Source organism: Hemiscyllium ocellatum, chromosome 9, assembly GCF_020745735.1.
Source record: "Hemiscyllium ocellatum isolate sHemOce1 chromosome 9, sHemOce1.pat.X.cur, whole genome shotgun sequence".
Lineage (NCBI taxonomy): Eukaryota > Metazoa > Chordata > Chondrichthyes > Orectolobiformes > Hemiscylliidae > Hemiscyllium > Hemiscyllium ocellatum.
In genome coordinates, this window is record NC_083409.1 from 78,401,592 (window position 1) to 78,462,539 (window position 60,948).

General features: G+C 40.3%; 2 protein-coding genes across 7 annotated transcripts; one reads left to right on the forward strand and one right to left on the reverse strand.

The window, feature by feature from the left end:
• Positions 1 to 14,250: 14,250 nt before the first annotated feature.
• On the reverse strand, positions 14,251 to 45,090 carry mutyh (mutY DNA glycosylase). 4 transcript variants are annotated; one of them, XM_060830490.1, is made up of 16 exons: positions 45,017 to 45,090; positions 41,633 to 41,773; positions 41,185 to 41,318; positions 41,041 to 41,080; positions 35,632 to 35,705; positions 35,496 to 35,537; positions 30,330 to 30,401; positions 29,710 to 29,823; positions 27,887 to 27,984; positions 26,698 to 26,842; positions 25,380 to 25,467; positions 24,649 to 24,831; positions 24,037 to 24,182; positions 23,632 to 23,799; positions 18,188 to 18,238; positions 14,251 to 17,108 (listed from the first exon to the last, which is right to left on the reverse strand). In XM_060830490.1, exons 2-16 carry the CDS (start codon positions 41,742 to 41,744, stop codon positions 16,971 to 16,973), a joined length of 1,605 nt encoding a protein of 534 aa, XP_060686473.1. In that variant the 5' UTR covers positions 41,745 to 41,773; positions 45,017 to 45,090; the 3' UTR covers positions 14,251 to 16,970. The 4 variants fall into 4 exon arrangements, with proteins under 4 accessions (XP_060686473.1, XP_060686472.1, XP_060686474.1 ...); XM_060830489.1 differs by having other exon boundaries at positions 26,671 to 26,842; XM_060830491.1 differs by lacking the exon at positions 18,188 to 18,238 and having other exon boundaries at positions 26,671 to 26,842.
• A 28-nt stretch (positions 45,091 to 45,118) lies between these two features.
• Positions 45,119 to 60,564, forward strand: toe1 (target of EGR1, exonuclease). Of its 3 annotated transcripts, none has more exons than XM_060830496.1 (8): positions 45,119 to 45,244; positions 46,371 to 46,493; positions 46,582 to 46,622; positions 53,147 to 53,243; positions 56,585 to 56,743; positions 57,316 to 57,575; positions 58,363 to 58,525; positions 58,792 to 60,564. In XM_060830496.1, the coding sequence occupies exons 2-8, from the start codon at positions 46,377 to 46,379 to the stop codon at positions 59,476 to 59,478; spliced, it is 1,524 nt and encodes a 507-aa protein (XP_060686479.1). In that variant the 5' UTR covers positions 45,119 to 45,244; positions 46,371 to 46,376; the 3' UTR covers positions 59,479 to 60,564. The 3 variants fall into 3 exon arrangements, with proteins under 3 accessions (XP_060686479.1, XP_060686476.1, XP_060686477.1); XM_060830493.1 differs by lacking the exon at positions 45,119 to 45,244 and adding an exon at positions 45,255 to 45,507; XM_060830494.1 differs by lacking the exon at positions 45,119 to 45,244 and adding an exon at positions 45,256 to 45,719.
• Positions 60,565 to 60,948: the final 384 nt, after the last annotated feature.

The window sequence follows — 60,948 nt, forward strand, 5'->3', positions numbered from 1 at the left end:
AAGGCAATAATAGCATGTGTACAAGTTTGACTGAGTAACAGGAAACTGCATAATGGTTGATGGCTATTTTTCAGACTTGTGGAAGGTATTCACTATTCTCATGCCCATTGAGCCCACTCCATTCAGCATGATCAAGCCTGATCCTCTATCGCAATGCTATGCTCCCATGCTCTCTCCACAGTGGGCGGCACGGTGGCACAGTGGTTAGCATTGCTGCCTCACAGCGCCAGAGATCTGGGTTCAATTCCCGCCTCAGACAACTGACTGTGTGGAGTTTGCACGTTCTCCCCGTGTCTGCGTGGGTTTCCTTCGGGTGCTCCGGTTTCCTCCCACATTCCAAAGATGTGCAGGTCAGGTGAATTGGCCATGCTAAATTGCCCATACTGTTAGGTAAGGGGTAAATGTAGGGGTATGGGTGTGTTGCGCTTCGGCGGGTCGGTGTGGACTTGTTGGGCCGAAGGGCCTGTTTCCACACTGTAAGTAAAATAATCTAATCTGTGTGTCCCTGACACTTTTAGCCTCTTGAAACCTCTTTTTTCTTAGAGATATTCAGTGCAGGCTTGGATAAAGAGACAGAGACTGAAGAGGGATAAAAATGAAGCTCCAAAGAAAGGGACACAGACAGATGTAAATAGAAATAATTTCTCAAGCATTCTTTATGTTTGTGACTGATAAAAATGAAGCAGATTGAGTTGGTGATTGCCAAACTTTGCAAAGCATGTAAAATGGATTGGAGATTGGATGCAGAATCTTTCAAAGGAGATTCATCATTCATGATTTGTCATGGAATATGAAGCTGTCCATGCACAAAAAGATTAGACACCCTTCTTTAATCCAGGAACTCCAATTATCACTGGATAATACAGAAGAAAATGCCAAAAGCACAAAGCATTTCTAGAATCCCCCTAATATACACAGAATTAGCTTAAGCATGGTAAACCAAGAACCAGAATTAATAGCAGCCAGATCTTTTAAAATTTATTATATTATGATATATGGCCATCACTGATTGGAGGAGAAAGTGAGGTCTGCAGATGCTGGAGATCAGAGCTGAAAATGTGTTGCTGGAAAAGCGCAGCAGGTCAGGCAGCATCCAAGAAACAGGAAATTCGGGCATAAGCCCTTCATCACACTTTCCTCATTCCTGATGAAGGGCTTATGCCCGAAATGTCGAATTTCCTGTTCCTTGATGCTGCCTGACCTGCTGCACTTTTCCATCACTGATTGGGTCAACATTTATTACTCATTCCTAGTCACCTTTGAGCATATGGAGGTGCTATTAGGAAAGGAGTCTCAGACTTATGTTCCGGACTTAGGAATGGTGATATATTCCAAATCAAGGCAGTTTGTGGCTTGAACGAGAACTAGAAGACTGTGGAGTTCCCCTGGTTCAGGTGCCTTTGTCTTCCTAGTTGATTGAGGTGGTGGATTGGGAAAGTGCTGTCAAAGGAGCCTCGTTGAGTTACTACTGTGAATCTTTCAGATGGCACACATTGCTGCTGCTGTGCATTAGTGGTGGAAGGAGTGAACGTTGAAGGTAGTGGTTGAGGTAAGAATCAAGTGGAGTGCTTTGTTCTGAATGGTGCTGAGATTCTTGAGTGTTGTTAGAGCTAGTCAGAGAAGGTGGTAGAGGCTGGTACAATTACAACATTTAAAAGGCATCTGGATGGCAATATGAATAGGAAGGTTTCAGAGGAATATGGTAAAAATGCTGGCAAATGGGACTAGATTTATTTAGAATATATGGTCGACATGAATGACTTGGACCAAAGAGTTTGTTTCTCTGCTGTGAATGTCTATGACTCTAGTCTTAAGCAGACAAGTGGGAAGTATTCTAACTGGCCCCTATCTGATTCATGCTTGGTAAATGGTGGACCATCACTGGGAGTCAGGAAGTAAAGTCATCAAAGGATTCCTAACCTCTGAGCTATCCTGGTAGGCAGTATTTATGGTTGGTCCTGTTCATTTTCTGGTCAATTTTAACCACTCAGGATATTTGCAGTGCTGTCTTTAGCAATGGTAATTCCATTGACAGTTACGAGGAGATGGTTACATTCCCACTTGTTGGAGATGGTCATTGCTCAACACTTTGGTAGCATGCATTTCACTTGTCACCTGTCAGCCCAAGCTTGAATTTCATCCAGATATTGCTGCATCTGGGCGTGGACTGCCTAAGTATCTGAGGGCTCTCGAATGGTGTTGAACATTGAGCAATCAGCAGCAAACGTCCACACTTCTGCCCACATAATGGAGGGAAGACCATCAATGAAGCTGCTGAAAATAGTCATGCTTAGGACACTAGCCAGAGGAAGTAGGGCTCGTGAGACAATGGTAATGTCCCTGCCTTTGCACTAGAGGGTACAGGTTAAAGACCCACCTGCCTTGGGTGTGCCTCATAACACTGATGGATAGGTTGATTAGAAATATCTAGCCTGAAAATCTCCTGCAGCAATGTGCTGGTACTGTGTTAACTGACCTCCATTAGCCACAACCATTTTCCTAGTGTGAGGTATGACTCTGATTCTTCCAGCAACTAGTTGAGAGTTTTGTATGCAATGATTAATAATGATAAAAGCAGGTATAAATTCAGAACATTATCTGCACCAACTAACCTTGAACAGAAAAGAGGTTGTAAATTTAATTTATGCTCTTGCATTATTGGTACATAACCAGCGGTGTGTAGAAATGCGAGCTTCAACTCTGGTTTTGTGATAAACAACCAGTATGTACTGTCATTTTTTTAAATTCATTCTGGAGATATGTGCTTTGTTGGCTCTAATGATACTATTTGTAGATATCAGTTTAGAGTAAATGCAATATCAACTGAGTGCTGACAGCTATCTTGAGAAGTTGGGAAAAAGTAATGATTTGGAATGATGCTTCCTTCCTTGACAAGCAAGTGGGCTGCTGAATTGCCAGTCTTTAATTTAACGTCCCTGTGGATTGTCACTGTATGACAGGAGACTTTTAACGTAAGAAATAGTTGTGCCAAATTAAATGTAAACAAAGATTTGTCACTTATACAAATATTACAATCAGTGCCACTTCGCAGAAAGGGAGTAAAATAGCTTCTCTTTTTTTAAAAAAAAGCTTGGTGCATATAAAAATAAATTTAAAAGAAACAGGATGATGAAATTGCCACTTCAGCTGCTATTCAAAGAAAGAAATGTAAGCATTAATAGTGGTGAGTATCAAAAGACAAACTTAAAAGCACTTATACCTTGAAGCTGTTAAATAGCATCACAACCACTATGGTGCATTATCACCATCTACTCATCATTGTATTCATCTTCTCACAGCTGATACATTGATCAACCTTGACAATGCTGCTCTTAAAGCTGGTCGTCGTGTTCTGGATCCCGCACACATTCTTCGGGCTGCAGGGTGATGTCTTCTGCAAAGTCCAGGTCTGTCAACCAATGATGTTGCCACAAGATGCCAAAACTTGCAGCCATAATCATCTTCAAGAATGAGTCATCATCTGAGCTGGAGCAGAAGGGTTTGCAATGGACGGGAATTGGTAGCAGAGTCTTGTTGCCCATTGTCCTGCGCAGAACTTGAGGAATTAAGCGTAAGTCAAGGAGCTCATTAGTACTTGTGAGAGCTTGCCCTTTGCGAATTAGCAGCCATTTTGTCCTATGTTACATTTTCCATAAACTACACTTCAAAAGATTTTCATGAATTAAAGTTTTATGTTGTCCTGAAGCTATCAAAGCCATCTTATATGTGCATGTCTTTTCCTTGTTCAACATATGAACCACTCAATTATTTCAACAAACATAATAAAGTAACAAAATAAAACAAAGTGCTGGAGACATTCGGCAGGTCTGGCAGCATCTGTGGACAGAGAAATTTTTCAGGTCTGATATGGATCTTCTTCAGAACTGGAAAAAAGGCTTTTTCTGCAGTTGACGAGGAAAAGGAGGAGTAAGTGGAACAGGTTGTGAGGGTGCCCAGAGCCAAAGACAAAGGCAATGCTATTGGTAGCAACGGAGAAATGGAGAAGTCAAATGATGTGAATGAATGTCTGAAATGGAGAAAATGGATCTGCTCAACAGGAGCAAAGTCAGCAAGACACAAATGAGACACAGTGCCATCACATGGGCAGAGTAGAAGAGTTCCACTCCAGCAGTCACTCAGTCTGCAAAGGTAAAGGAAACTGCACTCTGAGCAGTGAATGCAGTAAACTAGAATGCAAGAAGTACAAGGAAAACGCCGCTTCATCTGGAGGGTATGTTTTGGGCCTTGGACAGTGCAGAAGGAGGAGGGGAATGGGCCAGTGCTACACCTTCTGCAATTGCATGGAAAGGTGCAACAGAGGAGGGAGGAAGTGATGGAGAATAGGGCCAGAGTGTCAGCTCCTTTCAGTTCCAAAGAAGAATCTTACTGGATTCAAGATGTTGTCATCTCGGTTTCTCTCTCCACGGAAGCTGCCAGACATTCTGAGTTCTTCCAGCACTTTCAGATTTTCAGCAGTGCCTGTATTTTGCTTTTTTAATAAAGTAAGTTGTTCCAGCTAAATTTAATAATAGGGCCGAATGATCAGATATACAATGACTGCAACACAATGTTGAAAAATCACAAATTGAGAAACAACATACAAGAATAAACTCAAGTCCTTAAACATATATAAGTGAATCAGAACTAAGCAAATGACTGAAGTATTCTGTACATCACTGCAGTAAAAAAGTACAACTGGATGATAGATAAGTTTTGTTCAAGGCATTTTAAACAGCTTCAGGGAGACCTGTTGTCAAATTGCAAGATGGAGTAACAATGCAATTGACAGTCAGGTTTACTAACAGTGAACACTTTTCTTCTGAGAAAAGACACTAATGGTAAAAAAAATTATCAAGTTAAGAAGGCTAGCGATAACACAGAGAACTTCATTCCTAATACCAAATCCTATCATCCATTCTTTACATCCCAAAACAATTAGTGACAGAACAAAACCCATGTAAAAGTGAATACTTCACCTATCTGACTCACACTTGATAAACTTTAAAGCCAAGTAATAGCATAATAAAAATTGCTTTGTAATGTTCTCTCAGAAACGAGAAGATAGGTCAGGGGATTTAATTACATTTGCATCAGAGGGCATTAAATCTTTAACAGAAAACTACAGTTACAGAAACATTTTAAAGTACGAGTTAGAATGAGGCATAATTGAAATTCAAGTTGAACATTTCCTCATAAATATATGTTTATTTTAGACTTAACTAGGACAAAATGGCTAAACAAAATGCAGTTGACCACGATTTCACAATAATCATTAAGAGAATGCCTCCCACAGCACAGTCCTTAATTTGACCAAGTTGTGCAGCTCTGCACTCAGAAGTGAATTTGTATTCAATGCCTATATCATCTTTTGTCAAGTGGTGCACTTCATTAGTCTCCAGTCTAACTAACCACACACACATTTCATACTTTGGAAACCGCATAAACACTACAGAAAGAATGTTATATAACAGTGCCATCTAGTGCAAAAGTAGATTCTGTCTCAGGTGAACATAAAATGTCGATTTACACTGTCCTAAGATATACTGGTATCAAAAAACATCATCAAATCAAATGAATTGATTGTGTGTCACTTGGCTCTTTGGGGGAGGTTGCTGTGTCTAAATTGATTGCTACATTCATTTACTAAACAGAAATTATCCATTGATTGTAGAGTAGTTTGGAACATGCTTGGATGTTATGTTGAGGTTGTACAGGGCGTTGGTGAGGCCTCTTCTGGAGTACCGTGTTCAGTTCTGTTCCCCTTATTATGAAAGGATATTATTAAGCTGAAGAGGGTGCAGAAGATGTTGCTGAGAATGGAGGATTTGAGTTATAAGGAAAGGCTGGATAGGCTGGGACATTTTTCGCCAGAGTGTAGAATAACTTTACAGAGATTTATAAAATCATGAGGGGAATAGATAAGGTGAGTGGCAAGTGTATTTTCGATAGGGTGAGGAATTTCCAGACTAGGGGGCATATATTTAAGGTGAGAGGAGAAAGATTTAAGTACAGGCGAAGAACAAGTTTTTTTATACAGAGTGGCTTGTGTTTGGAATGAATTTCCAGAGGAAGTGGTGGTTGAGGTCCAGTTGCAATATTTAAAATACATTTGGTTAAGTAAATGAATATGAAATGTTTGGAGGGCTATGAGCCAAATGCAGGCAGGTGACACTGGTTTAGTTTGGGATTAGGGTTGGTATAGACTGGTTAGACTGAAGGTAAAAACAATGACTGCAGATGCTGGAAACCAGATTCTGGATTAGTGGTGCTGGAAGAGCACAGCAATTCAGGCAGCATCCAAAGTGAAACAAAATCGATGTTTCGGGCAAAAGCCCTTCATCAGGAATAAAAGCAGTGAGCCTGAAGCGTGGAGAGATAAGCTAGAGGAGGGTGGGGGGTGGGGAGAAAGTAGCATAGAGTACAATGGGTGAGTGGGGGAGGGGATGAAGGTGATAGGTCAGGGAGGAGAGGGTGGAGTGGATAGGTGGAAAAGGAGCTAGGCAGGTAGGACAAGTCCGGACAAGTCATGGGGACAGTGCTGAGCTGTAAGTTTGGAACTAGGGTGAGGTGGGGGAAGGGGACCACCTACAAACCTTCGCATATTCCTGATGAAGCGCTTTTGCCCGAAATGTTGATTTTGCTGCACTTTGGATGCTACCTGATCTGCTGTGCTCTTCCAGCACCACTAATCCAGAATCTGGTTAGACTGAAGGACCCGTTTCCATGCTGTATGACTTTATAACATTGTAAATACTAAAAAAAAGTAAACATTCCACAAGTAGAATGAACAAAAATGTAAAAAAGAAACTGCATTGTCAATAAACTAATAGTAGGACACTGTACTTGAACTTAGTCGCTTACTGTGAATGCCTGCCATACATTGTTCTCTGTAGAAAAAAACACTTCCAGTCTCAACATTATATCACACACACCTCTATACAATGTAAATCCATCAAATACTTCCCCCATCTTGTGAGTGCATCTGCACAACTTTCACTAAGTGACGTTCCCACTGACCTACAATCTGTGCATAAAGTTTAGCAGCCTATTAAGAACAGCTGTAATCATGAGACTAAATTTAATAGCTTGACAAATATAAAGTAGCCAGTAACACTAATCTAGCACATAACAATCCTGCCTATTTCTGCAATAAGAAAACATTCTTACTTTTGGAAGAATTGTGGATATCTATGTTACCGGCATAAGGCATTCAACATTTTACTAGGAAGTTCCATGACACCAGGAAGAAAAACAGCTCACAAGCTTACTTGTATTAAGATCTAAAATCAACAAAGTTGTGTATGTTTCCTTACAAAATGGAAATCTGACTAACTCCAATATTTGTTTTAAAGTAGAAGTACAAAATAAAGAATGGCAGATCTGTTCAACATAAAATATAAAAAAAGAAATCTCACCATTAGAATCCCATTACAAAAAAAAGACAAGCAATAACAACTTATACTTATACTTTAATGTAGAAAAATGTCCAAAAGTATACTTGAAAAGATGGATGTCAAGCCAAATTAAATATTAGGATTGGAAGTGAAGCACTTGGGCAATGAGATGGATTTAAGGGGTTTTAAAAAGAAAATTGAGAGATGCAAATGCAGAAGGATTCAACAAGGGAATTCCAATGTTAGATTTACTCTCATCTCTGAGTCAAAGATATGGGTTGAAGCCCCACAATAAAATTTAATCACCAAATAACTTAAGATGGCAGTTCATTGTGGTGCCAGGAGTCCTGTTGTCAGGAGTCCTGTAAGTTTATTTAAGGGAGAAATGTAGCAATGTTAGGTAAGTCACTGAAAGTACTGTGCTGTGATATCTAAACCAATACAAGAGCCAACTAGTACCTTGTTTTCTCCATATAGCAGTCCTTCAGTCTTGCAGGGGGAAGCAATTTAGAATTTAGCAAAGGAGCACCAGGAAACTAATTAAAACACGGAAAACAGAATATGAATGGAAACCAGCACCTAAGATCAAGGTGGACTGTAAAAGCTTCTTTATGTGTTTGAAAAGGAAAAGATTAGCTAGGACAACTATGAGCTCATTACAGTTGGGGATCAGAGAACTTATCAAGAATAGTGAAGTGGAGCAGAGAAATGGAAAACAAAAAGTTACTTTGCATCTGTTATCACAGAAGAAGATACAGGAAATAGCATAAAGAACATAACTGGATATTCAGAAAATTATGATTAAAATTGGTTTGAGTCAACATAGACGTATAATAGGAAAATCATGTTTGACAAGTGGGTAAAAATATCCTGGTATGGTTTGAGAATTGATCAGCAGACAGAAAGCAGAGCAGGAATAAATGTATCATTTTCAAGAATGACAGGCAGTACGAGTGGGGTTCAACAAAAATCAGTGCTGAGTCAATAACAGCTCAAAATCACTGACAAGGATTTGGACAAGGGGACCAATTGTAATATTTCCAATTTTCCATGCACTTCTCCGTTCCCTCTCATCTGTGTCCTCTTGTAGTTTACTTTTCCATCCTGGGAAAATGCTTCTGACTATCCGTTCTATCTATGCCTCTCATAATTTTGCAAACCTCTAACAGGTCACCCCTCAACCTCCACCTTTCCAGTGAAAACAATCCAAGTTTATCCAACCTCTCCTCATAATTAAAAACCTCCAAATCAAGCAACATCCTGATAAACCTCTGAACCTTCTCCAAAGCATCCATGTCCTTCTAGTAGTGTGGCGATCAGAATTCCAAATAATATTCCAAATGTGTCCCTCTAGTAGTGTGGCGATCAGAATTCCAAATAATATTCCAAATGTAACATAACCTGTCATCTTTTATATTCAATGCCACCATCAATGACGGCAAATGTGCTGTATGCCTTCTTGATCACTTTCAGGGACCTGTGGACCTATATTCCCAGATCTTCTTCAATGCTCCTAAGGGTTCTGCCATTTATTGTATAATTCACACCTGAATTTGATCTTCCAAAATTCATCACCTCGCATTTGTCTGGATAAAATTCAATCTACCATTTCTCTGGCCAAATCTACAATCTATTTACATTCTGCTGTGTCCTTTGACATTCTCCTACCTGCAACTTCATCAATTTTGGTATCATCTGCAAACTTAGTAATTAGCCCACCTACATTTTCCTCCAGGCATTCTTTTATATATTACAAAGGTTTCAGCATTGATCCCTGCAAAACACCACTAGTGACTGATTCCATTCCAAAAAGCACCTTTCCACTGCTGCTCTCCATCTACTATGACCAAACCAGTTTTGCATCCATCTAACCAGCTCGCCCCAGATCCCATGAGACCTTACCCTTTGTACCAGCCTGTCATGAGCTACCTTATCAAATGCCTTTGCAAAATCCATGTGGACAACTTCTGCGGTTCTTCCTTCCTCAAACGCTCTTGTCACCTCCTCAAACACAAATCAAGTTGGTGAGACATGACTTACCCTGCACAAACCCATGTTGCCTTTCACTAACAAATGTGAATAAATCCTGTCTCTCATTATCTTCTCCAACAGCTTCCCTCATCAGATGTAGATTTACCTTCAAACAGCCGCTTCCAAGTTCTTGCCTAATTTGGCTATGGTTGGCCTTCAATTTAACACCTTCATCCGAGGTCCACACTTGTCCTTTTCCATAAGTATCTGAAAACCTACAGAATTATGGACATTATTCCCAAAATGCTCCCCCCACTGAAACTTTGATCACCGGCTGGGCTCATTTCCTAATACCTGGTCCAGTATGGCCCCCTCCCTCGTCAACTATCCACATACTGTTTTGAAAAACACACCTAACAAACTGTTCCACATCCAAACCCCTGGCATTGAGGAAGTCCCAGTCAATATGGGGGAAGTTAAAATCACCCACCACAACAACCCTGCTATTTTATTTTCACACCTTTCCAAAATCTGACTGCATATCCTTTCCTCTACCTTCCTCTGGCAGCTGGGAGGTCTGTAGTACAGCCCTAGCATTTTGATTGTTCCCTTCCTATTCCTGAGCTCTAGCCATAATGTCTCGCTGCAAGATCCCTCCACACAGGTGTCCTCCCTCAACACAGCTGTGTCATGCTCCCTATGATGAGGAGGTGCCGGTATTGGACTGGGGTGGACTAAGTAAAAATCACTCAACATCAGGTTATAGTCCAACTGTTTATTTGGAAGCAGTGCTCCAAAAGCTTGTACTTCCAAATAAACCTGTTGGACTATAACCTGGTATTGTATGATTTTTGACATGTTCCCTGAACAGTAATGCAACTCCCCCATCTCTTTTGCTTCCTCCTCTGTCTTGCCTAAAACATTGATATCCCAAAACATCAAGCTGGCAATCCTGTCCCTCTTTCAACCATGTCTCTGTGATAGCAATGTCACCATTATTGCATGCATTAATCCTGTTTTACCTGTTATACTACTTGCATTGAAGCAAATAAAATCCATGCTTTCAGTTCCACGGAGCTCAGCAACTTCTCCCCGACTGCTCTTCCTCCTAGCTACATACTCAAGCTCTTCCCACTATACTTACTGACTTGCTGCTCTGGGCCCCAAACCTCTGTTGCACGAGTTTAAACCCTCCCATGTGAAACCTTGCTGCCATGGTATTGGTGCCCCTCCAGTTTAGGTGCAACCCCTCCTTCTTGTACAGGTCCCACCTTCCCTGGAAGCAACTCTCTGATCCAATCCTCCCCCCTACACCAGCTTTTCAGCCATGTGTTCAATTGTATGCTCTGTTCCTAGCCTCAGTAGCACATGGTATGGGGGGCAATCCTGAGATTACTACCCTAGTGGTTCAGCTTTTTAATTTACCACCTAACTCCCTGCAAGGTCCCTTGCAGGACCTTGTCACTCTTCCTACCTATGTCATTTGTGCCAATATGGAAATGGCTTCTGTCTTTTATCCTCCCATTTCAGGAGGCCCTGAACCTGTTCAGAGGCACCCATGGCCCTAGCACCAGGGAGACAATATAACATCCTATAGTCTCACTCACAGCCACACAAGCGCCTACCTGTGCCCCTGACAATTGAATCTCCAATTACTATTGCTCTATTATGCTTTTTCCCTCCTCTCTGTACAGCAGACCCAACTGTTGCTGTCACCTGATGGGCCATCCCCCTCATCAGGATCCAAAATGAATTATTTTCGTTTGGGATCCTGTACTGACAGCCTGCCCTGTCGAGTGGTCATCCTCTATCTTCCTGCATCTTGAGTGTGACCATGTTTCTGTAAATTTTTATGTCGGTCTCCACTATTTGTGTACCCCTTGGTGTCTCCAACTGCTGCTCAATCCGATCCTTTTGTCTAGTGAGCAGCTGAGGCTGGGTACACATCCTACAGATATGATTATCAGGGATGTTCTCAAAGCCTATGACAGACCACATCACGTATGCAGAACACAAAACCACACCAAGTGACGTGACTAATCCTCCATTGGTTGTTAGTTTACAAGTTAACCTTTAATCAGCTGAGAATTAGTTATTATTTACTAACAAATAGCTGCCTCAACTTGCTCACTGTCTGAACTCCCTGTATTAACTAGATGATGAACTAACTGCACTAACCCTTTTACTAACCCTTTCAAAAATCTGAGACACACATTCCGTAATGCAGTGAGAATCCTTCACCCATAGTGCTAAGGGACTTAATGGGTTAACACAAACTAACATCTGACCAGCACCAACCAATCAGAAACTGTGTTCCCTTCTCCCCTTGTGGCATCAGCAGAATGCTTCCCCAGAATGGGTGACTGCTGTCTCTTCTCAAAAGGAGTGTGCCCAAACTGAAACAAGGCCCAAGATCCCTGCACTTGATTTTAAATCTTCCTCAGTATACAGTCCTCTTTCTGGCTCCTCCTGAAAAGAGCATGCCCTAACCGAAACTCAAACTTACAGTTAGTCCAGTTTAGTTTCAGATTGTTGGTAACTCCCAGAATGTTGATCATGGGGGATTCAGTCATCACATTGAATGTCATGGGGCAATAGTTAGGTTTTCTTTTGTTGGAGATAATCATTGCCTAGCACGTATGACAGTCATCTCTGGCTATTGTCCCAGTCTTTCTGTATTTAGACATGGACTGCTTCAGTAGCTAAGCAGTCGTGAATACTGCTAAACATTGCACAATCATCAGCTACCATCCACACTTCTGACCTTATGATGGAGTTAAGATCATTGATCAAGCAGCTGAAGATGGTGGTCTGAGACACTATCCCGAGGAAATTCTGCAGTGAAATCCTAAAACTAAAATGTCTGACCTTCAACAACCACAACTGCGTTCCTATGACTTCAACTAGTGGAGAGCTTCCATTTCTATTGATTCTAGCTTTTCTAGAGTTACTTGATGCCATACTGTCCAATGCAACTATCACTTCAAGCATAGTCACTCTCACCTCACCTCTGCAATTCAGTTCTTTTATCTATTTTGGAACAAAAGCTTTAATAAAGTGAAGAAATCACTGGCCCTGTCAGATCCTAAACTGAGCAGATTATTGTGAAACAAATGCTGCTTGAAGGCTCAGCTGATAACCCTTCAATCACCTTACTGATGATTGAGAGTCAGCTTATGTGCAGTAATTGTCCAATTTAGACATGTCCTGCTTTGTGAGTATAGGACATACCTGAGCAATTTATGACATTGCCAGGTGTACTGGAACAGCCTGGACCATTACAAGTTGTGGAACACAAGTCTTAATAGTATTGCCAGAATGTTGTCAGGGCCCATGACCCTTGTAGCATCCAGGGTCTTCAGATATGTTTTGCTATCATTCTTGAGTTAATCAAATTTGCGGAATACTACCATCAATGGTACAGAAGACATCAGGAGGAGGCTGAGATAGATTATCCACTTGGCACTTCTGGTTGAACATTGCTACAAATGCTTCAGACTTATCTTTTGCACTGATGCATTGGGGACCCCCACTGGCTGGGGATAATTGTGCAACTTCCTCCTCCAGTGATTTATTCAAATGTCCACCAAAATTTACCAATGGATGTGGCAGGACTGAAGCTTAGATCTGAAACAAAACAGAAATTTCTGCAGAAACTCATCAGATTTGGCAACATCTATGAAAAGAAAGCAGAGTCAACTTATCAGATCCTGTGACGCTTCATCAGAACTGATCTACTTTATTGTGCAATCACTTAGCTCTGTCTATCGCAGTGCGCTCTGGAAGCTCAAATCACTCAGCATGTTAAAGGCATAAAATTGATAAAACTTTTGGAGACTCATGACACCTTGAAATGGAGACAGTTCAAGAAAGTGTTTTTAAGGTAGATGATCACCCATAATCTAATTGTACAGCACAGCAGCCTCAAAGATCCATTCTTGTTCTATGAGTTAGCCATGTTTATGATTTAACTTCCAGGGCATGGTTTGAACTTTGCAACTGTGACAATTTGGGATTGAAGGGATTACTACCAAGGAGAGCACAACCATAGTTTTAAATGGTGGTCACCATTAATAAGAAATAAAGACCACACGAATCTAAGGTAATATGCCTCTTCTGTGATCGTTTGCACTAGAAGTCCTTAATCTGGACTCAGTGATAGCTGTCTCAGCACTGAATTACAATACTGTGGATTCAAATTCCAGTCAAGAAACTTGTGTATATTAATTAGACTGGTGCTCCTATGCAAAAATTTCAAATGAGATTGGATTAGATTCCCTAGTGTGGAAACAGGCCCTTTGACCCAACAAGTCCACACCAACCCTCCAAGAAGCAACCCACCCAGACCCATTTCCCTCTGACTAATGCACCTAACACCATGGGCAATTTAGCATGGCCAATTCACCTGACCTGCACATCTTTGGACTGAGAGAGGAAACCAGAGCACCTGGAGGGTGCCCATGCAGACACAGGGAGAATGTGCAAACTCCAGACAATCGCCCAAGACTGGAATTGAACCTGGGACCTGGTGCTGTGAGGCAGCAGTGCTAACCACTAAGTCACCATGCTACTCCAGATGCTTTCCAAATGCTTTCGCAGGTGAATGTAAACAGTCCCATCACAATATTGAAGAAATGTTAAAGGTTTAGCTGGTTTCCAGGCAAACATTTACTCTCAATGTTACTAACGATTTTCTGATCATTTATCTTAATGTTATGTTTGAGACACTGCTTTGTGTTTTTTTTCAACATTGCAAAACTTTAAAGTTCTTTAATAGCTTTGAAATAGTGAGGGAGCAAGATAAATTCTTCCTTTTCCCTTAATGCACTATGTGTGGACTGCCTTCTAATTGCTATGTTTCAGATTGTGAATGAAAAAGATCAGACATATTCCATAGCTTTATTTGGAAAAGATGTATCTTTTAAAAAAGTACAAAATTAGTCATTAGTAATACAGGGTTAAAAAATATGATACAGTGAATATGCTCCACAGTCACATGCAGTAGACCATAAATCCAGAAAATATAAGAGCAGGATTATGCCATTCGGTCCATGGAGCCTGCTCCATCATTCGATCACAATTGATGCTTCTCAGTCCTGTTCTCCTGCCTTCTCCCCGTTACCCCTGATCTAATCGATCGTGATTACCAATCAAGAATCAATTTCGCTCTTCTGGGATGAATTTCTGCTGTGTCTCTCAAATTTCTAGATGCATCTTTCATTTCAGAATCACCATTTAGAGTATACAAGCATTAACAACACAAAGGCAGCTGGCCTAAAACACTGCACAAAGTTTACTGTATGTACCAGCAAGACCCTCTAACTGCTGAGGTCCTAGCAGCAACAGCCCCACAGCCATGTTCAGGAGTCCCATCACAAATACTTCACAATCAGTCTGCAAACTACCAATGGAGTTCTTTGCTTTGGTAAATTTTCTGCAGGATTTTCTCCGAAGTGCATAGGTCGCACCACCAAGAGATACCAGACTATCCAATTAGATGCCAATTGGTCCTGGAAATGATTGGGGCAGGAAGATAAGCATGTTAAGGGCCGGGAGGTTTCATTCTATGGATACTTCCCTTGCTGCTGGCTGGTTCCACTGTTGGGTGAAGCCGTCAGCCTGCAATCTGTGCCCCGATGTCTGTCCAAATGGTATCACCCATATCCATTACTGGTTTAATGCGTTTAGTGATAGGATGAGACCCTTAAAGCAGTCACCTATGGGCTCCAACTGAACTCCAGGCTAGAAGGGCCGTCTTGATTCTTCCTGTTCCAGACATAACTATGGATAGTCAGGAAGGTGGCAAACGGTTCAGCACATGAGATAGCACTCAGCCCACTTGCAAGGGTAGCATTATATTCCAACCATTAACTCTGTTTTTAAGCTGCCAGTCCTGCTTAGCCTTTTCAGCGTTTATTGGTCTTTTTCAGATTTCCAACCTCCTTAATAGTTTGCTCTGCATGAGCGTCAACACAGAATAAGTTATTTAGTGGACAATTAAGAAGCTAGTAGTCAATTGTTTTACATTTTACCAAAAGAGTGCACAATGTTAATGAAGACAAAGTTTTAAAAATGAATTAAATTCAAAGTAAAATCTCTGTACAGTGTGCTGCAAGTATATGTTAAACACTACATCTGTTGTTATTTATACTTGTACAAAAATAAGAAACATATGAACTAAAATCATAAATAAAAATCCCATTAGTTAATAATTTCAGTTGCATGTTTTATAGAATGCATTTGAGTTTTTATCTGCACCATGTGGATTTTTTCTCCTGATGACATAGTCTGAAGAAAGACCATAATCTAATTAAATAATCCAGACTTGAAGAACTGGATACGAGGGAGTGATTAAAATGTAATGACTTAGCTAAGTGGGGAAAATAAAATAATAAAAACACAACCTGGTTTGAAACATTAATCATCAGTCTTCTGGCCTCCACGATTAAACATATTTGACACTTACTGCAAAAACAACAGAAAAGAAGAAAAATATTCTTAAATAAAACAAAGAGCTGCAGATGCTCAAGAACCAAAACAAACAAAAACAAGAATTGTTGGAGAAACTCAACAGGGCAGGCCGGATCTTTCAGGAAAATGGGATTAGTATAGTTGGTGTTTGTTGGTTATACATGATTGGCTGAAAAGCCTGTTTCTATGCTGGTGATTCACAACCGTATGACTACGACCCTATTACTAAGCCAACGCTCAATGCAGCATCCTCTCTACAACAGGGAGGCCAAATTCAACACAAAGCTTTTTCTATCACTATGGTCACAATAAATGCAACTCTATTTCAGTCACTTTAGCCAATATTCAATGCAAATCTCTCTTCATCATTGAACCTAGACTCATGCAGCACTGGTTCTTCATCATTTAGAGACCACATTCAGTTCTAAGCTCACCCCTTGCTGAGCCCACATTCAATGCAACATACTCTCCCTACCCCTCACAGCCCACATTCAATGAAAAGCTTTCTCCATTACTGATTCCACACCCAATGCAGTAACCTTTCCATCAATCAAAGAACATTTTCAATGCAGTGCCCTAACATTTAGAGATTTGAACTTGTTACTGACATTAAAATTTGGTGTGCATTTGTTTTCGAATCAGGGTTTGCCTGATAGTTAGCTTCAATGATTGACGAGGAGAGTGTGTGCAAGCCTGATGAATTGTCCAGCCAAAAAAAACTACTGGAATGTCATTATCTGAAAACCATCATCTGGTTACTGCAAAATAACTGTCAGTGTACTTTAGCTAAAAATGAAAAAAGTCATCTTACAAGCACAATACGCAGTACAAGGCAGAGCCAAGAATTTCCAGTCTCAAACTGACTATCATTTGTGAACATCAACATAATCATAAACAGATGATACCTGGAACAGGGTACAAAATACTCTACTATTTGACTGCCATTAGTGGTCTTATGAGAAGGGGATTGTTTTGGACATTAACAGAGTCTTACTTCTCATCCACTTTTGGAAGAATAGCTTGGCATGTGTCTGTATCCAGTGGAAACCCTCAGCTGCTTACTATCCAGGTTGGATTTGGCTTGAAGTCTAACAATGAAAGCTGAAGTATTATTTAACTGCTCTCTTTGGACAACTATAGAGATTCCTTCACTGTAGGTCTGAAAAAACTGTCCATTGAGAGCTGTTTCCCCCCATGGTTTGTTGAAGCTTTGTGTTTTCTTTCTTTTTGCTTGTTTCTATTTGTTTCAGAGTCATGGATTCGCTTGACATCCTGCGGAGAGATCAAGTTGTAATTGTTTTAACCAGAAACTTGAAATAAACTTCTAATAGAAACAAAGTCAGGAGCATTATTCATACATTGGTCTTACATCAAGAAGCTGTTGGATTACTCAGGAAAATATAATCAATTTCAATTCTGTAGTAAATTATAATCAATTTCAATTCTGTCCCTACCCAACATTCATATCTGGACATTCACAGAATATATCAGGAACTGCAGCCTTCAGCAATTTCCTTTATTTCAAGAGCAAATGCTAAATCTGTACAGGAGACAAAAGTGAGGATTGCAGATGCTGGAGATTAGAGTTGAGAATATGGTGCTGGCACAGCAGGTCAGGTAGCCTTCGAGGAGCAGGAAAATTGATGTTGTTTCGGGCAAAAGCCCTTCATCAGGAAGCTGTACAGTAACCTAGTAAAGACCATGTTGCGGGCAACTTGGTAGCTCAGTGGTTACCACCACTGCCTCATTGCCAAGGGCCCACTCTTAGGCAACTGTCTGTGTGGAGTTTGTAATTCTCCCCATGTCTGCACGGGTTTCCTCTGAATGCTCCGGTTTCCTCCCGTGGTCCAAAGATGTGCAGGTTACATGGATTAGCCATGCTAATTTTCCCATACTGTCCAGAGATGTGCAGGCTAAGTGGAAGAGCCGTGGGAAATGCAGGGATAGGGTAGGGGGTGGGTCCGGGTGGGATGCTCTTCAGAGAGTCTGTGTGGACTTGATGGGTCGAATGGCCTGCTTCCACATGTAGGGGTTCTATTACCTCAACACACGTGGTTCAAATATTCACTTGACAAACTCAGTCATGGAGTAAGCTCCTATCCATAACTTATGACAGCATGAAGTACCATGAACTGCCAGTGAATCTATTGTCATTATCCTTAATATCACAACAAACTGAAATAGGGGGGTATATTAAATTATTCCACAAATAGATATTGGAGAATGCGAAAATAAACTGCAACATTAGTTTTTACATGGATGCACCCAGTTCTATTTCATCTCAAGCATCACATTTTATTTTATAATGCCAATGCAAAGTCGTATATGAATGCAAGATGCTATATTGTTACCTTATCCAACAGCTTCCCATCTGTACTCGAATGGCTAAACAATTGCAAAACCTGAAAGTATGATGATAAGAGTTAAAACATTGAATAGTGAGCTTTGATCCAAAGATGTAATCACCCATCCATGGTGCTTCATACAGTGGAAGGACATGTGCTGAGGCCTACAACTCCTCAAGCATCTCACTGCTATCTCAATTCTGCCATTATAGAGTCATAGAGATATACAGCACAGAAACATGCCGACCAGATACCTCAACCCAATCTAGACCTACCTGTCAGTATCCAGCCCATATCCCTCCAAACCCTTCCTATTCATATACCCATCAAATGCCTCTTAAATGTTGCAATTGTACCAGTCTCCACCATTTCCTCTGGCAGCTCATTCCGTACACTTACCGTCCTCTGTGAAAAAGATGCTTCTTAGGTCCCTTTTATTTCTTTCCCCTCTCATCCTAAACCTATGCCCTCTATTTCTGGACTCCCCGACCACAGGGAAAAGACTTTGTCTATTTATCCTATCCATGCTCCTCATAATTTTGTAAACCTCTATAAGGTCACCCCATAGCCTTGGACGCTCCAGGGAAAACAGCCCCAGCCTGTTCAGCCTTTCCCTCTCCCTCATTTTGCCAGAGCGGCGGGGAGAGAAGGAGTGGTGAAGCAAGGGCTGCTGGGAAGGGTGAGTTTTCCCACATTAAAAGGGACTTGCCTCGTGAGTCGGGTCTCCATTTTGCCAGAGCAGTGAGGAGAGAAGTAGTGTTGAAGTGAGGGCTGCTGGGAAGGGTGAGTTTTCCCGTATTAAAAGAGTCTTACCTCGCGAGTTGGGTCTCCATTTTGCCAGAGCGGTGAGGGAGGAGCGAAGGACTTCTGGGAAGTCATATATTTGTGTGGTTGCGTTATCCGAAACACTACTCGGGTAGTATCTCTCACCAATCCTCCTCCTCTAACCAAAAAACAAGTTCTGTGCGCTAGATTGATAAGGTAACGAGTTTATTTTTTTAATTCCTTATTTTTTCAACAGTCTCTTTGGGAATTTATAATCATGGGAATGGAGGTGAGGGCAGTTGAATGTTCCTCCTGCAGAATAGGGGAGGTAGGAGTCACCACTAGTGTCCCTGCTGACTGCATCTGCAGGAAGTGCACCCAACTCCAGCTCCTCGAAAACCGCGTTAGGGAACTGGAGCTGGAGCTGGATGAACTTCAGATCATTCGGGAGACAGAGGGGGTTATTGAGAGGAGTTACAAGGAGGTAGTCACTGCTCAGGTATAAGAAAAAGGCAGATGGGTGACAGTCAGGGGACGGAAAGGGAACCGGCAGGCAGTGCATTTCCCTCAACAATAAGTATACCGTTTTGGATACTGTGGGGAGGACAACTTACCAGGGAAAAGCAGTGGGACACAGGGCTCTGGCACAGAGTCTGTCCCTGCTGCTCAGAAGAGAAGGGGGAAGAGGAGCAGAGCAGTAGTCATTGGGGACTCCATAGTTAGGGGGACAGATAGGAGGTTCTGTGGGGAAGAGAGAGACTCATGGTTTGTGTGTTGCCTCCCAGGTGCCAGGGTTCATGATGTCTCTGATCGTGTTTTTAGGATCCTTAAGGGGGAGGGGGAGCAGCCTCAAGTCGTGGTCCACATAGGCACCAATGATGTAGGTAGGAAGAGAGATGGGGATTTAAGAAAGTAATTCAGAAAGTTAGGACGAAAAGGGTTGTTGTCTCTGGTTTATTGCCCATGCCATGTGCTAGTGAGGCGAGGAATAGGGAGAGAGAGGAGTTGAACATATGGCTACAGGGATGGTGCAGGAGGGATGGTTTTGGATTCTTGGATAATTGGGGCTCTTTCTGCTGTAGGTGGGACCTCTACAAGCAGGATGGTCTTCATTTGAACCAGAGGGGTACCAATATCCTGGGGGGTGGCGGGGGGGGGGGGGGAATTCGCTAAGGCTATTAGGGTAGGTTTAAACTAACCCAGAAGGGGGATGGGAACCAAAATTGTAGTTCAAGAATAGAAAAGGTTGAGAGTAGGGAGGTCCAAAATCAAGTTTCAGGGAGGCAAGATGGCACCGGCAAGCAAGAAGTTGGTTTGAAGTGTGTCTACTTCAACGCCAGGAGCTTCCGGAACAAGGTGCATGAACTTGCAGCATGGGTTGGTACCTGGGACTTCGATGTTGGGCCATTTCGGAGACATGGTTAAAGCAGGGACAGGAATGGTTGTTGCAGATGCCAGGATTTAGATGTTTCAGTAAGAACAGAGAAGATGGTAAAAGAGGGGGTGTGTGGCATTGTTAGTCAAGGACAGTATTGCAGTTGCAGAAAGGATGTTTGGGGACCCGTCAACTGAGGTAATATGGGTTGAGGTTAGAAACAGAAAAGGAGAGGTCACCCTGTTGGGAGTTTTCTATAGGCCTCCAAATAGTTCCAGAGATGTAGAGGAAAGGATAGCACAGATGATTCTCGACAGGAGTGAAAGAGACTGGGTAGCTGTCATTGGAGACTTCAACTTTCCAAATATTGACTCGGAACACGAGAGTACAAGTACTATAGATGGGTCAGTTTTTGTCTAGTGTGTGCAGGAGGGCTTTCTGACGCAGTATGTAGACAGGCCAACAAGGGGTGAGCCACATTACATTTGGTACTGGGTAATGAGCCTGGACAGGTGTTAGACTTGGAGGTAAGTGAGCACTTTGGTGATAGCGATTACAATTCTGTTACGTTTACTTCCGTGATAAAAAGGGATAGGTATATACCACTGGACAAGAATTACAGCTGGGGGAAAGGCAATTATAATGCGATTAGGCAAGATTTAGGAAGCATAGGATGGAGAAGGAAACTGCACGGGATGGGCTCATTAGAAATGTGGAGCTTATTCAAGAAAAAGCTCCTCAGTGTCCTAGATAAGTATGTACTGTCAGGCGGGGAGCAAGCTGAACAGCGCAAGAGCCGTGGTTTACGAAGGAAGTGGAATTGCTGGTCAAGGGGAAAAAGAAGGCTTATGTTAGGATGAGACGTGAAGGCTCAGTTAGGGCGCTTGAGGATTACAAGGTAGCCAGGAAAGACCTAAAGAGAGAGCTCAGAAGAGCCAGGAGGAGACGTGAGAAGTTGTTGGCAGATAGGATCAGGGTAAACCCTAAGGCTTTTTATAGGTATTTAAGAAATAAAAGAATGATGAGAGTAAGATTAGGACCAATCAAGGATAGTAGTGGGAAGTTGTGTGTGGAGTCAGAGGAGATAGGGGAAGCACTAAATGAATATTTTCGACAGTATTCACTCTAGAAAACAACAATGTTGTCAAGGAGAATACTGAGATACAGGCTACTGGACTAGGTGGGATTGAGTTAACAAGGAAGAGATATTAGAAATACTGCGGAGTGTGAAAATAGATAAATCCCCTGGGCTGGATGGGATTTATCCTAGGATCTGCTGGGAAGCCAGGGAGGAAATTGTCGAACCTTAGACATTGATCTTTAAATCGTCATTGTCTACAGGAATAGTGCCAGAAGACTTGAGGATAGCAAATGTGATTCCTCTGTTCAAGATGGGAAGTAGAGACAACCCTGGTAATTATAGACCAGTGAGCCTTACTTCAGTTGTTGGTCAAGTGTTGGAAAAGGTTATAAGAGATAGGATTTATAATCATCAAGAATAATTTGATTAGGGATAGTCAGCACGATTTTGTGAAGGGTAGTTGTGCCTCACAAACCTTATTGAGTTCTTTGAGAAGGTGACCAAACAGGTAGATGAGAGTAAACTGGTTGATGTGGTGTATATGGATTTCAGCAAGGCGTTCAATAAGGTTCCCCACAGTAGGCTATTGTAGAAAATGCGGAGGAATGGGATTGTGGGAGATATAGCAGTTTGGATCAGTAATTGACTTGCTGAAAGAAGACTGAGGGTGGTGGTTGATGGGAAATGTTCATCCTGGAGTCCAGTTACTAGTGGTGTACTGCAAGGGTCGGTGTTGGGTCCACTGCTGTTCGTAATTTTTATAAATGACCTGGATGAGGGCATAGAAGGGTGGGTTAGTAAACTTGCAGACGACACTAAGGTCGGTGGAGTTGTGGATAGTGACGAAGGATGTTGTAGATTACAAAGAGACATAGATAAGCTGCAGAGCTGGGCTGAGAGGCGGACAAGTGTGAGGTGATTCACTTTGGTCAGAGTAACCGGAATGCAAAGTACTGGGCTAATGGTAAGATTCTTGGTAGTGTAGATGAGCAGAGAGATCTCGGTGTCCAGGTACACAGATCTTTGAACGTTGCCACCCAGGTTGACAGGGTTGTTAAGAAGGCATATAGTGTTTGAGCTTTTATTATTAGAGGGATCGAGTTCTAGAACCATGAGGTTATGTTACAGCTGTACAAATCTCTGGTGCAGCCGCACTTCGAGTATTGTGTACAGTTCTGGTCACCACATTATAAGAAGGATGTGGGGACTGTAATGGTCATTATTTAGGTTCACTACTATGTGGAAACAGGCCCTTCAGTCCAACAAGTCCACACCGACCCTCCAAAGAGTAACCACCCAGACCCATTCCCCCCTGACTAATGCACCTAAGACTAAGCAATTTAGCATGGCCAATTCACCTGATCTGCACATCTTTGGACTGTGACAGGAAACCAGAGTACCGGTGGAAATCCACGCAGACACGGGGAGAATGTGCAAACTCCACACAGACAGTTGCCCAAGGCGGATATCTAACCCGGGTCCCTGGCGCTGTGAGGCAACAGTGCTAACCACTGAACCACCGTGCTGCCCTTAAAACTCTATTCTTCCTTATCTCAAACCTCAATTTCTCTACTCACTGCTGCTTTGAACCATTGACTAGTGCAGTATTACAAATTGGTCAGAGCTCATGTTGGTCATTCTAGAGATCCATTCTGTTAACCCGCTGACCTTCCGTGAAATTTTGTAATTTTTTTCCTTCAAGTAAATATCCAACTCCCTTTTGAAGGCTATTTCTGAATCAATATCCATCAGCCAAGCTGGCAATACATTTTAAATCCCGAATGCTATAAATCAGAAACAATAACAGATATTGTTGCAAAAGCTCAGAGGTCTGGAAGCATCTGTGAAAAGAAATCAGAGTTAGCATTTTGGGTCCGGTGACCCCTCCTCATAACATTCCAAATCCTAACCATCTGTCGCACAAGAGAATTTTTGTCTTATGTTTGCTCTGGTTCTTTTGTCAATCTTTTGAAAACTGTTCCTTCAATTTAAAATTGAGGACTTCTGAGACCCCACATTTATGCACAATTTATTGCCCATGGAAAGAAAGCAAAATAGTGCTTTAATATGATAGAAGCTACTCAGATGTAGCATATCATCAGACAGGAACCTTCAAGTTATAATCTTCCAGCTTACAAATGTTTTCAGCAATGGAACCCTGTCCTTTCTTTGTCCCCCTCACCCATGCCACTCACCCAATTCCAGAGCTAAGCACAACCAGAGCTTTACCTTTTTCATGGCTGTAGACACAGCTGATTGCTGAAACTCGGTCTTTGTTACCCAGCGGAAGGAAGGACACTTTGTCCTCCCCTGCTTCACAGTATCGATTGATGCACTATTCAGTGAGTTACTGTACACGACGTAGGTCTGGTGAATGTGAGAAAAGATATGTACTACCTACAAAAAGTAGGAAAAAAATAAAATGACTAATCCATCTTGATATTACACAGTCCATGCATTAGTTGGCTGATGTCAATAAAAGCTGCAAAATTATACCAATCACATTTAGATATCTAGGTGCTGGACAACAATGCTGCAAAGACATTTTCTTTACTTTAATGCAATTAATCCTATTCTGTTCTCCAGAAATTGATTGTGACCTCTATTTTTAGTTAGAAATACTTGTAAACTCACCTCCCCCAAATATTGAAAATTTTTCTCTGTAACTGAACTCCCCAATAATTCTGTAAGCCGATCTAAAATCTTGCATTTCTGTTCCTTTTCTGTCATCTCAGACTCCAACAGAATGCTGGGGAACTCCCACATTCCAGCTAACAGTCCTGGCAATCAGAAAGACACAACGAAATGAACGAATGGTTTCAAAGAAAAGAAAACGGAAGATGATCGATTATCAATTACATTTTCATTGATAATACATCTACTATTCACACATGACATTCTACTTCCTCTGATGGAAACTACAAATATTTGCCTTGCTTCAGGAATCTGTATGCTTCATAGTTGTGCCCCCTTAGATGTATATGCTGTAACTAAATACTGAGTTTAGCTTAGCACATTGTGAAGCCTATTCACTTGCTATTGGAGTTCTCATTAATTTCGCACAATATGTTCTCAGATACCAAATAGGAAGATATTGATTCCAGGATTATATACACTTCAAGCCACTGTTTTCTTTAACTACTATTGCTTTGATTCTAAAGCCTTACTGAAGCAAATATAATAAAATTACAAATCTCTTTTCCCACACCATCGCCACTCAAATTGTTTTCAGTTAACAGTAGTTACCGATGTTAGGTCTCTGAACTAGGAAGTATTCTTCTGCATCCTCAGCATTCCTCTTCCGTGTAACGACACAGGTCAGTGTTCGCTCTGCTCGTGGTAGTTTCTTTGCAGCTTTCCTTGGGAAGTTCATTACCCCAAGACTACCAACCCAGGATTCTTTGTCAGGCAAGCATAAGGAGCAATTCTCTGCAACATCAAATTGAAATATTATTTTACTGGTTGATCACATTTGGCCTATCATGACATATGGTTACATACTAGCATGTTCTGCCTTTGAAACATATTGAACCAGAGGATCAAGGTGATCTATAATGTCACCATTTAGATCAAACAATTCTGGAGATTTGATCAGTCTGGACTGGATTCCTGCAATCCCTGCTCCCAGAGATCTGAAGATGGCATAGAAATGGTGCAGTTCCCAGAAAATGACAATTTCAAGGGCTCATCAGGGAGATTTTCTTTTCTGCAATTCTCCAAAATTGGACTTCTGCATCTTGGGTTTCGGGAAAAATATAAATTGGGATTTGATATCTTTAGGAAAGTAGGAAAAATGACAGAGAAATTAAAGGGAGAGTTTCTACTATTTGACTCATAAGAGAATTCAAAAAGGAATTAATTTTTTAAAAATCACATCATAAATTGTTCATTTGTACCATGTGTTCCCAGTGTTAATAGTTCCTAAACACATACGGAGATCTATGCATAGGTTATTGATAATTATTGATAATTCTTACCACACTCTTCAATATCTGGAGTGGGGGAAATTTTTGACAAGGTATTGCCCAGCAGTCTTTTTGAGACTGATTCCTGCTTCTTCAAAACCTGGAATGAGCATCAACAGAAGAAAAGTTAATATTTACTTAGAAACTTTTGCAATAACAGAACCTCTCAAAGTGTTTTCCAGACAATGCAGTGTTGTCATTATTGTGAAGTGGGCAACATAACTTATGCAGAGATTATGACATACACATTGGCAAACATAATAGACATTCTCTTTCACCCCTTTCTCACTGCACAGTTGTTTGAAAAAAACAAGATTAGTCTGATGGGTTTACAAGCAGCTTAAACTCTCCAGGCTTAGTTTTCAGGTGGACAGTTAAATTGGGGAAACCCAAAAAGTTGAAGAATGTCAGATCAGTAAACAAAAGCTTTTTCCTCTGTTTACACAGCAGCAGCTCCAAAAGAAACAAAATGATCTTTACCCGGGATAAGATGCAGACTAAAGTTCCTTTGATTCCATTTCAATATTCCTTACCCTCACCATGAATAGCTCACATCATACAATACCCCAATGACAGTATGAGAAATGGAACAACTATTAATAGCTAATTTAACACTTGGATACTTAAATATCTTTCATTGTTTAACATCCAAGTTTAAAGGTGTAGAGCAGAACTACGTTTCAGTTAACCGGTGAGTTCTAATGATTAAAGTTAGAAAAAGCTGTGAGGCTTGATAGCTTTAAGATGGGGATAGCATTTAGGAGCTGGGGTTGTGAAAATTTGACTTACACCAGGGAAGAAATATTTTAGGATATGGGAACACTGGAAGGTGCTGTCAAATGTAAGAAGGAATAACAAATTCTGACGACAATTGAAAGTGATAATCAAGGTATATTAGAATCTGCTGAGACAAAGTAGTACTCAAATGGAATGCTAAGATGAGGTACTGGTGAAAGCTTAAGGCAGAGCACTGGAATAATCTCAAAGTGGAACACGGTGGAGAGAGATCTTCATATGTGAAAATACTAAGATGTCATGAGCTGTCACTGACAAAATCATGGTGCTAAGATTTTCTTTTGGGATTTCCTAGTTGAACTTAGTTCAGAGGTATGCTTGCTGGGATTGAAATCTGAACATGCACCAAACTTTAGAAAATCCTGGATCACTCAGTCAAGAGCAGAAGCGCTCATCAACGATAAAATCAGCCAACATATGAAATAACTCCTAGTGGCACAGATCTTTGCCTTGGTCACAGAAATTGGCAATTAGTGTACACTCTATCTCGCACAGTCAGTTCCATTACCTTTTTCAGTGATAACTCAAAACCAACCTGATGGTAAGCTCTACAGTGGGCCTTAACAGGACATTCCGAACAAAGGGGAGCCTTGGGAGTACAGACAGTAGCACCCAGCTCCATTATAGCTTGGTTAAAGTCACCTGGTCTTAATGGGTCCACCAAGGCATTCGCCAACATCCTGTCATGAAAGACCACCATACAGCTAATTTGAAATATCCATATATGAAGTCTGTATAAAAATCTAAGCATTTCTACACTCTCTTTAGTGGAAATCTTTCCAATTTCCATTGCAAATTTGTGGTTAAAACAATAATAGCAGCTCAGTTCTCAATGCCAAAGTTAGTTTGAATGGCAGATCAAAAGGTTCATCTCAATTATTTCTGTCGCTTTAGGTTTTAGGAGATAAGCCAAACAACTTGCATTAAAAAAAAACGAAAGAACTGCGGATGCTGTAAATCAGAAACAAAAACAGAAACTGGTGGAAAAAGCTCCGCAAGTCTGACAGCATTTATGGACAGAAATTAGTTTAATGTTTCAGGTCGAGTGACCGTTCCACAGAGGAAGCATCCAAGTTCAGAGGAAGCATCACTCGACCCAAAACGTTAACTCTGATTTCTGTCCATAGATGCTGCCAGACCTGCTGAGTTTTCATATTAATTTCTATTTTTGTTGCATAAATCAAGACTGCAAGATTTATTCATTTAAATTCATTCACTAAACAGTTCTGTCAGAGATTAGATTAGATTACTTTTTTTTTAAGATTAGATTACTTACAGTGTGGAAACAGGCCCTTAGGCCCAACAAGTCCACACCGACCCTCAGAACAGCAACCCACCCAGACCCATTCCCCTACATTTACCCCTTCACCTAACACTACAGGGAATTTAGCATGGCTAATTCACCTAACCTGCACATCTTTGGACTGTGGGAGGAAACCCACGCAGACACGGGGAGAATGTGAAAACTCCACACAGCCAGTTGCCTGTGGCGAGAACTGAACCTGGGTCTCTGGTGCTTTGAGGCAGCAGTGCTAACCACTATGCTGCCCATAGATCTGTGATCTTAACATCCAACCCCAAATAGCAATGTCAGATAGGAAGAGCAAGTTGTTAAAATTATCAGAAAGGTCAGAATTAAAGGGATAGTTACTATTTTTAAAAAAATGTTAACATGCTGGTAGTCAGTACGTAGAATACATCAGTAAGATAAAAGTGAAACGTACCAAAGTGCTTCAATCACTGTTGAACTGGTGCTGTCTGCTCCAATTGCTCTAACACGACACAGCACTCGTACAGCATTCCCATCCACTACTCCAGTTACCTGCAAGTAAAGCTTCACATTCAAATCTCCACCGCTAACTTTTCCAGCAGCAAGGTGAGATTTTTAGATGTATTAAAAGATCATAAGCATAACAATTTAGAATGGCACCAATGAACTATATACTTTGCAAAATGCAAATCTCACACAATGAAGAGGTTGCATTCCCTTATGACACTTCCTTTGTGTTTGTTGCCCTCTTAATATTGTGAAATGCTCCATGAAACTTTTGGTCCATGGAATAAGTGTTTAAAGATTCTTAATGCTCAAGGTCAAAAAGTTTTAACTTCGAGAAGATATCCCTCAGATGAGATATCAAACCCAGATCCATCTGCTCTCTCAGCCCTTGCCAATATTTATCCCTCAGTTAAGGTCATTGTCTCATTTCTGTTTACAGGAACTTACTGTGTGCAAATTGGCTACGTTGTCTCCACTACATTACAGCAGTAAGTGTAATTTTAAATTATGTAATCGGTTATAAAGCAACATCTGGAAAGTTCTGTTGTCATGAAATACATTACTTAAATAACAGGGTTTTCTTGCTTTCTCAAAGTACATTTGGAGTATTGGGTCCCATATCTCAGGAAGGATGTAGTGGCCCTGCAGCGGGTTCAGAGGAGGTTCACGAGAATGGTCCCTGGAATGAAAAGTTTAACATATGAGGAATGTCTAAACTTGATGGAGTTTAAAAGGATGAGGGAGGATATAATTGAAACATACAAAATACTGAATGGCCTGGGCAGAGTAGATGCTGGGAAAATGTTTCCATTGGTAGGAGAGACTAGGACCAAAGGCACAGCCTTAGAGTAAAGGGAAGATCGTTTCTAATGGAGACAAACTTCTTCAGCCAAAGAGTGGAGAATCTATGGAATTCGTTGCCACAGAAGTGTGTGGAGTCCTGGGAGGGGGGGTCACTGAATATTTAAGACTTAGATAGGTCCTCAAGTATAAAGGGGATCAAGGGTTTCGGGGAGAAAGTGGGAGAATGAGGTTGAGCAATTTATCAACCATGATTGAATGGCAGAGCAGACTCAATGAGCTGAATGTGTTAATTTCTGCTCCTATGTCTTATGGTCTGAAAGCACTTGTACAAACACCACCCACTTTGTTTTCCTATGCCTAAATAGATTGCCCTCTTGATTCTCTTTTCATTCCTCTTTTTCATTTCTCTCTTGACTCTTGCTTGAATACAATTCCTTTTGGGCGGACAGGGTAAATTACAAAGATCATCTGGACACTGAGAATCAATGCAACTTTCGATGCAGTTATTTATTTTTAAAATTGAATACATAAGTGGACTTTTCTGATAATACTGGGAGTAAAGTATTTCCCATGCCAGAGCTCTCAATTAGTAAAATATGACAAATCAGTTATTTATCAAGTGAGTATACATTACAAGCTCTATTTCCCAATAAGAATGCTTCTTAATATAGATATGCTTGAATTTATGACACTTGATAATAAATATGGCAAAGTAGCTCCTCGGAACACCTTCTCCCTCACCCCCATCTACCTATTGCACTGTCAGCTACCATCCCCCCCCATTCCCCCTCCCATTTATCTCTCTGCCTCCCGGCCCACAAGCCTCATTCCTGATGAAGGGCTTTTGCCCGAAACATCAATTCTCCTGCTCCTTGGGTGCTGCCTGACCTGCTGTGCTTTTCCAGCACCACACTCTCAGCATAGCCATGCAGATAGAGAGAAAGGCCAGATATGTTCATTCTTCACCTGTCCAAATGCGATTGAGGCAATGGCAGAAGCAGTGTATCTCCCAACCCCAGGCAGCTGCTTCTGTAGCTCCTCTGCATTCTGTGGCATCTCACCTTTGAATTCTGATATAACCTAGGAGGAGAAAAATGCATTCGAAAATTGCATAATTTTACATGATCTGAATCAAGTCTTTTCCACATTCTGATATGATGTTGGTAATATAGGCCTTCCCTGGTTCAAAGGGTGGCACCGTTGTCATTCAGACATTTCCTCCAACTTGCTTTGAATGTAGTTGTGCAGCAATAAAGAATGAGTTAGAACAGTTCTATGATCCTTTGTCATTTTTTTTACAATGACACATGTGGCCTCTGTACAGTTCTTTTTACAGCAGCATAACTGTTATTAGGAACATACTACACAGACAACTGAGGTCATCATTTGGACTGCTAATATCCTATCACAGAGCAACAGTCAAACTTCAGTACATTTACCACAGTGCACTGCCTGGATATTGTTAATATTTTGAAGTGTATTTCTTGACTCCTGCCCAATAAATCGTGGACATTTTTATCTAAAGTAAAAGCAGAGAGATGACAAGGATACCAATTGTACCAGTCGTGGAAGAATGTCTCCAGTACCTTTTGTGCTCCTTCATATAATCGTCTTCCTCTAGAATAATATCCTAGGCCAGACCACATTTCATTCACTTCCTGCAAGAATAACATTAAGACGACAATTTACTATAATAATAAAGGACCAAGTTTAATTTTAGAGATTACACCTATAGAGTCACATAGTTCAATTAACTCCTGATTAACATGTTTTCTCTCTAAAAATGAGCGATCTTTCATACTCATACTTCATAATTTCAGGGGTCAGTACTGGGTTGGCAACCTATTATGTGCACTTTCTGATATTCAGTTCCATTGCAATCAATGCAATTAAATACCAGGCACTGCATATAGCGGACAGCCAATGCAGTTAAAAGCTAATTACTGCAGATGCTGGAATATGAAACAACACACAGATTGCTGAGGAAACTCAGCAGGATACTGTCTGTTTTGTATCATTGCTAGAGACTAACTTCCACCCTACTGTGTTCTATTGTTTTGAAAAATAGATTTTTTAATGTTCTTATTGTATTTCTTCATTCAAGGAAGGTACAGTTTTATTTCAAACTAACTTCTAGTAGGTCAGGTTATTTTCAGAGATTTATACATGCAGGCATATGACATTTTTGACGTACAGATAGTTCTGGGATAACGTACATTTCGGCAGTAAGATTTGGCTATAACGTCACTGAAAAATTAGGGAACGGTATTTTCGACATTGCTTACCTCCACTGGCAACAGCGCAAATCCAGTGGGGATCAATTTGCGTGCTTCATTATGCGCATATGTCTATGTCTGCACCATTCTGCTTATGTGCTGGTGTTCCTGCTTTTACGTGCATGCATGAATTGGTCTTTGTGCCATTCCGCGCATGCATGATGTCAAAGCAGGTCTTCGCACGTGTGATGTCAGTGCCGGTCTTCATACCATCCTGCACATGCACGATGTCAGCACTGGTCTTTATGCCGTTACACACATGCGCGATGTCAGTGCTGGTCTTTATGCCGTTACGCACATGTACGATGTCAGCGCCGATCTTCGTGCCGTTATGCACATGTGAGATGTCAGTGCAGTCTTCATACTGTTACACACATGCACGATGTCAGTGCAGTCTTCATGCTGTTAGGCACATGTGCAATGTCAGTGCCGGTCTTCGTGCCATTATGCACATGTGCAATGTCAGTGCCGGTCTTCGTGCCATTATGCACATGTGCGATGTCAGCACAGGTTTTCATGACATCCTGCAAACGTGCGATGTCAGTGCCAGTCTTCATGCCATTATGCACATGCATGATGTCAGCGCTGGTCTTCGTGCTGTTACGCACATGCACGATGTCAGCGCCAGTCTTCATGCTGTTACGCACATGCACGGTGTCAGTGCCGGTCTTCATGCCATTATGCATATGTGCGATGTCAGTGCCAGTCTTTGTGTCATCATGCACATGCGCAAATTCAAACACTTGTCATCATGCCAATCTGCACATGCGCTGATGTCAGCTGCCGACAGAGCAGCTTTCTGTGAGACATACTGTACAGGAAGCAGCTTTCTTGCATATTTTAGATATACTGCATTAAATGTACTTTTGCTTCATTAATAAATACGATTTCAACCTTCATTCAGGCTGTGCTATTGTTATGGAAATGAGAGTAAAAGCTAGCAGTAACAGCACCAAGTGTTCTCAATTAGACGCAATGTAACATATGCTCCAGCTACTGGGGTAGCTGGTTGCCTGGAAATGATAAAACAGATTTGAATTACGTCTTATAACCCGAAAAAAATACGAAATTCCATTCAAGTTTGAATTGAGTATACTGGCAATCTTTAAAGCCAATGACACAATCCGATGCTTTGTGGTATAAAACCGGGGAAAATTGAACAGCTGGGAGGAAAACTGCCACGACATAAACAGCCGTAGACTGATAGTCAGAATTCTCTGAAATGTACCTGTCTGGAGGAGTTTGCCCAGAGAAAAACCACTATACTGACCTAGAGAGCCAATCTACAGACAAAGATAAAGAAAAGATCAGTATAAGGACATATGTAAGAATCAGATAGGGAGGACTAATGCTATTGTACACGATGTAGACATAGGAGATACTACTCGGATAAAACAACATCCCTATTGGCTTCCTCCTTTCAAAGCCATACAGGTCCAGAAGGAGGTAGAGGCCATGCTCAACGAGGACATCATTGAACCAAGCCAGAGCAAGTAGAGTTCGCCGATTGTCTTAGTCCCCAAACCAGACGGGACTCAACAATTCTGCGTGGATTATCGGAAGGTCAACGCCATTACAAACTCGGACTCATATCCAATTCCTAGATTGGAAAGTTGGACAAGCCAGTCAATCACCAAGTTGGATTTAATGTGTGGTTACTCACAGGTAACTTTATCAGACTCAGTGAAAGAAATTTCCACGTTTGTAACCCCAAATTATCTATATCAGTTTAAAGTGATGCCCTTTGGAAGGAAGAACACACCTGCCACATTCCAAAGACTCATGAACAGAGTTGTGGATGAGTTAACAAACTATGCAGTCTATTTGGATGATGTAGTGATCTTTAGTAAGTCCTGAAAAGATCAAATGATACAGTTGGCAAAACTAGTGATAAACTTAAATAAAACGGAATTTGCAAAAGCAGAGGTGACATTCTTGGCACATAACATTGATCATGGAAGGCTGACCCCACGGAATGCAAAGACAAAAGGCCATCAAGGAATTCCCACAAACAACCTCAAAGAAAGAGGTGCTTCAATTCTATTGGAAGCCTTTTCCAAACTTCAGTAGAGTTGTGACACCGTTAAGCAATTTGCTGAAGAAGACCACAGTTTCGGTGAACAGAACCATGCCAGGAGGCATTCGACCATTTGAAATCAATATTAACCACCAAACCAGTTTTAGCTACACCAAACTTTTCAAAACCTTTTAAAGTTGCCATCAATGCTAGTGACACTGGAGTTGGAACTGTACTCCTACAGGAAGATGAGGATGGGACTGAACTGCCAGTTGGTTACCTTTCGAAGAAGATCAACATCTACCAAAGGAAATACTCCACGATCGAAAAAGAACTACCGAGTTTGATTAGATTAGATTACTCACAGTGTGGAAACAGGCCCTTCGGCCCAACAAGTCCACACTGACCCGCCGAAGCGCAACCCACCCATACCCCTACATATACCCCTTACCTAACACTACGGGCAATTTAGCTTGGCCAATTCACCTGACCCGCACATCTTTGGACTGTGGGAGGAAACCGGAGCACCCGGAGGAAACCCACACAGACACAGGGAGAACGTGCAAACTCCACACGTTTGGTATGGCCTTTCAACATTTTAATGTGTATGTCAAGAGCAATGTGTTGGAGACGGTTATGTACATTCACCACAATCAGCTTACATTCTTAGAACATTTTAAAGACAAGAATATGAGACTATTTCATTGAAATCTTATGTTACAGACTTTTAATTTAAAAATCATACATGCTGTAGGTCGGAAGAATGTAATCTCAGATGCGTTATCAGGGCTTTAACTGATAAGAGTTTAGATGAGATCGGTCTTTATTTAATGTTATACATATATGGAGGAAGAAGTTATGGCGAACTTATATTAAAGTTATCTGTATGCTAGGGTAATGTGTTTAAAAAAAGTAGAGAAAAAAATGAAGCCATCTTTTCATTATGATGGTACATTTTTTCTTAAGTGGGAGGAGTTAAGAAAATGTGGGTGTACTGTGAGAGTAAAAGCGAGCAATGACAGCACTAAGTGTTCTCAATAAGACACAATGTGCTCCAGCTACTGGAGTATCTAGTTGCCTGGAAATGACAAAACAGATTCAAATTATACCAATCAGTTTAAATTATTCCCCGATAAAATACCAAATTCCAATCAAACTTGAATTGAGTACATTGACAATCTTAAAAGTCAATGACACAATCTGATGCTTTGATGTATAAAACTGGGGAAAATTGAACAGTTGGGAGGAAAACTGCCACCACACAAACAGCTGTAGACTGCAAGTCAGAACTCTCTGATAGGTACCTGTCTAGACAAGACGTTTGCCCAGAGAAAACCTCAATTTTGACCTGGAGAGCCAATCTACCGACAAAGATAAATAGAAGATTCAACCGCTGGCTGATTTTAAAATTTCAATTTTCCTGTAAATCTTAATTGGGAGTTTTATCGGACTAGTATTATAGAAGGGAAGGTAAACGATAGGTTGGAGGAAGGAATTGTAAATAGTTATTAGTTAATTATTCTCTGTTATATATTAAGAAATAAAGTTATTAATTTTTATGTTAAACAGTTCTTAGCCACTTAAAGTTTTACAGTTTGCTGCACAGGATAAACCTTTTCTGTGTTGCTGGTTTGAAAAAAAAACACTCTACTTTGCATAAGACTTCCGGATGATTTTTCAGTGATCATGTGTGATATCTTTTGCTGTTCTGCTTCTAATCCCATGTTTCCCCAGGTTCTGGTATTTCTATTAAGCGAGGTTTCGCTGGAACGCAATTACGGCATTATAGGAGAACTATCTGTACTGATTAATGTTTTGCCTTTAAGGACATCTGCAAAGAAAACAACTTAATTGATTAACTCTTTCATAAACTAATTTGAAATCTTTCTATTGTTTGGACCGACTTCAACAATTTACCATTATTGCCTGTTTCAGTAAATGACAATCAATGGTTAAACTCAGTGCACATTCAAATGTGATACAAAAGCATATGATGTCATTGTTATTAGTAGCCTTCTAAAATGACTAGTACACATTGGAGAAATCCTCGACTTAAATCCAGAAAATGAATGAATGCATCTTGGACGGACAAGCAAAAATATCAGATCTAAGGTTTTGGGAAGTATGACTGTGTCCATAAGCTGATACTTCTACTGGGAATGGGCAAACACAAACAGAACATTCACAAACTATTGTTTCCCAATTCACCATGTGAAACCTCTTAGTAAGATGCAATAAATCACCACAGAATACTGAAACTTCTCTTTTCTTTGCGAACATTATTTCTTTCCAGCAGCATCATTGCAAAATAAAAGAAGCCTTTGGAAACATCAATTCACAGCATTTGTTCACGAATATACTTCTATAAAAATTCAATTTTTATAGAAGTATATTCTATATATACTTGAATATATATATGAATGAAATTAATATAATCAGATGATGAAAGCATCCTTTACCTCAAGGGTAGCTTTAGCAAGATCCTGCAAGGTTGGCCATCTCTGAAAATGAAAGCAGTGACAGGATATTAAGACTTGTGTTGCCTGCACCAATAAAAATTATTCTTAGAAAGAAGCCATTGAGGTTTTTTTTTACCTGCATCCATTTGTTATAGTAGTTGATCACAGTAACTACCTGTGTTTGTTGCAACATGATCTCAGACACCCAAACTGTGAAGGAAGATGAGGCTAAGATTTTACAAAATCAGAACATTGGCATAAAAGTAAAACAAGTAATGGGGGTCTTGGCAATTGCTGGACATATTAAAAAAAGTTCTTCAAGTTTGTCTTTGATTATCCTGGTAGCTGCCTGAAATAACGTGAGTAGAATCATTGATTACTCATAGCAACAATTAGTTCATTAGCCAACAAAAGACCCAGTTATAACTGAAAAGCCCTAGTCTGCCAGTGAACATCCTTGGAAGGCACTTGGTCCTTGAACTGAAGCAGAAATATGAGAGTTTCCAAGGATACAGACATTAGGGCAGCTCCCAGGTTAGCTGCCACAGACTTCTGAAATGTGGTACTGATGATCACATGACTTGTATAATAATGGAATCAAACTCTTTTCTATTGATAAAGCCAGCTACATTTTCAATGTTACACAGTTTGTATCACTTAGTGAAGCCAGCTATGTTAGCAAAGCCTACTGCCCATGTTGAAGCTCTGACCTCATCATGAAGAAACAAGATAAATATGTAATCTGTCACAAACTGCATAGGTAACAGCTTTGATACATTTATGGATTGCTGGTTGACAGGTCTCACATAGGTCTCCAGTAAATTATTGGAAGCAGCCAAGTGCATGAAAATTTAATGCAGCTGTCACTTTGACAGTCACTGGTTAAGAACAGCCACTAATCCCTTCAGGCTGCAAGTTCCACTCTAGTAGATGATGTAATTCCAAAACAGTTTCCAGGGGAATCCTCAGTCTGCAATGGCAATGTGCAGGAAATGATGTCAAGGACAATAGATTCTCGTCTCCTGTAGCTCCTCTACACCCTGGAGTGAACTTTAGCTGCTGTACACCTACCGCTGGATGCTGCTATTGGTCCTGAGCTGTGTGGCACATTTGATCTGCCTCAATTTCTCAGCTCCTCTACTGCACAACAACAATTACAATAACCCCATCTGTGACTAGATGCATTGGTCACAGTTCCTGTGAACTCCTGTGAGGAAAATCAGACTCAGAACAGGTCTTATGAACAAGGTACAAGTTTAGGCCATGCTGCCCTTTGTATCTGCTCTGCCATTCAATAAGATTGCAGCTGATCTAATTTTAATTTCAACTCTACTTTCATGGATATCCCAGATAATCCTTTGTCCCCTTGGTAATGAAAAATCTATCTATTCTGCCTTAAAAATATTTAAAGATTCTGCACCCATTGCCTTTTGAGGAAGGAAATTCCAAAGACTCAGAACCTTCTGAGAAAAAAAAAGTTCCTCATCTCTGACTTAAACGGGTGACCCCTTATTTTAAAACTATGACCCCTTGTTCAATTCTAGTCTCCCTGTTATAGGAAGGATGTTGTGAAACTGGAAAGGGTTCAGAGAAGACTTACAGGATGTGGCCAGGCTTGGAGGGTTTGAGCTATAGGAAGAAGCTAAATAGGCTGGGGGCATTTTTCCTAGAATGTTGCAGGCTGAGGGGTGACCTTACGGAAGTTTATAAAATCATGAGGGGCATAGATAGGGTGAATAGCCAAGGTCTTTTCTCCAGGTTAGTGGAGTCCAAAACTAGAGGGCTTAGCTTTAAGGTGAGAGGGGAAAAATTTAAAAGGGACCTAAGGAGCAACTTTTTCATGCAGAGGGTTGTGCATTTATGGAAAGAGCTGCCAGAGGAAGTGGTAGAGACTGGTACAATTACAACATTTAAAACGCACCTAAAGGGTATATGAATAGGAAGGGTTTAAGAGTGATTTGGGCCAAATGCTGGAAAATGGGTCTAGATTAATTTAGGATATCTGGTCAGGATGGACGAGTTGCACCAAAAGGTCTGTTTCCATTCTATACAGCTCTATGACTCTAATTCTAGATGCCCCACAAGAGCGAACATACTTCAAAATCTGCTTGGTCAAATCCCCCCAAAATCTTCTGTTTAAATTATATCAACCTGACTATTCTAAATTCCAGAGGATAAAGGCTAGCCTATCTAGGCTACCCTCATAAGATAATCCACTCACTCCAAAAATCTAGTAAACCATCTCTGAACTGCTTCCAAAGAATAAGCGTCCTTCCATAAGCACAGTGACCAATATTGTACGTAGTACTCCAGATGTAATCTAATCTGTACAACTCAAGCAAAACTTCCCTACTCTTGCATTCAATTCCCCTCACAATAAAACAACATTCTATATACTTGGTGGACTAAATAGTTTGCTTCAACACTGTAGAAATTCTGATTAGATAATCTAGTGAGGAAGAATGATTCTAGGAAGGGAATAAGGTAACCATTGTTAACCAGGGAAGTTAAAGATTGCATTAAATAGAAAGAAAAAAAATGTACAATTTAACAAACATTAGTGTAAGGGCATTAGGTAAGTCTTAAAAACTAACAAAAGATGACCAACAAAAACTAAGGAGGCCAAAGATAAATTTAGAGAGTAAACTTGCAAGTAATATCAAGATATACAACAAGAGCTTCTTTATATATAAAAAGTATACATAAGTATATAAAAACAAAGATAGAAGCCAAAGTGAACACAGGTTCCCTTAGACAGCAAGGCTGGAAACTAATAATGATGAACCAGGAAATGGCAGAGGAGTTGAATAAATACTTTGCATCTGTCTTCACAGTAGAATACACCAACATATTCCAAAATTACCAAATAACCAAGGGGCCAAAAGAAGGGAGGAAATAAACACAATAATTGTCACAAGAGAAAGCATGCTCAGAAAACTATTAAGGCTAAAGACCAATAAGTCTCTTGGACTTGATGGGATGTATTCCACGATATTAAAGGAAGTAGCTATTGAGATATTGGATACACTGCTATCAATCTTCCAAGAATCTTTGGATTCTGGGAAAAGTTTCAGAGAATTGGAAAACTGCCAATGTACCATCTTTAGTTAATAAGGGAAGGACATAACAAAAAGGTAATGGCTGTTTCTGAAAAATGTTAAAGAATATATTGTAAAGTATGTAAAGACACAGCATTTAGACATACATAATATGATCAAGCAGTCATGAAGGAGAAATGATTCCTGACAAATTTAATAAAATTCTTTGAGGAAGTAATAAACTGGATAAGTAACCCACGGATAGAATATATTTGAATTTTCAGAAGGCATTTGAAAAAGGTACCAAACATCAGGCTACTTAATAAGATAATGTAAGTACATTGACAAGATTAGAGGATTGGACCTGAAAATGTGTTGCTGGAAAAGCGCAGCAGGTCAGGCAGCATCCAAGGAACAGGAGATTCAACGTTTCGGGCATAAGCCCTTCTTCAGGAAGATTAGAGGATTGGCTAACTAATAGAAGACAGCAAGTTTGGACAAGGGGACATTTTCGGATGGCCACCTGTTATTAGTAGAATGCCAGAGGGATAAGGTCTGGGGCACAATCATTTACTAATGATTTGGCTGAGGAAAGCAAACGTATTAAACCCATGTTTGCAGATGACACAAAAATAGGTCAGAAGGCAAGTGGTGAGATTTACCTGTATTCATTCACTGGACGAGAGCATCGCTGGCTCTAATTGTTCAGATGGTAGTTAAAAGTCAACCACATGTGGGCCAGACCAGATAAATGATGGCAGTTTCCTTCCTTAAAGGACACTGGCGAACCAGATGACTTTTCTGACAGCAACGGTTTCATGGTCATCATGAGACTCTTAATTCCAGTTTTTTTTTAAATCGAATTCAAATTCCATGCAGGATTCAAATCTGAGTCTCCAGAATATTACCTGGGTCTCTGAATTAACAGTTCAGCAATAACACCACTAAGCTGTCACCTCCCCATAAAGACTCTGCAGAGGAACGTAGATAACTTACACAAGCAGGCAATAATTTGGCAGATAAAATATAATATGGAAAAATGTGAGTTTATGCGCTTTGGCAGCAATAATAGGAGCTAAATATTATTTAAATGGCATAAGACTGCAGAAATCTACAAAACAGATGTTGTGCATGAATCACAGAAAGTCAGCATCCAAGTTCAGCAGGTAACAGGGAAGATAAACAGAAGGTTGGCTTTTCTTTCAAAGGGGATGGAGAATAAAAATTGGGAGGTTTTGCGAAAACTATATAAGGCTTAGTTGGACCACAGCTGGAATAATCTAAGGAAAATTATACTAGCATGGGATACGGTCCAGAAACTGGTATGGAAGACTGGGCCTCTGCTTGTTGGAATTTAGAAGAATGAAAAGCAAAATAATTTAAATATATAAGATTCTTAGGGGATTTGATTGTGTAGATATGGAAAGGCTATTTCCTTTTGTTAGAGACTCCAGAACTAGAGGGCATAATCTCAAACTGAGGAGTCACACATTTAAAACAGAGGATAATTTCGTCTGTCAGACAATAGTGAATCTATGGAATTCTTTACCACAGAGGGCTGTCAAGGTAGGTTCGTTAAGAATACTCAAGGCTGAGATCTGAGATTTTTAATCCATAAGGGAATCAAGAGTCATAGGGAAAAAGAAGGAAATTGAAGTTGAGGATTATGTGATCAGTCATGACCTCATTAAAAGGCAGACAAACTAGATGGGCTGAATGACCTACTTCTACTCCTATGTCAAAGAGTCATAGAATCATAGAGAAGTCCAGCACAGAAACAGACCCTTAAGTCCAACACCTTCATGCCGACCAGCTATCCCAACATAATCTAATTGCACTTGCTAGCACCCGGCCCATATCCATCTAACCCCTTCCTATGTCTTATGGCCTTATAAATATGGTGAGGATAGGTAATAAGAAGATGGTAATACATGCAAATTGGCCTCTCACTGTTCACGAGCAAGATTACCATCTCACTACTGAAAAGTTGGCAGCAATATTGGAATATTTTTCTCAATGTCTATACTTCATTTTCCAATCTTGCCATATTCTCCCTACTGACTCAGCACTGACCATGTCATTGAGATTTTGGGAAAATTCCACCCACAGTATTTTATACCTTTCCAGTCAAATGACAGAGCATAGCATTGTAAAGACAGCAATCTGGAAAGTAGGAAGCAAACATCTCCTGAGAATCTCAGCACCAGGCCAAGAAGTTTAACCACAAACAGGTACACTGCACTGAGTCATAATGGAGAATGGAATTTGGAACAGCTTTTATTGCAAAGACTTGATCAAAACTGACCACTGAGGGAGTAAGTGCCAAACTCTGCAATTAAAAAAGTAACTTCATACACGTTCTTGATCATGTCAAACAGTAATATTGCCAGAGACTTTAAAACTGTTCAACCAGTTGTCTTTTTAGCTAACAAGAGGACACATGAGATCAAAACGCAGAAACAATGGGATGAGGTAGAAAATAATAACAAAAATAGCGTTCACTATACCTGCATAAGCCCTTTTATTCAAATCAGATTCTGTCACAGCCTAAAAATGAAATGTTGCATGAATTAAACACTCTAAAATAACAAATCTTAGTGTGATCAATTCAGGGTAAGCACATCAATAAAATTTGGACATCCAGAACATACCATCCTCCGCCAAGGTAACTCTCGTTTACTTTTATCATACCAGGACAGAAGGAACGCTCTAATGGAATGGATTTCAATCAGATCCTTAAAGGAATGGTATGCAGCTTCCTTGCCAGTTAATATTCTTGGTACCTCTGCAAAGGCAATAAAAACAACAAATATCAGAGAAATGGACAGTTATTATTGATATATAGAAATTGCAAACCATTTACTCTATGCATTAATGGTAAACATATTTTCATGACATGGTCAAACATTGAGAGGCCAGATGTAATTCCATATAAACACACAGACTGTCAGTTTTTCCTGGACAAAATATATAATAGGACACATTATATCAAACAGTCAGAAAGCAGCAAAAATCAATTCAACTAAAATCAGTAAGTGAAGAAAACTGAAAACAGGTTACCCGAAATTGTTGGCAACTATTTCAGACTTTACTACCCACCTGCTTTGATCTGTTCTTGACATAGCTTCTTGCTCTGTGATGAACTTTTCACATTCTTTTTTCTTTTTAATGATGCTTTTCTAAGTCTCTCTGTGGTTCTCATCTTGCTCATATTCTCCAGAGATGAATATGTTCAAATTTCTATAAAATAATTCAGTAATAATGAAAACCTTGCAGCATATGAATAAATACCAGCAAACTAAGCGTAGGGATTTGTGCTGAGGCTTCATCTCTCAGTTAACTATTTAACTGTGAAATCATGTTTTACGAACTTGATTAAGTTTTTTGAAGAAGTAACATAGTGGATTGATGAAGGCAGAACGGTAGATGTGATTGATATGGACTTCAGTACGGCATTCGACAAGGCTCCTCACAGGAGACTGGTTAGCAAGGTTAGATCTCATGGAATACAGGAGAACTAGCCATTTGGATACACAACTGGCTCAAAGGTAGAGGACAGAGGGTGGTGGTGGAGGGTTGCTTTTCAGACTGGAGGCCTGTGACCAGTCGTATGCCACAAGGATAGGTGCTGCGTTCACTACTTTTCAACATTTATATCAATGATTTGGATGTGAGCATAGGAGATACACTTATAAAGTTTGCAGATGACACCAAAATTGGAGGTGTAGTTGACAGCGAAGAAGGTTTCCTCAGAGTACAATGGGATCTTGATCAGATAGGCCAATGGGCTGAGGAATCGCAGGTGGAGGTTAAGTTAGATAAATGCTAGGTACTGCATTTTGTAAAAGCAAATCAGATTTATTACACTTAATGGTAAGGTGCTGGTGAGTGTTGCTGAACAAAGAGACCTTGGAGTGCAGATTCATAGCTCCTTGAAAGGAGAGTCACAGGTAGATAGGATAGTGAAGAATGCATTTGGCATACTTTCCTTTAATGGTTAGAGCATTAGAGTTAAGAAGTCATGTTACAGCTTGTGCAGGACATTTTTGGAATATTACATGCAACTATGGTCTCCTTCCTATTGGAAGGATGCTGTGAAATTTCAAAGGGCTCAGAAAAGATTTACAAGGATGTTGCCAGGCTTCAAGGATTTGAGCTATAGGGAGAGGCTGAACAGGCAGGGGCTGTTTTCCCTAAAGCATTGAAGGCTGAAGGGTGACCTTATAGTGGTTTATTAATTATGAGGGGCATGGATAGGATAAACAGACAAAGTATTTTCCCTGGGGTGGAGGTGTCCTGAACTAGAGGGCATAGGTTCAGGGTGAGAGGGGAAAGATATAAAAGAGACTAAGGGGACAACGTTTTCACACAGAAGGTGATGCGTGGATGGAATGGCTGCCAGAGGGAGTGGTGGAGGCTGGTATAATTACATCATTTAAAAGATATCTGGACGGGTATATGAATAGGAAGGGTTTAGAGGGATATGGCCCAAGTGCTGGCAAATGAGACTAGATTAGGTTAGGATATCTGGTCAGTATGGACAAGTTGAACCGAAAGTTCTATTTCCATGATGTACATTTCTATGACTTGAATAACTTGGATGAAGGGACAGATTGCATGGTCCCACAAATCTGGATATGCAAAGTTTATGAAGAAGACATACAGAGTCTGCGAAATGTTAAGTGAGCGGACAAAGCTTTTGCATATTCAATAGATTATGGACCGGATGATATCCCTCGCAGTAGTTTGAGAAGATAGCCTAAACCTAATGTTTTCTTATTTTTAAAGTCAATGTAAGGCATTGTGTTCGAACTGCAATTCGATTGGTTAAACTGGCGGGCTAGAAGCAAAACACTTTATTCCTACACTATGGTTAAAGTACAAACAAAACAAAGATGAATTGGAATAACAACCCAACTGGAGATTTTAATAGAATAGATTATTAAACTTCTAAACAGCAAGATAGTAACATCCCATAATGGCAACGGCAAATTCAGTAAAATAGATCTTGTTCCAAGTTAGGAAAAAATCCCCAAGCCTCACAAGCTTCTTACTTTATTGGCTTGGAACAGGCCTCTCATCACCTCTCTGTCTCAACCAGTCTTCATAAAGAAAGGACAAAATGTACCTCTTAAAGCCACTCTATCATCACAAGTATAATATGGATAAACGTGAACTTGCGCACCGTGGCAGAAGAACAGAAAAACAGTATATTATATAATGGAGTGACAGACATAGTGTCATAGAGCTGTACAGCATTCAAGCAGATTCTTCAGTCCAACTTGTCCCTGATGGCCAGATATCCAAATCTAATCTAGTGCTATTTGCCAGCATTTGGCCCATATCACTTGAAGCCCTTCCTATTCATGTGCCTATCCAGATGCCTTTTAAATGTTGTTATTGTACCAGCCTCCACCACTTTGTGGTACAGAGAATGCATGTGTCCTTGCACATGAAATCACAAAACATTGCTACATAGATAGAATAAGTGATTAGGAAGGTAAATAGCATGTCAGCCTTTATTGTCAAAAGAATGGAATATACTGGTACGGTTTTGTTACTAAAAATAGGATATAATTGCAGTGGAGACAGTTGAAAGAAGGTTCGTTCAGCTGATTCCTAGAATGAAGAGTTTATCTTATGAAAAAAAACTTGGACAGTTTGAGTCTGTATCAATTAGTTTAGAAGAATGAAAGATGATGTTATAGAAATATAAGATCTAGAAAAGACTTGATGGGGTGAGGGACTCCGAGTACATTTCCCCTTGCAGGAGATATTAGGACCAGGTAACACTATTTAAAAATGAGGAGTCACTTTGATTTTTTTTCTCTCTCATAGGATCAGGGATAAGGGAGTCTGTGAAATTCGGATCCTCACATAGCAATGGAATCAGTGCTACTGAATTTATTAAAGGCAGAGTTAGATTTTTTGATGGACAAGACAGCACCGTTTAAAGTGGAAAACTGATACGAAAGTAAAGGCCACAATCAGATATAAATTTCACTGTACTCGTGTTCGTTTGTAACTTGAGTACACCTGACAATAAACCTAATTCCAAACGTGCTGAATGGTGCAGCAGGTCCGAACGGTTGTGTGTGACAGCTGGGACACGCTGACTGCTGCACAATTCTCAGTCATTTTGAAATTCTGTTGTGTTAAAAGAGGATAAGAAATCTGTGCGTTCCTGGGAAGTGGCGGGGAGGCGCCACTCCGGGATCTGACATTGAGCCCAGCCAAGTGAAATGTAGATGTTTTGTTTTGATAATTAGGCAGATTACATGAATAAGAGTCTAGATGAGAGTGGTGCTGGAAAAGCACAGCAGGTCAGGCAGCATCTGAGGAGCAGGAGAATGCACGTTTCAGGCAAAAGCCCTTCATCAGGAATGAACACAGGGATCCCAGTGAGCGTGAACTCAATGTCAGCGGATAGAGCGCTAGTTCGCCCGAAGGTAATGGACAGATGTCTATCTAGTGAAAACTCACAGCTCAGTATGACCCAAAACAGGACCCGACCACGCGCTGCTTCACAACAACCGCCACCACCGACTCCGCCTCCAACATCCGGGAACGCAGCACGATCCCACAGCGACAACAGTAAGGAAGGACCCTTCCAAGACTGTCTACTGGATTGCCTGCGTAACATCACTGACGAGTTCCCCCTTTAGGAGCGTCTCAGCCCAAAAGCTGCGATTTTCCACTCTTGAACTAACGGTGTTAATTTTATCACTTAGTTTATAAATCCCTGTGACCCACCCTCCGGGAGGAGCTGGGACGGCAGCAGGGAAGGGCCCCGTGTCTCTGTGAGGTTGTGGAGAGTGTCTGTCTGAGCAGGGAGAATGACAATTAGTTATTAATTACAGAGAAAGAGAGGGGTTCAGTGACAACGGGGAATAGGGAAGGAGGGAGTGATAGATGTAGAGAATGAACGTCAACAACTGGAAAACCCAAATCAGATGGAAGTGTTTTCTTTTTGTGTAAATGTCTCTGTATCAATCTCTACCGGGGGGGCAGATTTCTGTGATGTGCCTCCTATAAGCTGTCTTTTTGTTTAAATTAGCTTTACATGAAGGTCTTGCTTTGGGGAAATATCTGTGATTTCTCAAAAGAAAGCAGTCAGCAATAACATAGCGAAGCTTAAGAGAGCCTGGTTAAACTAGAAACAAGGGAAGCCAGTGCAACAACAAGGGTAAAATGGCTTTAAGTTTACTTTTTTATGATGTGGTATTTTTTAATTCAGTCTAATGGCTTGGCGTCGAAAGTACTTATCACCTTTCCAAGTTACCCATCACTGAGATGATTATTCTTGTCGGGGAATAAGACCTAGTATTTACAAATGTCAGCTAAATAAAGAAAATTCTGCTACTATTAATTTTGACTTTGAAAGCGTATAGCAAAGCTGTAGGGTGGCTGATTAGTTCCTGATGAAGGGCTCTGGCCCGAAACGTCGAATTTCCTGTTCCTTGGATGCTGCGTAACCTACTGTGCTTTAACTAGCAACACATTTTCAGCTCTGATCTCCAGCATCTGCAGACCTCACTTTTTACTGGCTGATTAGTGGGCAAAGTTGGAACAGTTCAGGATGGAATTTGAAATAGACGTGTTTAAGTTTACTTTTGTCATGACAACAAAGTACTGTTTTATAAACTTGTGATACGTAGGCAATATAATGTGGTTTAACTAAAGAGAAGGATAGTATTCTATGAAAAAAAAGACTCCCTTGTGAAAAGATTGCAAATGTTTAGGAGGTTCTCTTGTTATCTTATATAATGTATACATTCTTTTTAAGACTGTGAATGAGAAGTGGATTTAACCATGTAAATTATTTTGTCATATCAAGAATCTGATGAAGATGGCCTTTACAAAAGTGCCTGTTGTTGATGTCCACATTGACAATTTTAAGGAGGTGTGGCCTTCTATGCTACTTGCAGTAAGGACAGCAAGTTTCATAGCCCTTGATACTGTGAGTGTAACATTTGTTATCTCTTAATTGCTTTGAAGTCATTTTGAAACTATATACATTTTATTTCTATTTAATTGTTCAATCACAGGAACTGAGTGGACTTGGCACGCGAAAAGCTTTGCTGGCACAGTGAGTAGAAACTTGAATTATGATTATAGAGGCTTATCCGTCTATGTTATAGTGTTATAATAAGAATGATGGCCTTACCCTCTCAAAAAAAAGTGACAATTCCATCCTTGCAAACTACTGTCTTTCCAATATCCTTGAATTTGTTGTTGCTTCCTAAACGCATTGCCTGTTTTTCTTAACACAAAAACAGAAATTCCTGGACAAACTCAGCAGGTCTGGAAGTATGGTGAGAAGATTAGATTAGACTAGATTAGACTAGATTAGATTAGACTCACAGTGTGGAAACAGGCCCTTCGGCCCAACAAGTCCACACCGACCCGCCGAAGCGCAACCCACCCATACCCCTACATATACCCCTTACCTAACACTACAGGCAATTTAGCACGGCCAATTCACCTGACCCGCACATCTTTGGACTGTGGGAGGAAACCGGAGCACCCGGAGGAAACCCACGCAGACACGGGGAGAATGTGCAAACTCCACACAGTCAGTCGCCTGAGGCGGGAATTGAACCCAGGTCCCTGGCGCTGTGAGGCAGCAGTGCTAACCACTGTGCCACCGTGCTGCCCTCACTGTGCCACCGTGCTGCCCTATCTGGAGAGAAATCTGAGTTAATGTTGGGGTCCAGTAATCTTTCTTCAGAACTAATGGTAGGTAGGAAGAAGTTGGCTTTTTATACAGAAGATAGGGTGGGGGAGGAGTAAAGAGTAAATGATAGGTAGAGATGGAGCTTAAAAAGAGAGAAGAACAATTGGACAGACAAAGGTGTGGATAATTGTCAGCATTGGAGAATGAATGGCTGCTAATGTGGCGGGCAAAAGGTAGTGTGTAATAGCAGACCATGTGTGTGTGCGTGATTGGGGTAACAACAAGAGAGAAAGTGCCTCTAGCCTAAAATTGTTGAACTCAATATTCAACCCAGAAGGCTGTAGAGTTCCCAAGCAGAAAATGAAGTGTTGTTCTTCGCTGGAGCGGTACAACAAGCCTGAGACAAGATGTTAACCAGGGAACAAGGTGGATGGCAGGCAACTGGAAGCCCAGGGTCGTTTTTGTGGACAGAAAATGGGTGTTGTGCAAAGCAGCCACCCAATCTACACTTCATTTCCCCAAATGTAGAGGTGACCACATTATAAGCAGCAAATGCAGTAGAGTAGATTGAGTGATATGCAGGTAAAGAGCTGCTTCACCTGATACTGAGGAAGGAGGAAGTAAATGGACAAGTGTTACACCTTCTGTGGTTGCAAGGGAAGATGCCATGTGAAGATGTGGCGAATGAAGTAGGAATGGACCAGGGTGTCTCTGAGGGAAAGTCCTTGCAGAAGGCTGATATGGGAAGGGAGGGGAGTGATGGGGAATATGTGTCTAATGGTGGCATCCTGCTGGAGGTGGTGGAAATGAGAGAAAAAAAACTTCAGATGCTGGAATCCAAAATAGACAAGCAAGAGGCTGGAAGAACACAGCAAGCCAGACAGTATCAGGAGGTAGTGGAAATGGTGAGCTAATGATCCTCTGGATGTGGATGCTGGTGGAATAGTAGGTGAGGACAAGGGGATGCTATTGCTATTATGGGAGGGAAGAAAGGGAGTGAGGGCTGAAGTGTGGGAAATGGGTTGGACCATGCTAAGGGCCCTGTCAACTACAGTGCTGGGGGAATTGAGGAAGAACATGGATGTTTCAGAGGACCCCTTGTTGAAGTTGGCATCATCTGAACAGATGACAGAGATGGAGGATTGGGAGAATGCAATAAAGTCTTTGCTGGAAGTAGGATGTGAGGATGAATGGTCAGGAATAGAAACAGAATTCGAGGAAGGGAAGGGACAATTCAAAGACAAACCCAGTGAAGGTGAGAGCAGGGTGGAAATTGGAAGCAAAATTGATGAGCCTTTCCAATTCTGGGCGAGCAGGATATCGATACTCCAGAGAGAGAGTTATTGGGTGGTGGCTAGAATAGGATGGGAATAAGGAATGTTCCACGTAATCTACAAAGAGACAGGCATAATTGGGGTCTATGTCTGGACTCATGGATACCCCTTTGATGTGAAGGAAGTGAGAGGAGTTAAGAATGGATAAGTTAATAGTCTGTCTGGTCCAGCTCTGTTCTTGCTCCAATGAAATCTCCTTTCCACCAGTTGACTATTTCTGTTCTTATTATGATCACAACTGATGCTATTATTGGACAAGTCAGATCCCATTCTGAAATCTAGCTCGATACTTTACATTTTGTTTAGTTTAATTTAATGAAGTAGTCTTTTGCTGAAATAAGTGTTAACCACAAAATAAGTTTATTTTGCAAAACAAAGAAAAAAAGTCAAATGAGTCAAGTTATTTCCATATAATACAGTTTGAAAGGTCATGAAACATATGGTAAAAATACACTGTTCCAATTATTCCAGCAGCGGGGAGAATTTCCTTCTATATCACTTTTGAGTTTATCTTAACTGTTGTTTTCAATTCCCAATCTTGAGAATCCACTAGCCTCCTCCTTGAGTATTCACACAGGAGCTTAGACTTTTCAGAGTCAAATAACCCCTTCAGGGTTCTAACCAAACATTTCCAGTCTGGAACCTTCAAACAAAAACCCTTACACTGAGGTAAGCTATTTTCTAAACTAAGTTAAAAATCACACAATACCAGGTTATTTTACAAAACCATTTTTTAGAAAACCTTTTTATCTCAGGATTATGACTTGAAAGTAGTTCAGGAATTTACGTATTAATGAATCGAAACTTGCAACCCATTCTAAAAGATGGAAGACTTAACAGCAATTTAGATTTGTTCAATATAGTGCATCAGTTGTATGATACTTTGACCTTTTGCTATACATTGTGTCCTACGATCCTGCCCCAGTAGCTACCTAACAAAGGAGTAGCATTCCAAAAGCTTGTACTTATAAATAAATCTGTTGGACTATAACCTGGTGTTGTGTGATTTTTATCATTGTCCAACACCAGCACCTCCATGTCATTTCTAAACTAAGTCCTTTCTCTAACTCCATCTTCAACATAACTTCTATAAACTGAAAATGAAAACTTCCAAAGCTGAATATTTTCCCTCATCAAAAACAATTGATCCCTAATCCATCTAAATGAAAGCAAGTAATTAGAATACTTACAGTGTGGAAACAGGCCCTTCGGCCAACAAGTCCACACCGACCCGCCGAAGCGCAACCCACCCATACCCCTACATTTACCCCTTCACCTAACACTACGGACAATTTAGCATGGCCAATTCACCTGACATGCACATTTTTGGACTGTGGGAGGAAAGCAGAACACCCGGAGGAAACCCACACGGACACGGGGAGAATGTACAAACTCCACACTGTCAGTCACCTGAGGCGGGAATTGAACCCAGGTCTCTGGCGCTGTGAGGCAGCAGTGCTAACCACTGTGCCACCGTGTCACCCATAAACATTGATCAATATTTATCCTGTCTACTTGTAAAACTCTCATTAGCATTCCTGGAACTATTGTATACTTTTGTTTAAAAGATGCTTCCAAACTTTAAAATAAATTCAATTAAAATATACATGTCATTCGACAATTGTGTACATTTCATTAACGCAAATTCACTGTAGCAAGATTGATGAATTGGGCACACAGTTTCTTAAGTGCAAACTTTTAAAATATATGTTGGCTGTTACCTGTTTACATCACCAAAACTTTAAGCGCTGTTTGTAGAGGATGATTTTCTATTATGTGGGGTTGCACAAGAATGCAACCGTTATGTTGTAAAGAAATTTCAAACCTCCCATCATGATGTGGATTGCCCATTTTCAATGAACCTCTCAAACCTTTCCAATGATCATTTCCTGTACTGACATTACTTGGCCCACTTCATTTCCCAGAACCAGGTTGAGCAGTGCTTCTTTTCTTGCTGGACTGGTCAGGTACTGCTGTAGGAAACACCGTCATCTGCAAGTTTCCTCAGTCGTTGAGCATCCTGACTTGGAATTGTATCGCTATTCCTTCATTGTCACTGAGTCAAAATCCTACAATTCCCTTCTTAACAGCATTGAGAATGTCCCTACACCACCTCCAGGACAATTGGGAATGGATAAAAAAGCACTGGTCTAGCTAACACTGTCCACATTCCACAATAAAACATATTTAAAAAGCTAATGTTGACTTCTTGTTAAGCAATGATTCTATTTTAAAATTGTCATCCTTGTTTTCATATCCATCCACTAGGAAAAGTAGCAAATGATATTCAGTCTGAAGGAGTGGTAAGATCATTGAATTATGCAAAGAGGGCAAGGGAATGCATAAAAGTTAGGATACACCGAAGCAGAGAGACTTTTGAGTTCGTGTCCAACCATCCTGAAGTTAGCTGGACAGTTTGACATTGTTGTTATCCAGCCTGTTAAATCAGAGGTGATGTGCCAAAAAGCCTCCTGTGCCATAAAGCTTACAAGATTAAGCTTGCTTTTAAATTTTCCTATTTGTGTGAGCTTCTTGCTGTTTCAGTTGTGTTTTAATCATTGATGCAAACATAGTGGGCGGTAATTGTAAAAACTGAGGTTAAATATACCAAGTCGGAGGGAACTCATTCAATAATTCACGGTGGCACAGTGGTTAGCACTGCTGCCTCACAGCGCCTGAGACCTGGGTTCAATTCCCGACCAACTGTGTGGAGTTTGCACATTTTCCCCGTGTCTGCGTGGGTTTCCTCCGGGTGCTCCGGTTTCCTCCCACAGTCCAAAGATGTGCGGGTCAGGTGAATTGGCCATGCTAAATTGCCTGTAGTGTTAGGTAAGGGGTAAATGTAGGGGTATGGGTGGGTTGCGCTTTGGCGTGTCGGTGTGGACTTGTTGGGCCGAAGGGCCTGTTTCCACACTGTAAGTAATCTAATCTAATCTAATCTAATCTAATCTAAAATTACTTAAACATATCTGGGAAGATAGCAAAGTGAGAAGGTAAAGTTTGGGGAAATATGGTAAACCCGCCATGCAGGCTTACTGAAAAATTACGAAAATATTTGACATCAGCTCACCATTAGTGAATTTTGAGAAGATTTGTAGCTTAGGTTGAGATTTGGGATTAAAGTTTGTTTGCTGAATTGGAAGGTGCATTTTCAGATGTTATCTTCTAGGTAATCTCTGGTGAAGCAGCAATGTCATGATCTGCTTTCTATTAATGTGTTTAGGTTTCCTTGGGTTGGTGATGTCATTTCCTGTTCTTTTTCTCAGAGGATGGTAAATGGGGTCCAAGTCGATGTTTGTTCATAGAGTTCCGGTTGGAATGCCATGCTTCTCGGAATTCTTGTACTTTTCTCTGTTTGCTTTGTCCTCGGATGGATGTGTTGTCCTAGTCCCAATACCTTGCAAGAACTGCAAGAAACACTACATTGGACAAACAGGCAAAAAAACTAGCCACCAGGATACGTGAACATCAACTAGTCACAAAAAGACATGGCCCTCTCTCACTAGTATTTTTACATACGGATGAGGAAGGAGACCACTTCGACTGGGATAACACATCCATCCTAGGACAAGCCAAACAGAGACATGCTCGAGAATTCTGAGAAACATGGCATTCCAAGTGGAACTTTATCAACAAACACATTGATTTGGACCCCCCTCCTTACCATCCTTTGACAGAACAGGAAATGACATCACCAATCCAAGGAAACTAAACTCATAAATAGAAAGTAGGTCATAACACCAGCACTTCACGGGAGGCTCACTGATGATGTTACCTAGAAACATCTGAAAATGAACCTTTTCAACTAAGCAAGCAAATTTACATTCATCAGCCAACATGTCAAATATATCTCTCCTTCTCTGGGGAAAGAAACAAATGGTGCTTAGTATCTGACATTCTGGATCCTACATGAAAATGGTGGCTAGCAGACCTTGGACCTACAACACCACCTCAGCCATGACAGGAAATTGCCGTCTGTGGTAGCTAAAAGATAAGTGCTAGCTGGAGAGTCTGATTGCCTTTGAGATTTGTGTCAGCAAACCTGTTCATAAAAGTAGTGTATTGATGTGTATTTGCTGATGGGTTAAAGATTTAGGAGCTGTACATATGTAATGATTCAGTTTGTGAATAAATTTTTAAAATAATAAAGATTAACTTGTGCATTCTTTCAGTTAGCTGTCAGAAATGTAGTAATGAGGTCAAAAACAACTAATAACAAATTGCTGATGTGGTCATTCAGGGGCAGGGACAGAAATCACTTGCTCTGGTATTGCTCCAAGTGTGCACCCTAGCTTTAACCCTGACTGAGGACTGTGTCTCACCCAGATGCAAGCAAGTGGAAACCTAGTGTTTTGGACCCTGATGTACACATCCCCCTTTTCAGGGCCTTATCAGTAAAAGTAAGCAGGCATTTACACTTAAAGTGAACTTCTTTTGTCCAGTTTTTCTGCTGAGCTGTTGACTGAGTAAAATGACTTGTTAAAATTGAAAAAATAAATCTCCAGCAATACGTTAACTTTTTTCATTCTGTGGCTGTCAAATATGAAGTATCTGTTTCTAATGGGAAATTGAATAATTCTTGCTTTCTTCAATGTGTAACAGGTCAATTGAAGACCGATACAAAGCAATATGCAATGCTGCCAGAACTCGTTCAGTTCTATCTCTCGGGATAGCAAGTTTCAAAGAGCTATCACACAAAGTAAGAGACTTTCTGAAGAAATTTGGTTTATCTGTTGTCTTTTTTTTGGAAAACTCCTCTGAAGCAACATTTATTAGTTTATTTATTCATGTCACTAGAGAAGCATTTGACCCTCTTCTGGTGTAATCCATGTAGAGAACTACATTTTGTCCTTTTAATATTTTCAGATCCCCTATGCATTTAGATGCTTATCGCCATCTGGCTGCTAGATTTTGTGTTGGTCTTTCTACATCATAGGATGTGGGCTCCACTAGCAAGGCCAGCATTTATTCCTCTGGAGAAAATGGTATTGAGCTGCCATCTTGATCCACTGAAGTCAATTTAGTGTAGCTACACCCAATATGCTGTTCGGGCTAGAGTTCCAGGATTTTGTCTCTGAGACACTGAATGAACAGCGATATATTTTCAAAACAAACATTGAAAATGCTGGAGAAATGTAGCAGGCTGGCGGTATCTATGGAGGGAGAAATAACATCAGTCAAATATGACTTCTATAGAACTACATTTTGTCCTTTTGTAGATACTACAAATATGTTTCCAAGTCAGCATAGTGAATGGTTTGGAGGGGCACCTGCAGCTGGTAGGGTTCCCATGTATCTGCTGTTCTTCTCCTTCTAGATAGTAGTGATTGGAGATTTAGAAGCTGCAGACTAAGGAGCTTTGGTGAGTTGTTGTAACTTTGTAGATGGTACGTACTGCAACTACTTTGTGCTGATGGTGAAGGGAGTGAATGAGTGTGGATGTGGCACCAGTCAAGTGGACTGCTTTGTCCGGGATGGTGCCAAGTGTGGTTGGAAAGTTCCACATCTGGGAAAGTGGGGGAATATTGGATCACCCTCCAGACTTATGGCTTATTGGCAGACTTTAGGAAGTCAGGATGTGAAGTTCTTGCTGCAGAATGTGTACCTCCTGACCTGCTTTCATCAGTATTCAAATAGCTAGTCCTATTTAGTTTTAACACCAAAGATGTTGATAATGGCAGACCTAGCAATGGTAGTGCTATGAAATTCCAAAGGGCAATGGTTAGACTCTCTCTAGTTGGAGATGGTCATTGCCTGGCACTTAAGTGGTGCAAATGTTACTTGCCACTTGTCAGCCAAAGCCTGGATATTTTCCAGGTCTTGATGCATTTGGATATGGACAGTTTCGTATCTGAGGAGTCATGAATGATGATAAACATTGTGGAGACATGAATAAACATCCTTACTGGTGACCTTATGATGGAGGGAAGATGGTTGGGCCTCTGACATTACCCACGCCTGCAGAAGTGTCCTGGAGCTGAAATGATTGACATTCAACAACCACAAACATCTTCCTCTGTACCAAGCGCAACTCCAATCAGTTGAGAGTTTTCTTGTAATTCTTATTGACTTTAGCTGTGGTCTCACCTCTGGAGTTCTGCTCTTCTGCCCACGTTTGAACCACATTGACTAATAGAAGATAATCTCACGTTTTTAGAATTGTTTTTCCCTTTGGCATTGTTCAAATGTTTCTCTGTTGTTCCTCCAATAACATTGCTAAGATTGAAAGCTTTCTAGTTGGATCGAATCAATTCCATTCCATGTAAATGTATAAAAGCTGTGAATCAGTCGTTTATAATTATACTAGTAATTCCCTAGGCTTACACAAAGTTGAGGAAACAAAATGTCAAGATCAAGTGTTAGAAAATCAGATTAGAAGAGGACAGAAGAACGGAGAGAGAGGGAACAAGTTGTTGGAGTGGGAATCTACATTGTTAGTGAAGCAATAATAAAATCATTTCACATTACATCCTGCACATACTTAATCTCAGTGATCTGCTAAACCTTCTCCTGGCACCCTGCAGCATTTCCAACCCTCGGCAGTTTAACGAGATAAAGTTTCACTTTGAAATCATGTAACAATGAGGAAAAATGTTGAAATATCCACAACTTTGCACCAGAGCCAGGAATTGTTATAACAAACAGAATTCTCTCCATCTGGAAATAAACAGATTAGAGACTGGGAAAAGGAGCAAGAACTGAACTGAGGATTTTAAAAACAAAAGGGTGGCACAGTGGTTAGCACTGCTGCCTCACAGCACTCGGAACCTGGGTACAATTTCACAGGTTACTGTGTGGCGTTTGCATGTTCTCCCCACGTCTGTACGGTTTCAGCTGACTGCTTTGGTTTCCTCCCATGGTCCAAACATGCAGGTTAGGTGGATTAGCCATGCCACATCGATCTGTAATATCTAGAGATGTGCAGACTAGGTGGATTGGCTATGGCAAGTGTAGGGGTTACGAGATGGTATTGGGTGCACTTTGCAGATTTCAGTGCAGACTCGTTGGGCCAAATGGTCTGTTTCTGCACTGTAGAGATTCTATAACTCTTCCCCAGGCCCTCATTGTTGATGGGGAAACTTGTATCACCCAGTAAAATTAAAAGGTTCTTGGCCAAGGTAATGGTGTACCTGAGCATAAGATATAGCTATATTCCAATCTAGTGAGTGTAAAGGGCAACAGAATAAGAGGGCAAAAGGTAGTTGGGCATTTTTGTGCCCAGCTTTAGAACAGTGGCAGTGATGTCACTTACCTTCCCATCTCCTTATCTCCCTCATAGGACTGGGGAAAATAGTTTCCTGCACCTATATCTAGATCCTTATTCCAGCCTAGTAATAAAATTTATATCCATTTTGTTTCCCATGGAATCTGGAGCTGGTTAGGATTCAGCTTTGAATATCATTCATACAGAATAACCTAAACACCATATCAAGGTCAGCTAACTATGAGCATGAGCAGGTAAATGAATATTTATTGGAGGAAAAGGTGAAGAAAATTCAGGGGTTGGGGATAGAGCCATAATACCTGGCTCCTCAGGAATGCCTGTGAGAATGTTTTGAAGCCCCTAGTTACTAAGCAATAGGTATGTCTCTTACTTTTTCCGTACAGCATGATTTACAGTAACTTAATTATGGGGAGAATTTGTATTTGAAGTGCAGAGTGGTGAGCAGTTCACGCTATTGTTTTTTTTTGCTTCCCTATATAATGTGGCTACTAGAGTGCAAAAAAGGTTAAGACTGGCAGGAGAAATTACTTGATGGACAGAGCCTGTAGAAGCTGATATTCACTCTCAGTATGTGTAATCACTGCTCTTCAGAGCAGCTATTGTGACATTTAACATTAGAAAACATTATCATTGTTTCCTGCAGGTGTAACGCATATATTAGATTAAGATCAATGTTTCTTTAATGCATTATCCTAGTAAAATGACCTAGTTCATACTGTCTTAATGTTTTGAAACAAAGTTTTGACCCAATAATTTTTACTAGATATAGACTCTTATTTTGCATGTTGGTTGGATCACAATTGTAAATTTTTCAGCCAGGTAGTACCTACTTGAGTCAAGTGTACAACCTTACCCTCCTCTGCATGGATGAATATATAATTGAACCACAGTCTGTTCAGTTCTTGGTCCAGCATGGCTTTGACTTCAATAAACAGTACTCTAAAGGGATTCCATACCACAAAGGAAATGACAAGGTAACAGACTTAATTTCTTAACATTACATTTTGTGCTCAATTTCTTCATGCTCTTTCAGTTAAATTATGTACTTGAACGTCTTGATTTTGCAGATTGTGTACAATTATTTTGTTGGTGCATAAGGTATGATATTCAGTAGCATAATATAGCTCAATCCAATGTTATCATCTCATGTTAGAATGTAGTGCACAGTGGCAAAGAATATTTGCTAATTAAGGCTCCCAGTTTTAAAAAATATCATTCACAGAATGCGTGTGTCACTTAGCTAAGCCAGCATTTATTTGTTGCCTGTACCCAGTTGCTCATTTGCAACATGAAGTCTTGCCTGATCAGCTATACCATTGTAATTGAAAGGAATACTTTCTCACTACTTGAACAATTTATTTTACTCTAGAATTTGCCAAGCTAGTGGCAGGTTAAACCACTTTAATGGCGATGGATACTGCTCAAACTTAGTTTACCCAGGGGAGTTTTTTGTTTCAACAGCAGGAATTAAGATTCGAAAGTCCTTACTTTAACTCTTTACCCAATTGCTTCCACTTTTAACACATCCGGTTTTGGATTTTGACAGCCTAACGAATGTCGTGGTCAGAATATGAGGGGCCTGTTCCTAGAAATCATCCAGTCAAAAAAGCCTTTAATTCTTCACAATGGGCTGATTGACCTGGCATTCCTGTACCAGTGTTTTTATGCCAACTTGCCAGACCAACTCATGACCTTCACAGCTGATGTATCGGAGATGTTTCCAGCTGGGGTTTATGATACCAAATATACTTCGGAAGTTGAGACTCGCTTTGTATCATCATACTTGGAATATGCCTACAAAAAATGGTAAATAGTGTATGCTAATCATTTTCCTTTGAATTTAAGGGAAGAAGGTGGTGATTTTAAGTGTAATGAGTTTTTTTTTAAATTCAATTGATGATATTACATTTTATAGGTTAAAGTTTTAAATTACCTTATGCTTCAGATATTCATTGCTGTGAATTTCTTTACATTTATTTCAAATCAATGGAAATTTTGTAACATTTTTAATGAAAAAAATATTGGCCAGGACTTAGAACAGTTTTAAATGTTGTGGCATCTTCTGTCCATGTTTGAGAACATACATGGTCCTAAAAAGATAGTACTCCTCAACATTATGCTGACATGTAAGCCAGAATCATGTGCACAAGTCTTTGGAATGGGACAACCTTCAACCTTTTGACATGGTTGTTCGCCTGGGCATACAACCAGAACTCATTTAAAAGGAATGTCTGAAACTTTACTTGATACTTGGTTGATGCAGAGTATGTTAGTGGTTTACTCTTCAACATACAGCTCCAACCTTGCACAATACAAAAATAGTAAAACCCTTTTGAAAATGTTAACAAAAGACTGTTTTACAGTATAGCTAAGAAAACAATGTTGTATAAAAAAGAAACTCAATTTGAATTAAAATTTTAAAAGTGCAAGTAATGTCTCTCTGGAATATCATTGGAGGGAATTCAGTGTTTTACAAAATTCTTGGAAAACCTCATGGTTCAAATCATACTCAGCTCTTGTAATCCTGCAAAGCATTGTTGAAATTCCCTTTTATATTCTGACTGTACTAATGGTGCATTATTCCAAATTGCAGCAGAAGGGAAAACAACAGATTAATTGATGCTAGCAACAGTCATCTTTCCATTGAGTTCTGTAACTATCAACAGGCATTCACAGGTTATATTGACTACCGGTGCTGCAACCTTCCAGAGGCTGACAAAAAGATTTCAGAAGAGGGAATATGTGAACGATTTTCCGTGAGTATAACTAGAATCAAATTTTAAGAAATGAGTATCAGTAATATTCCCATACATCTTCAGGTACACATTTGATTTGCACCCAAAACCAGATAGATGAGCATTTTTCAAAAGGCACACAGAAGCCTATGATTGTCTGATTTTATTTTTGTGGGTTTTTTTTGATGGACATGATAAAGCATAGTATGACTGACCCCTGATCTGCCCAATTTAATAGTGATAATGGGAAATGTGTTCCTTGGTAATTTATTTGTATATCTCTTCAGGCATATGGCTGGTGTCCAAATGGAATGAAATGCTCCTTGTCACATAATACTGACCTCATTATTGAAGAAGATGAACGCAACAATGACAAAAAGAAGAAAAAGGTCAGGAGAAAACGGAAACAGAATACAGCGGAATTGACTGACAACTCTACTAACTGCATGTTTGCAGATAATGTGACTCCTGCCGACATGCCACCATCTAAGTTATTGTGTGATAGTGCAAGTATGGAACCAGAGAGAGAGATCATTGGAGAATTAATGCAGGAAAAGTCTGCAAGTGATGCACAACTCCCAGAAACCACCTTTGAGGAGGAAAATAAAGATAATCCCTATGGTGTAATGGACACAGAGGGGAAAATTTTAAGCTACAATAAAAAGGAAAACCACCCAGAGGGTCAAGAGTGTACTGGAACCAAATTAGTGGAGAAAAGCAAAATTGAAAAATGTGAAGGGGGCACCCACCGTGCAGGATTTGATGCTTTCATGACTGGATTCATAATGGCTTACATTTTGATGTGGAAGAATGGTGAAAGTAATAGCACAAAGATGGACCCATGGCTTCCTGACTGTCACAATAAACTTTACCTGAGTGGGAAGACCCTTCCCTTACAGATTTGTAAAAGTTCATTCTCAAAATCTTCAAAGGTTCACCAGGCCAAAATTGAATTGCTTTGGGGAAAACAATGAGGTCGGAACCATTTTTTTTTAAAAACTGGCTGCAGTAATGAGAATTCGGGGAATTAACTTGGATTGTACACTTTTGATTCTTTGTAAATGTGTTCCGAAAATATAGTAAAATAGATTTTTTTTCTGGAGAGGAATACAATTAAAATTGTTTTTCTATTGCAGAAATGTCAATCCTTTATTATATTTTGACAGCATAAAAGTGTTATTTGCCAACATCAAACTGGCTGAAGATGGCTATATTAATATGCTGCATACCTTTACTTGAGCAGGAATTTGAAATCAGGATTGACCAACTTCATTTGATATCTTGTAATTCAGCATAAACAGAATCAAAGATGTTCTGTCCATAATTTGCAACAAACAAAATTCAGGCTAGTGCTGGACAATGACATGTTTTGGGTTGGATTGTGCTTAAGTGGCCAAGCAAAGCTGCTTAATTCCAACTATGATGCAGTTTTCTCTTTTCCATTGATAATGTAAAGCAAGTGTAAGTCAAGGGGATCCCTCTTTAGCAGTCAGCAGCAGTAATAGCAACATTGAAGTTTGCACACAATCAAGCAAGTTAATAGCATTAATTTTTATTCTGTGATTAGCATCAATTTAACTCAAAGTATTAAACTTTTTTAATCCTTACTGAACTTCTATGAATTGCATGTAAAATCAGATTTTAAAGGACAACTGAGCGTGTATAGTAATGATTATGTAGGTAGCAAGCTTAAGATTCTTTTCCTCAACATTGAAGGTTGCATGTCATTGCATTGTGTTTTTAGTACCATTTCATTCAATTTTCTATAATTGAAGTCTGGTAGTGTTTTAACAATTCTGGATTTAGGCATCACACTGCTTGTGGTGAGACTCTCGAAAGATTGTCAGTTTCAGAAAGCTTAGTTTTACTGTAGTCAGTACTGCAAAATTTGGCTTAATATTTATAGCAAAGACTAAAGGTATATCAGATTTTCCACAGCAATGTCTTGTGGTTGCTTGACCATTCTAGAGTGAATGGTTTTGTGATGTATGCCTATATCTAAAAGGAGAGCAATGCAGTTGCTTACTCAATATAAGGCACAAAACAAACTTGCTACAAGATTGTTCTTAAATTATAGCTTTAATTAGAGATCTGAATATTAAGACATTTAGCAAAAAACCCTTCATAAATAAGAAAATAGATCTACAATCATCATCATTTTCATCCTGTTGCAAAAAGAGAAAAACATTTTTGCATAGAAATGTAGTGACAAGAATAAGAAAGGCTTCTTATTACAAGTGCAAATGATCTAGTTTATACAAGTGTTGTAACTGCAAACTGGCAAAGGAATTTTTACAGTTTAATTGTTCAAGTTTATAACAAATTAGGAAATTATTTTGTTGTATTTGAAAGTACTCTGAGCCACAGTTCAAAATTATATCAATGTTCCCCTAGATCTTCGTTCTTTTTCTGAATGCAAGTGATACTAGAACCAATTCTAAGTA

What these genes read in the sequence shown, in the direction of transcription:
- toe1 (XM_060830493.1), top strand. Translation starts at nt 45,487, where the DNA reads ATGGAAGTGTTTTCTTTTTGT. An exon ending in CGAAAAGCTTTGCTGGCACA is followed by an intron (nt 46,623 to 53,146) that starts GTGAGTAGAAAC and finishes AATGTGTAACAG; the next exon opens with GTCAATTGAAGACCGATACA. An exon ending in GAATATGCCTACAAAAAATG is followed by an intron (nt 57,576 to 58,362) that starts GTAAATAGTGTA and finishes TCCAAATTGCAG; the next exon opens with CAGAAGGGAAAACAACAGAT.
- mutyh (XM_060830489.1), bottom strand. Translation starts at nt 41,744, where the DNA reads ATGAGCAAGATGAGAACCACAGAGAGACTTAGAAAAGCATCATTAAAA. An exon ending in TCCAGATATTGAAGAGTGTG is followed by an intron (nt 24,832 to 25,379) that starts GTAAGAATTATC and finishes TTGATGTTGCAG; the next exon opens with AGAATTGCTCCTTATGCTTG. An exon ending in ATTTTCAATATTTGGGGGAG is followed by an intron (nt 23,800 to 24,036) that starts GTGAGTTTACAA and finishes TACTTTTTGTAG; the next exon opens with GTAGTACATATCTTTTCTCA.